Source organism: Symphalangus syndactylus, chromosome 8 (genome assembly GCF_028878055.3).
Source record: "Symphalangus syndactylus isolate Jambi chromosome 8, NHGRI_mSymSyn1-v2.1_pri, whole genome shotgun sequence".
Lineage (NCBI taxonomy): Eukaryota > Metazoa > Chordata > Mammalia > Primates > Hylobatidae > Symphalangus > Symphalangus syndactylus.
In genome coordinates this window covers 72,257,613-72,318,560 of record NC_072430.2, presented here as the reverse complement: position 1 = coordinate 72,318,560, position 60,948 = coordinate 72,257,613, and the positions used below count along the sequence as shown (strand labels likewise).

At 43.8% G+C, this 60,948-nt stretch overlaps 2 protein-coding genes and 1 long non-coding RNA gene across 4 annotated transcripts; 1 reads left to right on the top strand and 2 right to left on the bottom strand.

The window, feature by feature from the left end:
* Positions 1–737: 737 nt before the first annotated feature.
* RNASE2 (ribonuclease A family member 2) lies at positions 738–37,070 on the bottom strand. Of its 2 annotated transcripts, XM_063644782.1 has the most exons (4): positions 35,782–37,070; positions 17,550–17,673; positions 1,638–1,722; positions 738–1,407 (listed from the first exon to the last, which is right to left on the bottom strand). In XM_063644782.1, the coding sequence occupies exon 4, from the start codon at positions 1,400–1,402 to the stop codon at positions 917–919; it is 486 nt and encodes a 161-aa protein (XP_063500852.1). In that variant the 5' UTR covers positions 1,403–1,407; positions 1,638–1,722; positions 17,550–17,673; positions 35,782–37,070; the 3' UTR covers positions 738–916. The 2 variants fall into 2 exon arrangements, with proteins under 2 accessions (XP_063500852.1, XP_055145540.1); XM_055289565.2 differs by lacking the exon at positions 35,782–37,070 and having other exon boundaries at positions 17,550–18,836.
* Positions 24,027–28,087, bottom strand: LOC134737338 (uncharacterized). Its single transcript, XM_063644780.1, has 2 exons — positions 26,691–28,087; positions 24,027–24,602 (listed from the first exon to the last, which is right to left on the bottom strand). The coding sequence occupies exons 1-2, from the start codon at positions 26,787–26,789 to the stop codon at positions 24,027–24,029; spliced, it is 675 nt and encodes a 224-aa protein (XP_063500850.1). The 5' UTR covers positions 26,790–28,087.
* LOC134737348 (uncharacterized) lies at positions 24,547–28,899 on the top strand. Its single transcript, XR_010122177.1, has 2 exons — positions 24,547–24,607; positions 28,030–28,899. It is a non-coding gene; the product is annotated as an uncharacterized lncRNA (long non-coding RNA).
* Positions 37,071–60,948: the final 23,878 nt, after the last annotated feature.

The window sequence follows — 60,948 nt, the reverse complement described above, 5'->3', positions numbered from 1 at the left end:
ACATGGAGAATGATGGGGGAATTAAGGAATTTGGTCAAATATTGAGGGTGAGAGACTCATGATAAACCAAGTTAGGAGGACTTCTGTTAAACCTGACTTTAGATCTGGCACTGGTGGCACATGCCTCTAATCTCAGCACTTTGGGAGGCTGAGGAGGGCGGATTGCCTGAGGTCAGGAGTTGGAGACCAGCCTGGCCAACATGTTGAAACCCCCTCTCTAAAAATTACAAAAATTGGCTGCGTGTGATGGTGCATACCTGTAATCCCAGCTACTCAGGAGGTGCAGGAAGGAGAATAGCTTGAACTTGGGAGGTGCAGTTTGCAGTGAGCCGAGATCTTGCCACGCACTCCAGTCTGGGCGACAGAGCGGGACTCTGTCTCAAAAAATAATATAAATAAAATAAAATAAAATAAAAAATAAATATAAATGACTCTACAAGGAAGGACTAGGAAGCCCAACAGGATGACCTAGTTGTGAAGAGGGTTTAGAGGAGATGACTAAAGCTTGATCAAAGCAAGAGTCTTTGACAGTTGCTAGATACCGGTTGAGACCTCAGCTTCTCAGCCTAAAGCAGGGAGAGGGATAAGCCTGTGCTGCTTCATGACAGTAAGAGTCTCTTATCTTCAAATCTCTCTGTTTCCCACAAGTCTCAGGTTAGAGGAAAGAAAAATCTCTAGAGTGGATTGTCACTAAATGACAGCAGAGCGGCTAACGAAGACACACAGACACTTTCAGATGAATTTGCAAAGCAGTTTATTGCAGGCTTCACAAGGGACTTCAGCTCAGGAAAGCTGAAGGGGTATGGAGATTGAAGAGGACAGACGCTGATACCCAGGATACATGGAGAGATGGGATCTTGGCTATGATTGAGGAGCTTGGCAGATGAGTGATGACGAGGAGTATTGATACAGGAGCTTAGATGATTCTATCCAGGTGAACTGGAACTACTGGATACTGTGGAGGGTCCCGTCGTTGATCTCTGTTGTCACATGCAACTATATAGAACATGTTTGCTGGTGTCTGCGCATACCCGCAGTTTGAAATATTCTGTGGACTTGGAGTTGTGAGGTTACAGTGGATTAAAGGCACCTGGCTTCCACTTTGATGACAATTTTTGCGAGTTTTGTTACTAGGACATGTCATATTTGGGTTACCACAAACATTAACTACATTAGCAAAAGTGGTACGAAGAAAAGTATTTTGGTTTTTGCATCGCCATTGATAATTGTTAATGACCCGCATTGCATTGGTGCATTGCTGGGAGGTCATATTGATGTGCTGGATTTCAAACCACTGAGCCCAGGTAAACTGTCGGGGTTTGGCATGGAGTGAGCCCTCCACACCCATAAGCCCCAACAGAAGAAGCAGACAAATTTGGGAAGTGAACAGTTTTGGAACCATGTTTCCTGTGAGAAAAGAAGAGAAGTAACTACTCCCCGATCCGGTCTCAGTTATGACACACACTGTAGTGTCTTACCCCACAGGCCCCTCTGCTGCCACTCTGGGGTCCCATTTCTTTTACTTCCTGTCCCCAAAGTGTGCCCCATCTCCTAAGCACTAACGTCAGCTCCCTTCTCCCTCAGTTGCTGCCCCATTGCTGCCCCTTCTGTCCCAGCTCCGGGGATTCTTGACTTACCCAGTCTCTGTGCTGTGGCTCCTGTGAGAATTGATCCAGCTGGTTGTTCTGGGGTTCAGGGGCAGCTGGTCCCTCCTTCTTGGAACTGTTTAAATAAAGCATCCCTTGGTGGGTTGGGCCAGCAGAGCCAGGAGGGAGGGACTGACTCTTGGCCATGCAGAAACCCACAGATTGGTACATACTCCACTTGTGCAATCAGCCTTTTTATTTGATGACTTGGCTGAGCAACGGATACCCAAGGACAGCCCTGCTGCTCTTTCTGCTATAAGGACTCTAATTCCAAGTCAGCCTGTGTAAGACAGAGTTTTGCCAGTTAGATCTGGACTCTGGATGAAAACTATACGCTGCCTGCAGAATGACCACAGATTTTATAACTGTCCTCTGGCAGGCCCCTAAATGACCAAAGTACATGAAGGCAGGCATAGTAGTTAGAACAAATAGAGCCACAGAGGGCTGTTTGCCCAGGAGGAACCCAGCTTCCCTTTCATTTTTAGTAATATCCTTGGTTCTCTCTCACACAAATGCTCTCCATCTCATCCACCACTCTTGCTGGAAACTTGACCTATTAATTTCTTGAGGCACGAGATTCTATAGATAATTAAAACAATCTGCTCCACATATTTGAGGGATTTTTTTCTTTACTCCTCTTGCATTGGATCCACTTTCTCTTAAGTCTTGCCCTGATTATTGCTTCCACTTGGTGTAAAGTTACACAACCTAAAAACACACAGAGGAAAGTTGTAAAATCTGGCAGAGAATGTGCATTCTGGCATGGACATTTGGTGTCATGAAAGATTCCAACCTAGCACTCGGTATTCCTGTGATCTTTTCAGCCTATGGTATTTTCTACAAAACAGTGTGTTCTGGGGTTGTCATTCATCTTCCTGGTAAGTTTCATTTGGTGATATTAACAAGAAAATTGTTCTGTATTTACAAAATGAACATTTAAGGACAGAGCACTGTATTCCTGAAAGTATAGAAGTCAAGTGTACAGTTTGATGCACAATCATACACTTATTCTTGGCCCTCAGAGACATACAGGAAAGTAATTGTAGACACGTAGTTGTATTACAGTGTGATAGAGGTAATAGCACTTGTGTGAACATGGTTTCACGGGGACGCTGAGGGTGAAGGAAATCACTTGGCTTGAGGGACAAGGAAGACTTCAAAAAAAAAATTTCATTTCAGCAGGGCCCTAAAGGATAAGCAGGGAGTTTTCAGGGACTTTAGGGAAGAAATGAACATTCTGGGCACAGGGGATGATGTGGAGAAATTGTACAGAGGTGGGAAGTGAATTGCAGGGGTAAGACCTGGGTACTAAGAGATGTTAAATCTGGTCTAGTTTTGAGATTAGAAAATTGATATTAGACCCTTAAATGATATCATATACCTTCCAACAGTTAATCTACATAATTTTTACTACCATCCAATTTTCCTGTCATTTAGAAATGCAATAATTTTATCACTGGAGTCCTTAGGTAAATGTGGACACAGTGGTGACCTGGTGAGGACTCAGTGCACAGCTAATAGTGCTCTGCCTTGAAGTCCTGTTCTGGCCGACATTCATTAGCAGCTTTATCATGAGGTGAGGATTTTTTTTCATGTATATTGTGTGGAGATCAGTTTTGTAGGTGATGAGAATGTAAAGGTGAATGATACATCGAGTATCCCCTCTGTGATGCTGACAGCCACACTGGGTAGAAAGACTTGCACTCAAGTGTCTATAGTATGAGGCAAAAGACATAGACTGCGGTCCCAGGGCATGTACTTGGCTAAACAGTGCCTCTTTTCAGCATACACAGTGCTATTTATAATGTTTGGTTTGGAAGATAAAGTTTGACATTGGAATAGTTCACTCAAAGTTTTCTTTACTGTCTTATCTTTAAAAATCACATGATGGTGATTGGTGCACCATGTCTCCGTTACTGTATTGTATCAATTAGAGCTGAGTAAAGCTTCCTCTGTGGAAGGGGCTCTAGCTCACGGCTGTTCTCTGACTCCATCTCTTCCTCCTGACTTTCATCCTGTCTGTTCAGTGATGACACCTGCCTGGCTTCTGGAGACATCTGTGCTTATGATGCATCAGACTTGTTGCAGTGTCTTAAGAAATAACTCAGACCATAACCTGCCCAATTTGCAACCATATTCATCCTTTAAAATTGTGAGATTGTTTTTTTTTTTTTTTTGAGATGGAGTCTTGCTGTTGTCGCCCAGGCTGGAGTGCAGTGGCGTGATCTTGGGTCACTGCAACCTCTGCCTCCCAAGTTCAAGTGATTCTCCTGCATCAGCATCTCGAGTAGCTGGGATTAGAGGCACCCTTCACAATGCCCAGCTAATTTTTGTATTTTTGGTAGAGACAGGGTTTCACCACGTTGGCGAGGCTGGTCTCAAACTCCTGACCTCAGGTGATCCGACCCCCTCGGCTTCCCAAAGTGCTGGGATTATAGGCATGAGCCACCACTCCTGACCACTAAAATTGCATTCAGAACATGCTCATAAGATTTTTCTGATTCTCCCTTGTGTAGATTTCCTGTGTACATTTCCAACTACTTTCATTTGCCTGCAGAACTGTAGAAAAGATCTATTTTGATATTTAGGAGCTTTGGGAGAAGATTGTTTTATATGAAGCAGGAATAAAGTACAAGCCAACGTTAAACAAAATTCTCTGTAACTTCAGCATGATTTTTTTCTTGAACAGACACAAGCCATTTCTCCCGGGCTCTTTATTTTATTAGTATAACTTGTCTTGCAGCCTAATTTAATGACACATTTTCAGACCCAATCCACACTTCCACTGAGAGGAATAGTCAGAATTATGCCCCAGTATTAAGTACTTTTTTGGAAACCGATGAAAATTGTAAAATATTGTTCCAGACAAAGACTTCTGCATTTATGGTAAAAACCACTGTTGAGTACACTGGATTGATCAATGACTTTTTGCATAGCATTTATGTGCAAAAATATAATGTTTAATGCTTGCAATTTCTTCAGCCCCGGGGTATCCTTGCAATATTTGCTCTTAACCTGCTGATGAGGAGGTACCAAACCATCAATACCTTCCTGCACACAGATTTCCCTCATGCAGCAGTGGCTATCTATGGGAAAGACAATGCAGACTATTTACTAGGTTGGTGCAAAGGTAATTACGATTTTTGCCATTAAAAGTAATACCAGATTGTCATAATAATATTGTGCAGGTTAAATTGCACCGAATTGAGTAATATTTTACTTACCTAAGTTCTAAAGATATTTGGTGTACTGAGCTCTTCCTGGTCTCTTAAACCTCAGAAAGGTGGCCCTAGGCCTTCCCTCTTGTGTGGGGCCTCCTGCATGTCTCCCCTGAAAGCCATTAAATAAGTAGATCTGACACCTTTGATTAAGTTTCTGGCATGAAAGAGGAAAGAACTAAGCCTTTCTTCTTTTCCTCAACTATAACAAGTCCTTTACTTCTCTGGAAAGGGAAGAAATGGAAATAGAGCTCAGATGGAATTAGGGAGAGGTGTGTCTTAGGAGGGATGAAATAAAGGGTGTTTCCTAAGAAAGTGGAAAATTGCATATTGCATTCATGTCCCATTGCATATTTTTAAAATCTTTCTTTCTTTCTTTCTTTCTTTCTTTCTTTCTTTCTTTCTTTCTCTCTCTCTTCTTTCCTCCCTCCCTCCTTTCTTTCTTTCTTTCTTTCTTTCTTTCTTTCTTTCTTTCTTTCTTTCTTTCTTTCTTCCTTCCTTCCTTCCTTCCTTCCTTCCTTCCTTCCTTCCTTCCTTTCTTCCTTTCTTTCTTCCCTCCCTCCTTCCCTCCCTCCTTCCTCTCTCTCTCTCTCTCTCTCTCTTTCTTTCTTTCTCTTTCAGATGGAGTCTTGCTCTGTCACCCACGCTGTAGTGCAGTGGCAAGATCTCAGCTCACTGCAACCTCTGCCTACCGGGTTCAAATGATTCTCCTTCCTCAGCCTCCCGAGTAGCTGGGATTACAGGCATGCACGACCACGTCCAGCTAATTTTTCTATTTTTGTAGAGATAGCGTTTCACCATGTTGGCCAAGCTGGTCTTGAACTCCTGAACTCAGGTGATTCACACGCCTCAGCCTCCCAAAGTGCTAGGATTACAGGCGTGAGCCACCGCGCCTGGCCTTATTTCTTTTTATTGATACATAATAGAGGTACATATTTTCAGGGTACATGTGATAATTTAATATATTCATATAATGTGTAAAGATCACATCAGGGAAATTGGGATATCCAATACCTTAAATATTTGCCTCTTCTTTATGTTAGAAACATTCAAATTATTCTCTTCTAGCTATTTTGAAGCGTACAGTAGATTATCATTAACTATAGTCATCCTCCTGATCTATCAAACACCAGGCCTTATTTCTTATATCATTTCTTATATTTGTACCCATTAAACATCCTCTGTTCATCCCCATTGCATTTTGAGCACATAGATGCATTTGCTAAGATTTCAGAGCTCACACAAAATGAATTATTATATAGGTTAGTGTCTCTTTAAATGAAGTTGTTATATAAGTTTTGTGTTACAGCGATGTCGGGTGTAGATTTTGTATAGTCTTGTCCAGATACCAGCTCTGACATTTTCTATTTGAGACTCTTACTATAAGAGTTGTACAGGGCCAGGTGCAGTGACTCATGCCTGTAATCCCAGCACTTTTGGAAGCTGAGGTAGAGGAATCACTTCAGGCAAGGAGTTTGAGACCTGCCTGGCCAACACGGAGAAATCCCACCTCTACCAAAAACACAAAAATTAGGTCGGGCACGGTGGCTCATGCCTGTAATCTCAGCACTTTGGGAGGCTGAGGTGGGCGGATCATGAGGTCAGGAGATCGAGACCATCCTGGCTAACATGGTGAAACCCTGTCTCTACTAAAAATACACAAAATTAGCCAGGCATGGTGGCACGGGCCTATAGTCCCAGCTACTCGGGAGGCTGAGGCAGGAGAATCGCTTGAACTCGGGAGGCGGAGGTTGCAGTGAGCCGAGATCACCTGCACTTCAGCCTGGGCGACAGAGTGAGACTCCGTCTCAAAACAAACAAACAAACAAACAAAAAACAAAACACACACACACACACAAATTAACTAGGCATGGTGGGGTGCACCTGTAATCCCAGCTACTCAGGAGGCTGAGGTAGGAGGATCACTTAAACCCGGGAGTCAGAAGCTGCAGTGAGCCAATACTGCGTCACTGCCCTCCAGCCTGGGAGACAGAGCGAGATCCTGTCTCTTTAAAAAGAAAAAAAAAAGACTTGAACGGTTATTCATCCTTTCTATGCCCCTGTTTTATAATCTGTAAAATACAACAACACATACATTGGTTTGTAGGGGAAGTTTAACATGGTAATTTTTGTGTGTGTGTATGTATGAAATAATGAAATATGTAGCATAAAACATTGCAAAAGGAAAAAAAAGTTTTGATGAGGACCATCAGTCTTATGCATCAAGGTGTTAGTGTAGCATCCGTTACTGCGCTATCTTCTCTGTGGTATTTACAATGAGACCGTATGCTTGTTTCCTTTCCTTATTTCCCATCGTGAAGGCATCAGAACTGGAGCTCAAGTTTTTGTCTCTTTTTGACCAAGTGCTGCTTAGGTGGACAGCAAGTCATTTTGATAGGGCCTCTGTTTCTCAGGGACCCTTCCCAATCTGAGATAGAAGAAATCACCTTTTAACATCTTGCATTTACTTGTGAAGTCAGAACAAAGGCAACTAGATCATCATGAAATCTATGTTTTCCATCAGTTTGGTGGTAAATTTGAGGAACTGTCTTAGCAAATAATTAGAGCACCTTTTCATGATAAAAATACAGTACTTGCACGATTTAGTCTCTTTTATACAGAATTTGATGAATTTGGCCAAATCATTGACCTTGAGCTTCATTTTTTTCTACTGTCCTTGGATCCTTTATTCTTCTGTGAAAATATTTTCCAAGGTAGAATTGTTTAACTTACAGCCGTAGATGAAACTGAACACAAAATTATGAAATATGTACAACAGGTGGAAAGTGAAGTGACTGATGTTAGAAAGTACACATAAATAGTAAAAATTGTTCATTGTTATGCATTTCTTTTAATGGGAGTGAATAACACATTAGTCCATAATGTTATGCATATTATTGCTTAGGACCATGTTGTATAAATGCAAGAGTGAATAAAACAGATAATATTAGTCAATAGTACAAATGGAATGGGGGCATGGTCCAGGGATGCCTGATGTCTGGGAAACCCTGAGATAGAAAGTCGGGTTTGCCGAAGTCAACAGCCTACTTGCCGACATTTCTCAATTTGTGATAATTCCTTTATTTTTCAACTATAGTCACTGTGACTGATATTTTTTAGTAAATGGTACCTTTTCTTCAAAGGGATTCTTGGCCTCTTACCCTGTCAAGACATGCTCTTCCTTTGAAACCAGGATATTTTCCTTCATGGAGCATCATCCCTTACTCCATCTCTTTGAATCTCCTATTTGGCTCACATCCTTCCCTTAAGAGGAACAAGCTTGGTTGTCCATCTAAAGTAATGGACTTAAAAAAATATATTAGAGTTTCACTCCAAACTCTGCTATTCACCAACACAGGACCTCAAACAAGGCACTTATCTTCTCTTTTCTACCAGGGAAATGTTAACATTCTTTGTTTCTTATATCACAAATACACAAACCTAGCAAGTCTGATGGTGGGACACCCTGCATCCTGAGCACAGGTGAAAGTCTATGGTGTCTCTAAAATAGTAGAGGCAAGGGTTACCTACAAGACAGTCCTGTTGTGAGTCTTAAAAAAATGCCTTGAATGAAATGGCTACCCCCATGTGGTGTTGGGTTGCTTCTTTTTTTCCAATGCTTAGTGAAAAATTACAGTGTATGTAAATGTTCAGTGATGCTGAGATTTTCTCAGCTAGACAGGACCTGCCAAACAAAGCTTCCTCTTGGATGTAATGAGTTTTGGGCCCCTTGATCACCTATTAGACTGGAGGTAGGCGAAGGGAAGGGAGATAACCAAGAAGAGGAACTACTACATTATTGTTTGTTGACTGAGAGTTATCTCTCAGGCTATTAACCAGTCCTCTAATCTAGATCTCAGGGGCTTGAAATCATCCCATAGTCTTTACGCTAATGTTTTCTCTTGCTCCATTAAATAACAGTTCTAAATGACAGGACCTCACATCTTCCCTACAATGAAATTGGTTACAAGTGTGTGGGTTTTTTTTGCATAGCTTAAAAATAATGATGTAATCTGAATATAGTAATTTTATTTCAGATAATTATGCTTTCTTCTGCCTAAATTCATAATGATTTAGGAAAATCAGATTTACACAGACGAACAGTGCACAAATGTCAACCAAATTTTCTTTACATCTTTTCCTACAGACACACACAGACACAGACACACACACACACGCTCCAGAGTATTGGATTTGTAAATAGTCTGAGCTGGAAGGAACTTCTGAAGACATTTACACCAAACCCCTCAGTTTCCAACTGAGGAAGAGTAATGGTAGAGTGATTTGTTAAGCACACTAAAAAAAATTAATGATGGAACTGAGTGTTAGAAAATATCTTTTTGCAGCTAGGGACGGTGGCTCACACCTGTAATCTCAGCACTTCTGGAGGCCAAGGTACGTAGATCACTTGAGGTCAGGAGTTCAAGACCAGCCTGACCAACATGGTGAAACCCTGTCTACTAAAAATACAAAAATCAGCTGGGCGTGGTGGTGGGCGCCTGTAATCCCAGCTACTTGGGATACTGAGGCATGAGAATGGCTTAAACCCGGGAGGCGGACATTGCAGTGAGCCGAGATCGTGCCACTGCACTCCAGCCTGGGTGATAGAGACAGACCCCATCTCAAGAAAAAAAAAAAAAAATTAAAGAAAAGAAAATATCTTTTTACTTTGAGAATTATGTTAGTACTATGTGTATTCTATTAGTACAGTTCAAATCTGAGATGGGTGTGGAGATGTAGTGTTTAGCAAGATGACTATAGTTAGCAATATTGTATTGCATACTTGAAATTTACTAAAAGCGTAGACCACATGTATTCTCAACACACAAAAAGAAAATGGTAACTATGTAAGAGGACAGATATGTCAATTAGCTTCATTGTTATGATTATCTCACAATGCTTTTGTAAAGCAAAACATCAACTTGTACACCTTAAATATATACAAGTTTTATTTATCTATTATACCTCAAAGCTGTAAAAAATGAGAAGAGTGTATCTGTAATCAGTATAAACTTCCAAGAAAACCTGCTGGGCCAGAGTAGTGAAATGGGAAGAAAGAAAAGAGAGAAGGGCCAGGCGTGGTGGCTCACCCCTGTAATCCCAGCACTTTGGGAGGCCAAGGTGGGCAGATCACTTCAGATTAGGAGTTTGAGACTTGCCTGGCCAGCATGCTAAAACTCCATCTCTACTAAAAATACAAAAATTATCTGGGAGTGGTGGCAGGTGCCTGTAATCTCAGCTACTCGGGAGACTGAGGCAGGAGAATCGCTTGAACCCTGGAGATGGAGGTTGCAGTGAGCCAAGATTTCACCAGTGCACTCTAGCTTGGGCGAGAGGCGAGACTCCATCTCAAAAAAAGAAAAAGAAAAGAAAAGAGAGAGTGATATGGAGATGAATGTATAAGAGGGAAGGAGGATGTGGTGAAGTGAGTTGCTCAGATGGGTCCTTAGAGGAGCGAAGAGAGACGGAGACAAATGTGAGAAGTACTGAAGTCTGGGATATGATTAAGAGGAGAACACCATCATCACTGGCCATGAGAGAAATACAAATCAAAACCACAATGAGATACCATCTCACGCCAGTTAGAATGGCGATCATTAAAAAGTCAGGAAACAACAGGTGCTGGAGAGGATGTGGAGAAATAGGAACACTTTTACACTGTTGGTGGGACTGTAAACTAGTTCAACCATTGTGGAAGACAGTGTGGCAATTCCTCAAGGATCTAGAACTAGAAATACCATTTGACTCAGCGATCCCATTACTGGGTATATACCCAAAGGATTATAAATCATGCTGCTATAAAGACACATGCACACGTATGTTTATTGCGGCACTATTCACAATAGCAAAGACTTGGAACCAACCCAAATGTCCATCAGTGATAGATGGATTAAGAAAATGTGGCACATATACACCATGGAATACTATGCAGCCATAAAAAAGGATGAGTTCATGTCCTCTGTAGGGACATGGATGAAGCTGGAAATCATCATTCTCAGCATACTATCACAAGGACAGAAAACCAAACACTGCATGTTCTCACTCATAGGTGGGAGTTGAACAAAGAGAACACTTGGACACAGGATGAGAACACCACACACCGGGGCCTGTCATGGGGTGGGAGTGTGGGGGAGGGATAGCATTAGGAGAAATACCTAATGTAAATGATGAGTTAATGGGTGCAGCAAACCAACACGGCACATGTATACAAATGTAACAAACCTTCACGTTGTGCACATGTACCCTAGAACTTAAAGTATAATAAAAAATAATAATAATAGTAATAATAAAAATTTAAAAAAAGAGAGCAGTATCTCCAGGCACTGAGACACAGATGCCCTACTCTCTTTCTCTTTATTCCCTCCACTGAGATGAAAACGTGACTCGGATGTGGACCCTTTTCCTGTTCACCTCCTGGACAAGATTGTTTTTCTCTAGACCCAGAAATTTGGATATCTCTTCAATGAATTGCCCAGACTCTTCCACCCCATCAACAGTGGTCATGAGGGAAGCCTTTGCACTTGGAGTAAGACATTTCTCCCTGGACAGGGTTAACTTTCCATGCTCAGCAGCATTTGACAGAGTTGATTGCTCCATGCTCCTTGATGAAGCTGACCTGAGAATGAGCTTCTTGTGACAGAAACAGGATGAAAAGTCTGGTGAGCTCAGGCCTGGTGCCTTCAAGGCAGACAGTCTTGTCAAGGATGTGTGCTGAGTTACAGCACCCCACCCTTTCCTGATTATTTCTCCTACATCCCTGGACTCATGTTCTCAGTCTTCTTCATTAGTTCTTCCCCTTTCTCTCTGGCCTCTTGATGGTGGAGATTCCTAGGGGTTAGCTATTCTTTCTTTTCCGTGGACACATGCACTCTCTTCATGATCATATCTAATCTCATGGCTTTTGTTGGGGCTCAGCACACTATACTCCAAAGTATGGCACTTTGGCACGCTGAACTCTTTGAAATAAAGGAGATTGGAAGGCCTCAGAAGCAGCCTCCAGAACCAAGGTCTCTCTGACCTTCTCCTGCCTTCCAGTCTCTTGCTCCCCTCTCCCCAAATCAGCCATAAAATCTAGAAATATTACTCTAGTCTTCCCTCTGCCATTTTGTGTAGGAGCTGGCCATAAAGAAATTATCTGACCTACTTTGTCTGATAGTAGGACATAAGACTGATTCCAGAGGGAGTCTTGTTGTGTAGTTGGGAGGGATAATTCCTATACAGAGAGGCCAAGAAAAATGTAAACAGACAGGCCGTGCTGGGTTCCTCCCTCAGCCTATTACTATCAAATCATACCCTTTTGTCCAATTACATTGTTACATGGCTGTCCATGCTTCACTGAACCTGAGCATCAATCTGGACAGTGTTCCCTGGGCCTTTGGGTCTTCATTTCTGAAGGCTTCTGAGTCACATAAAACTTTAAGTAAATTTGCTACGCTTTTCTCTTGTTAACCTGTCTTTTGCTACAGGAGTGTCAGACCCTTATGAGGGGAGAGGAGAGATATCATACTTCTACCTCTACACATTTAATATCATCAGTTTTCTAACAATGCCCAAATCTTCAGTACACTTGTCTCTCCTGAACCCTATACTTCTACAGCAACTTCCTATGTGACATTTCTTCTTAAATGTCTAATAACTATATCAAACCTAGTATGTCCCCAGGAAACACTGATCATCTTTCCTACTCTTCCCCCGAAGTTGTTCCTCCCTCAGTACTCCTCATCTCAAGAGAAGGTAAGTCCATTGTCTCTAATTCTTGAATAATCTTCTTTATCCCACATCCAGCCTGTCAGGGAAGTCTGTTTCTGCCTTCAAATCACACACAGAATCTGGCCACTTCTCATGGCCTTCACTGCTACCACCATTCTGAGGCACAATCACCTTTCACTAGAATGACTGGAAAAGCATTCTCACTGGCTTTCCTGCTTCCACCACTGATAGCCCAAGCAGCTACAGGGTCCTTTTAAAACAAGTCAGATCGTGAAACTCTACTCAAAATCTTTTAGTGCTTCTTCATTTCACCTTGAGTAAAAGTGAAATCCTTATAAAATCTCATGTGCTCTTACATGATCCATATGCCCAAACCATTTGCTTTCAAAACTAATCTCCTACTCTTCTTCCCAATCAGTTTGCTCTAGTTCCCTGGCCTCTTAGCTATACCTTAAAGACACGAAGCATATCCCTACTTCAGGGCCACCCTAACCACACCGCACCCACAATGTGCATAGCTAACTTCCTCTCTCTCTGTAAGTCTTTGCTTAAAAATAGTTTTCTTGGCTGGGCATGGTGGCTCACGCCTGTAATCCTAGTACTCTGTAGACCGAGGTGGGCGGATCATGAGGGCAGGAGATTGAGATCATCCCGGCCAACATGGTGAAACCTCGTCTCTACTAAAAATACAAAAATGAGCTGGGCATGGTGGCTCTTGCCTGTAATCCTAGCTACGCAGCAGGCTGAGGCAGGAGAATCACTTGAACCTGGGAGGTGGAGGTTGCAGTGAGCCGAGATTGCGCCACTACACACCAGCCTGGTGACAGAGCTAGACTCTGTATCCAATAATAATAATGATAATAATAATAATTTTCTCAAGGAGATCTATTTTGACTATTTTAAAATGCTACCCATGGCTAGGTGTGGTGGTTCATGTCTGGAACCCCAGCACTTTGGGAGACCAAGGCGAGAGGATCACTTGAGCCCAGGAGTTCAAGACCAGCCTGGGCAATATAGCAAGACCTTGTCTCTACCAAGAAAAAAAAAAGAAAAGAAAATAATAATAAATTAAAAAAAATTAAATTAAAGGCCACCCATATGAAAATGAATAAACGACACTCATGGATTTCTAATCAAAAATTCTCTATAATCTTCTTTCGGCCACTTAGCACAACTGAAACCCCTTACTCCAAAGTACTTGATATTTTCTGATGGCCTAAGAACATGAATGTACAGTTAAACTATCCTAAGCAATAACGAATTGTTATGGCTTAATGAGCAGCTTATCAGAACGTGGATGATGAAAACAGAACGTGGTTTCTCTGTATTTTCCTGTTTCTTTCTCCTCTATCATAGTCTCACTATCAGGCAGATGTTCCTTGTATATCTGTAAGATGACAGCAGCAACTTCACACCTTCCATTCTCTCAAGATGAAGTCCTGCTTTCGTCTCCCAATATTCCTAACAAATGTCTCTGACTGGGACAAGTGCCCATCTCATCTAATGAGACACACACACTGAGTAGCTCATTAGTGGAGCTAGGGTGGAGCCAGTCCATCTAAGCCACAGACTGGAGCAAGGTGGAGGATTGGTTTTTCAAATAAAACAGGAATATGGTTTTCAAAAAGACTAGCTCATCTCCACACAACCAGTATTCCTCATCCCAATGTCTGTACTTGCATTGTCCTCTAGTGGGCCACAGCTCCACCATCACTTTACCCACCTTTGCACCTGCTAAGAGGGGGTCCTCCCCTTCTGGTACCAGCACCACTGGACTGACAGTTCCTGAGAGAAAGGGGCTATGTCTTGGTTATCTTTGTGTCCATCTCCCAGCCCCATTCTGGCACAGGGTAGGCTTCCTTAAATATGTGCCCACATGATATTTTTAGGCAGTCCTGCATGATACCTCTTCTTTTGGTTACTCAGCATCTCTTGAGCAGCCAACACCCAATTATCATAGTCCTTCTAGGACTCATTGCTAATTTCCACATCCCACTTTTCTGGCCCATACATCTAAATATGATATTGCAGTATAGTATTATTAATGTTGCTGCTGTTTTCTAATAAGAAGATAAAGTGTTTTAGGCCCAGTTTGGGGACTGACCTTTTTTTCTCCTTGCAAGTTTTTGACACTGGTGCCAATCACTGATGAGAGTTTGCACAAGTTCCTGGGCCTCATCTAACTCATTTTTGGGAAACTCTGTGTTAGATTTCTCTCTACTTTCATATTTCAACTGTACTGTGTCTATTCTTGTCTTATCTGTGACAAAGATGAAACTGGCAACACCATTTACATTGCTGTGGCCGTAGTAACTAGCTGCCCTCAGGCTTATGCTCACCCTTGCATAGTGTATAGTTGATGCTGAGAAGCAACAGCTCAGGTAGGAACTATAGTTCCCTACCCGAAGGCCATGCCAGTGAAAAATGGCCAAGGCAGTTAAGAAAGTGTGCTTCTCCCCCTTCTGTTCTGTTTGCCAGCTATATGAAATGGATGAGGAAATGACAGAACCAGAAGATGGAAGTAATCTGTCTCTGAATAACACATGGAACAAGGCTGCCTGTCAATGAGCAATACTAGGCTTTTATGTAACAAGATATTGTTTTCTGTTTTATATATACTCTGGTAGAACAAACTCTCTCACCTTGTTTTTTAGTTTGTTTTTTTGAAGGTGTCTTTGCTATTCTTATACATCTATATATCCTCTAGAATGAGTAAGTTCCCAAAATAAGCAAACAAAGACTTGGTTGAGAATTTGATTGGAATTGTTCTAAATCTAAAACTACCCTTGCAAATATCATGACAGTAAGAGAAATCTGACACAGTTGACTCCATCTTGCTTCTAACCTCCAAGCTGTCCTTGGTCATTCCTGGGCATAGGCCAAGCTACTTTGGGTGGAAGTTATAGTTCAAATTTAAAGTGAGGATGATAGTAGTCCTTCCCAAAACTTTGTAAAACTAATGAAAGTCTGCAAGGTTAGGATTATGAAAGGCGCCTGAATTCTGATAAAATGTATTTTCTATAATCCCTTTCTGCTCAAGGGTCACGTGGCCAGAAGTCACAAGATTTGTCACTTCTCCAATTGCTCCTACAGATAACATCACTACTGTGGAACCTAAGTTTGGTCTTTTGAGATGGCTTTTTTTCAGACTTTTGCATTCTGGCAACCTATGGAACCAGGTCTCATAACTCAACTAGTCCTGTTGTTCCACCCAGAGGCCGACTCAGCCTATAAGGATTGTTTTTCACACCCCTATGAATTCATCCCCAGCCAGTCAGCAGCACCCATTCTCTAGCCACCTGTTCACCAAACTATGCTTGGAAAACCCTAACCTCCTGGCCGGGCGTGGTGGCTCACACCTATAATTCCAGCACTATGGGAGGCCAAGGCGGGTGGATCACAAGGTCAGGAGTTCGAGATCAACCTGGCCAACATGATGAAACCCCGTCTCTACTAAAATACCTAAAAATAGCCGGCCGTGTTGGTGCGTGCCTGTAGTCCCAGCTACTTGGGAGGCTGAGGCAGGGAAATCACTTGAACCTGGGAGGGGGAGGTTTCAGTGAGCCAAGATCATGCCGCTACACTCCAGCCTGGAGAGAGAGTGAGACTTTCTCTCACAAAAAACAAAAAACAAAAAACAAAAAAAACCAAAAAAAACAAAAAAGAAAAAAAAAAAAACCCCTAGCCTCCAAGACTGCTGGGAGAGTGATTTGAGTAACAGCTCTATCTCCCGTGGTCTCAGTGAACTGATTTTGTCTGTGCAGCAGGCAGGAAGAACCCGTCAGGCAATTACAAATCTATAGGTCGATTTGCAGAAAAATTGCTATATCTAAATTAGTGAGTCTTACAATCTATAAACATGCTATACCTTTCTATTTACCTTAATGTCTCACAATAAAGTTTTGTACTTTTGTCCATAAAGTTCTTTATCTTTTCCTGGTTTTTCTCCTTATGAACTTAATATTTTAATAGTATTGCAAATTGTATCATTTTAACATTTCAGTTTCTGCCTGTTGCTGGGGTCAGGGCTCAGAAGGCACCACTCCAAAATATTCCTCTCTAGCATATTGATTATTTACTATTTATTTGGAAAAACTGCCTGCACAGGAGTTAGCTCTGAAAAGCTGCCATTTTGTAAAAGAAATTCAGATCTATAAAGGAAATTTTCACTGGTAAAAGTGTTTTTGATCAGGAAGAGAGCTGCTCTCTATCACCTGAGAGACTGTTATCTGCATAACAAGGCAACCTTTATTTACCATGTATTTACTATATGTTTCCTCCTCTCATGCTCCCATAACTTGCACCACCACCCTCCAGAAGCCCCAAGCCTCTGTTTCTCTCTGTAGCTTAAGATGCTATACAAGCTTTATTCATCTGGCCTTTCTTTGAGTCTTATATTTTTGTGGGACTCCTGTGTATACATACATAATTTAATATAGTTTTTCTCATGTTAATCAGTCTTATGTAATTTAACTTGTAGCCCAGCCACAAAAAACCTAAAAGGGTGGAAGGAAGTCATTTTCCCCTCCTCTGTGCTGAAATATAAAAATAAATAAACCATATGCCAATTTTATATCCAGCAATTATTAATCTAAATAATTAATTTGCATGTGTAGGGGCAAAGGGGAATTTCCCTTTCCCTTTAAGGTTTGAGTTTGCTGAAATTAACCGATGGAAGATTAGCTGGAGAAAAAGGCAAGTTTATTGTATTCATGGGGGAATGATGAGAGAGTGACTACCCAGTAACCCAGCGAGGTTCAGAATCTATATAGCCTTCTTCACAGGAGAGAGAGAGATGGGGGAATGTAGGCAATTTTGAAGAGTAGGAAATTGTTTTTAGGAGAATTGAATGGGCCCAAAGAACAGGCCATAGTTTGTGAATTATACTCTTTGGAAACCCTTCGGAATATGACAAAGAATAGACAACAGCTTCTGACTAAGTCTGCCTACGTGTGGTGACATCCCTCAGTCTTACCTTCTGCCATGAGTTTAATCTTCCCCGGTTAATCAAATCTCAGGGAGGTGATCAAAGTCCACTGGGTTCTTTCTGGAGGAGCTTTGGATAAGGTAACTTCAGACAGGAAGAGTTTCATCCTGCACTTGGGGGCAAAACAGGAGAAGTTAAGAAAGTCCTTGGTTCTGAGGCTGATTCTAACACCCTTTCATTTTCTTTAGTTCAAAGACCTTAGCATTGGAGGGTGAGCGGGAAGTGAATGGTTAATGGGTAAAAAAATATAATGATTAGGCCGGGCGTGGTGGCTCACACCTGTAATCCTAGCACTTTGGGAGGTTGAGGCGTGCGGATCACCTGCGGTCAGGTGTTGGAGATCAGCCTGGCCAACATGGCGAAACCCCATTCCTACTAAAAATACAAAAATCAGCCGGGCATGGTGGTGCACGCCTGTAATCCCAGCTGGTTGAGAGACTGAGGCAGGAGAATCACTTGAACCCAGGAGGCACAGGTTGCAGTTAGCTGAGGTCATGGCACTACACTCCAGCCTGGGTGACAGAGGAAGACTCTGTCTCAAAAAAAAAAAAAAAAAAAAAAAAAATGAATAAGATCTAGTATTTGATAGCACAAATATAGGATGACTATAGTCAATAATAATTTTATTGTACATTTTAAAATAATTAAAAGAGTATAATTGTCTTCTTTGTAACATAAAGGATAAATGCTTGAGGGGGTGGGTACCCCATTTACCCTGATGTGATTAGGCCCTGAATGCCTGTATCAAAATAGCTCATGTACTTCATAAATATATACAACAAATTTGTACCCACACAAATATTTTTTAAAAATTTAAAAACAAACAAGCAACAGAAAAAGCCCAGAGTGCTCCTCATTCCAAAGCACCATAGTTTGAGGTATTGTTTCTGAGTCCTGACGCATTGTTTTTAGATTTTTCAATGTACACTATTATATCTGTAAATAGTGACAGTTTTGTTCCCTCTTTTCCAATTTTAAAACTCTATGATGGTGGCTCACGCTTGTAATCCCAGCACTTTGGGAGGCCGAGGCGGGCGGATCACGAGGTCAGGAGATCGAGACCATGGTGAAACCCTGTCTCTACTAAATGTATAAAAAAAAAATAAGCCGGGCGCGGTGGCGGGCGCCTGTAGTCCCAGCTACTCGGAGAGGCTGAGGCAGGAGAATGGCGTGAACCCGGGAGGCGGAGCTTGCAGTGAGCCGAGACTGCGCCACTGCACTCCAGCCTGGGCGACAGAGCAAGACTCCGTCTCAAAAAAAAAAAAAAAAAAAAAAAAAAAAAAAAAAAAACTCTATGATGGCCAGGCATGGTGGCTCATGCCTGTAAATCCCAGCACTTTGGTAGGCCGAAGCGGGTGGATCACCTGAGGTCAGGAGTTAGAGACCAGCCTGACCAACATGGTGAAAACGTATCCTTACCAAAAATGCAAATTAGCCAGTCTTGGTGGCTCATGCCTGTAGTCTCAGCTACTCAGAAGGCTGAGGCATGAGAATCTCTTGAACCCGGGAGGCAGAGGTTACAATGAGCCAAGATCAAGCCACTGCACTCCAGCCTAGGAAACAGAGTGAGAGTCGGTCTCAAAAAAGAAAAAAACAAAACAAAACAAAATGAAACAAAAAAACTCTATGTTATCAGAGAGGGATGTAGTCTTATTTTTTAAAATGGATCACCAATATTCTAAGTGCTGTTGATTGAACAATTCACTATTTCCTCATCAGTTAGAAATGCCGGTATTATGAAATTTACTAAATCGCCATTGTTCATAGTTTACTTCTGAAGACTCTCTATTTCAATGATATTTTGTCTTCTGTGCTAGTAATACACAGTAGTACTGTTGAGGATAGACCAGTTATCAAAATGCTGTATGAAGATTATTTAATCAGAGTAAAGAGAAGCAAGTGGTCTTGAGGGATGTTTCATCAATGCCCCGGAAAAGCTTTATGAACTAGCCCATGCCACAATGACCAGAAAGCTAAAGGCTGTCAGATACAAGGTCTCTCTGTCCTCCAGAGAGTGTTGGGCAAATCCTGTGAAACTGCTCTATATAGTCTCATTTCTGCTTTCGTGGCAAGTTTTCATCTTTCCGTAAAAACATCCTACTGTGTTCAATTTATTAGAATACACTGTCAGTTAAGCAAACGTATTTGCCTTAAACTAAATCTCCTCATGTGGTAAATATTTGTTGGCTAAGCTATACATTCTTCCATAACTGCCACTAATCACAACTACTTATTACTTTAGGTAGTGTGGTTTTTTTCTTCTTGGTTATCTTTGGAGGACTAGGTTAGTCTCTCACACTATGAAGACATCTGCCTCTTCAGAATAAGGACACATTTTTTTTGCAGAATAAATTTCTGAATCTTGTCTTATCCTGCTGTCTGTGACATATTCTCTTCAAAAAGTTAAGATTGTTTTGCATCACAGGTCTATTGCTTATGAGTAATAAGACTTTTTTCATAGTACTCGGACAAACAGAGCATTAAAGCTATATTAGTCTATTCTTGCATTGCTATTAAGAAATATCAGAGACTGGGTAATTTATAAAGAAAAGAGGTTTAATTGGCTCACTGTTCTGCAGGCTGTACAGGAAGCATAGTGGTTTCTGCTTCTAGTGAGGCCTCAGGAAACTTCCAATCATAGTGGAAGGCAAAGGGTGAGTGAGGTGCCTCACATGGTGGGAGCAGAAGCGAGAGAGACAGGGAAGAGGTGCTGCACACTTTTGAACAATCAGATCTCATAAGTAACTCACTATCACAAGAACAGCACCAAGAGGATGGTGCTAAACCTTTCATGAGAAATCCACCCCCATGATCAAATCATGTCCCACCAGGTACCACCTCCAACACTGGGGACCATAATTTGACATGAGATTTTGTGGGGACACAGTTCCAAACCATATCAGCAGCAGATTGGATATTATAAACACAATGGCCTGTTACATGAGGCTATAAACACAAGAAATTATGAAATCCATAGAAGTGGTCATAATAATAAATACCTGTCAGAATGGTTGCGTGAATTAAACTGGAATAACTGAGCATGAAGTTCAAAAAGAGTTCATTTCTGGCTGGGTGCAGTGGATCATGCCTGTAATCCCAGCACTTTGAGAGGCTGAGGTGGGCAGACCACGAGGTCAAGAGATCGAGACTATCCTGGCCAACATAGTGTAACCCTGTCTCTACTAAAAGTACAAAAATTAGCCAGGCATGATGGGGGCTTCCTGTATTCCCAGCTACTTGGGAGGCTGAAGCAGGAGAATTGCTTGAACCCAAGAGGCAGAGGTTGCAGTGAGCCGAGATCACGCCACTGCACTCCAGCCTGGGCAACAGAGCAAGACTCCATCTCAAAAGAAAAAAAAAAGAGTTCATTTCTCTTTTCTTGGCAACTTGGCCAATTATAAAGCAGATAGAAGTCAAGGATTTTAAAATCTAGGTATTAGATCTCAACTCAGCTTCTTGCCATGGATTAGTCAGTTTTGCTTAATTGTATAAAAGGCTTTTGAGGCCTATCTGCTCAGGAGACCTATTAAGACAAAAAAACTATGAAATCTACTACATCACACCTTGTTGATAGACTGTATATGCAACTCCTCCTATCGCCTTCATTAGCAGGTCCCTAAATTTAGCTGATTTTGGAGTTCTGAAAAATGTACGTACTAATTTCTTCCCTTGCCTTACTGAAATACAGACTGGAGTTCCAAGTAGCTTCTCCTTCAATAAAAACATATATAAATTAAAACTGGGCTCAGTGGCTCACGCCTGTAATCCCAGCACTTTGGGAGGCTGAGGCGGACAGATCACCTCAGGTCAGGAGTTCGAGACCAGCCTGAACAACATGGAGAAACCCTGTCTCTACTAAAAATACAAAATTAGCTGGGAGTGGTGGCACACGCCTGTAATCCCAGCTATTTGGGAGGGTGCGGCAGGAGAATCGCTTAAACCCGGGAGATGGAGGTGGTGGTGAGCTGAGATAGCATTATTGTACTCCAGCCTGGGCAACAAGAGTGAAAGTCCATCTCAAAATAAATAAATACATAAAAATAAATATAAATAAATGAATATGGCCGGGCACGGTGGCTCATGCCTGTAATCCTAGCACTTTGGGAGGCCAAGGCCGGTGGATCATGAGGTCAGGAGTTCAAGACCAGCCTGGGAAAGATGGTGAAACCCCTTCTCTACTAAAAATACAAAAATTAGCTGGGCATGGTGGCCTACGCCTGTAATCCCAGCTACTTGGGAGGCTGAGGCAGAGAACTGCTTGAACCTGGGAGGCAGAGGTTCCAGTGAGTCAAGATTGCGCCACTGGATTTCAGCCTGAGTGACAGAGCCAGACTCGGTCTCAAAAACAAACAAACAAACAAACAAACAAACAAACACAAACCAAAAAACCCGTATAACTTTAACGGTGTAGACAAAAACAGATTATGCGGTAATCTTTACATAATAGTGATTCAATTTTTTGACCTTGCTCAAAACTGCTTTAAAGAAAAACTACACTTAATTAAATTAACAATTCTGAAATGGAAACTCAATTTGCAAACTAAGTATTTCTCCTAACCTGAACATGTATAAACCAATATGCGTATATACAAAATCACACATGAACCCAAACACACAGTAATGTATAAAAAAATACAGAATGTCAGAGCTGAAAGAGATCTTTTGTCTGTAATCTTCACTTTAGAGATGAGGAGTAGAAGGATAAGGTGATTTGCCAAGCTCCAATAGAAAGCTTATGATAGACACCGAGCTCCAAGTTTCTGCATATTTGCAGTGATGTCATAGGCACTCTGTGTGATGCTGGTGAACATTTTAGGTGTGCAATAGTAAGCATAAAATTAGTAATACCTGGGAATCTGTTTAAGATTATTGACAGGCCTGAGAGTTTTCCATACGGCCTGCACCCTAACCTCTGGTAGGAAAATATCCACAACATAATTTCTACAAGATTAGAGGGAGGAGAGAGGCAACAGGGATTCCATTTCTACTAGGAGTATCCACCTCTGAGAGGGATATATCCATCTCTGTGGATGTCACCTGCTCTGCAGAAAACCCTTTCCTGGAACTCCCAGGTATTTAAAAAAAGAGTCAGATATTAGACCTAGAGACAAAAGGCTCACACCCAGTCACCCAGAATCCCTGATCACCAAGAATTAGAACATTTCTGGAAGATGGGCTCTATACATGGAAGAGTTGGGAATCTTTATTTTGAGGCAGAGAAATATGTGGGAGAAACATAAACTCTACTCCCTTAGAATTGAAATGCTCACATTTTTAAAAACAGCATTTAAACAGACATTTGTATTTAAGGAAGTGAAAATATTTTCTAAGATGTAGGTCATATGGATCTGTCAATTCCCTTCTGAGTTAAATCACTCTAAAAAGGGGTTGGCAATGATACCTGCCTCATCTCAAGGTTATGGGTGAGCAGCAGTTGAACTGATAGAGGCAAACACCTCAGAGATGAAAGTTTTTAGTTTAACTGGTCTGCTTAGGTAAGGAGCAAGAATCACTTTGGGGTTTGGAAATAACCTTGTACATAGGACAATTCCATAAAGGGTTAAGAGGGCGGTAGCCATCTCCGTTATTGACAAGGAGGTGGAAGAAGGATGTGAGAACACTTGTTGCCATGAGTACACAAAGAATAAGTGTAGAAAAGGCAGGAGGGAACTGCGAACATTAAGTATAGGGCCAAGACTTCTTAGGAACAGGACAAGGGACCGTGGCTTGTTCTTTTGATTCTGCTCTTCTTTGAAATGCTTTCACAGGAAACATGAATCTGATGTGGACCCCCCTCCTTTTCCTCCTTTTGGACCTAACTGTCTTCACTCCAGCCCTGCCCTTCTCAACACGACAGATAGACAACCCCAGGTCTTGGGTCCCCAGAGGACACCACCGATACTGTGATGTGATGATGAGGTGCCGTTGGCTGATCCACAGGGGTAAATGCAAGCCGATCCACACATTCATTCATAGAATCTGACCACCATAGTAGATTTCTGCAGAACTCCACCACTGCCCTGTACCAACAGCCCCTCCATGTGCAGCTGCCACAACAGTACTCATGATGTCAATGTCACTGACTGCTTTGCCAGCCCAGGGACCCGACCTCTTCACTGACACTACCAAAAATAAGGAGTCCACCAGGCACATGTGAGTGGGCTGCAAGAAGGGGGCACCTGTTCACCTGGATGGCTAGATTCCTCCTGACACCGGCACCTGAGTGACTTGTACCCTACGCTTTCAAATCTTTGCAGCACTGTCAAGATCTTCTTTGTAAACGCTTCGCCCTTTGCACGCAGTCTCCTGCGTCTTTCTTACAGCCTGTTCCCCACCAACCCCATGTCCTCTATCCCTGCCACTGTGTCAGGGCTTTTGGTGGAAGATAAGGTGGCAGTGGAGGGTTGGTGGGAGGGAGCCTGAATTACGGAAATAATATTCGGGAAAAGCCTTGCTCCAACCAAGCTAGTAGACAATCCCCTTCTCCTGGGGCTGATCTTCCCACCAGCTGCTCTCATAAAACCTCCTGATGGCTGGCCCTATGTGTCCTGGATCATAGAGTCCTTCTGCCTTCTGCGGGACATTCTGTGCCTTTCTCCTCAATGGGCTCCTTCGGAGGGTATTAGGGACGATACCCTGGTGGGAAACCGCTTCCTTTAGGGAAACAAATCGCTGTGGCTCCCGAGGTGTCACCGGAAAAAGCCGTTTCTGGAGAAGCTGGAGGAGCGTGGGCACCTCAGCCGGCCCAGAGCCTTCGTGGTCTCCCCGTTCCCGTGGCCGTCTTATTGGTCGGCAGGGGGCGCCGCGCCACAAGCTTCCTGCAGGCCAAGACTCCAAAACTTCTTTCTTGGTTTCCTTTGAGATAGGCTGCAAGTTTCTTGGTTGCTGACACGGGTAGATGATAATAGGTGAATAAACAAAATCCAGCCAGCATAAATACAGTCTAACTGTTGAAGAACAGATTTCTGAGTTTACCATAACTTTCATGCACTGCAGCACTGTAACGTTGAAACTGCCACGTTCAGAGTCACACTGCAGCACCTCGGGTAAGAAGGAAAGGAAGTGAATATGCACAGAAGACCTACTTGTGTTATGAGCTTTACAGTTTAGCTGCGCTGGAGAAGAGTTTCTTTCTTTCTTGGAATCTATTACATCACCGATCCCCTTCTTTTTTTTTTTGAGACGGAGTCTCGCTCTGTCGCCCAGGCTGGAGTGCAGTGGCGCGATCTCGGCTCACTGCAAGCTCCGCCTCCCGGGTTCACGGCATTCTCCTGCCTCAGCCTCTCCGAGTAGCTGGGACTACAGGCGTCCGCCACCACGCCCGGCTAATTTTTTGTATTTTTTAGTAGAGACGGGGTTTCACCGTGGTCTCGATCTCCTGACCTCGTGATCCGCCCGCCTCGGCCTCCCAAAGTGCTGGGATTACAAGCGTGAGCCACCGCGCCCGGCCCACCGATCCCCTTCTGAAGGAGGTTATTTTATCCACAAGAGGAAGCATCCAAAGGTGTTCATATTCTCTAGCCTGTGACTCCACCAAAATGGTGACAAGGTTTTGAAGCGAAGGAGGGCACTTGACTCTAGGGCAGCCGCCCATTAACTGACTAGCCAGGTGCCCATGGAGCAGAGTTGCATGGGGATTTTACCCTTTTGGAATAATCCAGTGACAAAACTGGATACTGTTACTTTCATTCCTTCCCCCGATGCCAGGAGGTATAGCCGTTTTGCCTTTGTTTTTGACATTCAGCACTTAGCCTAATGCTCACTATAAAAGTGCCTTCAAGAAATCTTTAATGGGCCATTTTGGTAGGTCTGGTTCTTGCTGTGGATCTTTTCTAGATGCCCATTTTTAGATTAGAAAAGTTTCTTCCTTTCTGCTCCTGCTTATCTCTCTTGAATGGACTGGGAATTTCATTGAATGATGGGATTATACAGCATATTTCTTTAATCAGTTAATGGGGTGAATTAGATTAGTTGATTTTAGAATACTAAACCAACCTTGTATTCCTGGGATAAACCCATTTTGGTTATGTGATATAATCTTTTTTATATATGACTAAATTTACTTTGCTAATATTTTGTTAAATTTTTTTTTGCATTTATGCTCACGAATGAGATTGGTCTGTAATTTTTTTGTACTGCCTTGTTTAATTTTGGTATCTAGGTTATATGTTAGCCTCCAGAAATGAATTGGGGAGTGGTCCTTCTTTATTTTGTAACTGGAAGTATATGTTATTTTAATGCTTGGTAGAACTCACATGTAAGGCTGTTTGGTCCTGATATTTTATTTTCTTTGAGATTGCCTTTTCTTTTTTTCTTTTCCTTTTTTTTTTTTTTTTTTTTTTTTTTGGAGATGGGTCTTCCTATGTTGCCCAGGCTAGGGTGCAGTGGCTATTCACAGGTGCAATCACAGAGCATACCTCAAACTACTGTTCTCAACTGATCCTTGAACACTTGGTCTCAGGTGCCTCAAACTCTTGGGATTGAACTCCTGATCTTGAATAATCCTGCTGCCTCAGCCTCCAGAGTAGCTGGGTCTACAGGTGCACACCACCAGGCTTAGCCTCAAACTATTTTAAACTTCTGTTTCAATTTCCTTAATGGTTAAAGAGATGCTAGCTTTTCCATTTCTTCTTGAGAAAGCTTTGGTAGATTGTTTTTTTCCCAGGTAGGAATTTATCCATTTCATCTAAAGTTTCCAAATATATTAGCATAAAGTTATTCATAATCTGTTTAATATTTATAGCATTGATTTTATGTCCTATTTTTATTCTGACTTTTTTGTACCTTTTTTATTGATAAAACTTTTGAGGTGTGTCTCTCTTATTAGACAGAGATTTTTTCAGACATGCAGAAGCAAGTACTTATAAACTCATGTAGAAACTTTTTTAGAATGGGTCTGCCTCTTTTTTTTTTTTTGAGATGGAGTGTCACTCTGTCACCCAGGCTGGAGTGCAGTGCCGCAACCTTGGCTCACTGCAACCTTTGCTTCCTGGGTTCAAGCGATTCTCCTTCCTCAGCCTCCTGAGTAGCTGGGATTACAGTCATGTGCCACCACACCCAGCTAATTTTTGTATTTTTAGTAGAGATGGGGTTTCACCATGTTGGCCAAGCTGGTCTTGAATTCCTTACCTCAGGTGATCTGCCCTCCTCGGCCTCCCAAAGTGCTGGGATTACAGGCGTGAGCCACCACGCCTGGCCAGGTCCACCTCTTGAGTCACACGGATCCATTTCCCCAGACAGATTCAAGAGACAACTCCTCCAGGCTTCCTACCAGTCTCTGTTCCTGAAGGGAAACTTAAGAGGAAGTTTACGTGGACAAACAAACTGTAGTCACTGTCAATGCCGCAGATCTTGGGGCTGCAACTAGCACCCATCCACTCCTTCCTTTACTATGTATTCTAACCTCCCTTTACCCTCAGGTCTTACTTGCTTATTCTTATTTACCCTGTCACCAATTCTGAGAGGTTAAGCCCTTGGTAATCATATTTTTCTCAGGCTGAGGTGGCTACACACATACATTCACAGTTAAAATGGAGCATGGGAGTACCAGAAAGTGCCCAAGTAGATTACCTGGGTTCTACATAAATTCTTTTCTGCCTCTACTGAGTAAAAGCAGCCCTACCTCCCTCCTGCTAATCAGGGTTACTTCGCCTCAACAGTATGGCAACTCCTCTTCACATCTCCTGGTCCCTAGACACAAGAAATCCAAAGTGTCCTGGGAAAAGCTGTAGCTTGCAGTTCAATGAGACCTTTCTGTGTAACTTGGCAAGGGTGCATCTTCTTTGGGGACCTGGACCTTTGACCCTGCAGAGCCCAGAGTTACAGAAATGAAAGCATAACATATCTGAGTGAGTCAATCCGAGAGATGGTAAGTGGAGCTACTCCCGCTTCTACTCCTTGGTTCCTGGATCCGTGTATTCTTCCTATTGGGAACACAGTACGCTTTACAGGCCTCTGATTTAATAAATACACTGCATCCTGAGGAATGATATCCCATACTTTCATAATGTTACCTCTTAGCTGCTGCTTCAGCTGTATCTTTGGAAAGTCAGTTTCTCTTCTTTCTTCCCTCCCTCCTTTCTTTCTTCTACCCTCCTTTCTTCCTCTCTCTCTTTTCCCTTCCTTCCTTTCCCCATTTCTCTTTCTCTTTCTCTTTCTTCCTCCCTCCCTCCCTTCCTTTCTTTCCTTGAGCTGGAATGGCTTGCACCTTCCTTTTCCCACGTAAACACCAATGGACTCTTCCCATTAGTCCTCTAGTTTCTTCCAGAGGTAGGTGAAATTATTGAAGAGACTTCAGCAGAAATTAGGGAAGATCTTCTGAACTGTGATTAAATGGAGTGTGGTCATTTACCTAATTATCCTTGGTTATCACCTTCTGTGATAGTGATTTTACTTATTAAGCAGCAGAGCCATCTGGTGAAGATCTGCATTACTTTTTAATCTTATGTTTGCCTTTTGTCTTTCCCAGATTTGATAAATGGTTTGTCCTCATGATCCACTGATGCAGACTACATGGGAAGTCCCAATGTCCTGGTGCCCAAAGGCAAGATCATTTTCCCCCTGCAGTGTTTCTGTTTATCATGGTGATATGAGTGGGCTCTTATTGGGGGTGCCTAATGCTGCAATAAAGAAAGGATTTTCTCAGCCTGGCGCAGTGGCTCATGCCTGTAATCCCAACACTTTTGGAGGCTGAGGCAGGCAGATCACGAGGTCAACAGATCAAGACCATCCTGGCCAACATGGTGAAACACTGTCTCTACTAAAAATACAAAAATTAGCTAGGCATGGTGGCATGCACCTGTTGTCCCAGCTACTTGGGAGGCTGAGGCAGAAGAATTGCTTGAACCCGGGAAGCAGAGGTTACAGTGAGCTGAGACCGCACCACTGCACTCCAGCCTGGTGACAGAGCGAGACTCCGTCTCAAAGAAGAAAAAAAAAAGAAAAGATTTTATCTTCTGAATTAAGCTGTATCCCTCTGAGCTAGTCAGGGAAATAGGCAATCTGTATTTCTATGGCTCATAGATACTGGCATCACTGGTTATCACTTGTGATAAGTAAGCAACATCCTTCCTTCATAGATTTATAGCTCAGTGTTTGGCATATGTGCTACAATTATTATCACAGGCAAGGTGTGCAGAGGCACAGTTTTCTAGGATACAAGCACCTGTCTGTTTTGTTCACCTCTCCCTATATGGCACTTAGCATAGTGCTTGTCATATCAAAGGCACTCAGAAATGTTAATTAAATAAATATTAGTGATAGAAGAATGTCTTTCTATTGTCTTCACATATGAATAAAAAGTTGGCCGGGGCAGTGGCTCACGCCTGTAATCCCAGCACTTTGAGAGGGTGAGGTGAGTGGATCACTTTTGTTCAGGAATTTGGGACCAGTCTGGGCAACATGGTGAAACCCCATCTCTACAAAAAATACAAAAATTAGCCAGGCGTGGTGGCACATGCCTGTAGTCCCAACTACTCAGGAGGCTGAGGTGGGAGGATCACTTGAGCCTAGGAGGTGGAGGTTGCAGTGAGCCAAGGTTGGGCTGCTGCACTCCAGCCTGGGAGACAGAGCCAGACCCTGTCTCAAAAAAAAAAAAAAAAAGTTAACTAGATAAAACATCCTTTGTTTCTGGATGTCCAAAGAGTTGTTTTTATTGTTTCACTGAAATGTCATGGATTAATATAGTCTGTATTCCTGTATTAGTAGCCTGCTACTACTGCATAAAAACATTCAGAATGCCTTCTCTTTTGTTGTATTTTAGACATTTTTCAAAAGCCTAGGTTTTTGTGTTGCTTTTGCTTATGCTGAGTCTCTGTGATCTCCACCTGTTTCTAAAACCAGCTCCCTATCTCTGCTGAAGAATGTTCCTTTTGTTCTTTGACTTTTGATTCTGTGTCTTGTGTTTTAATATTCAGTTTAGGAATCTCAGTATATTTTAGGTTGAGTCCCTGGAATTCAAGTGAGATGCATTTTTTTTTCTTTTTTTGAGAAATTAATTAACAATTTATTCTAATGTGTGGATGTCTAAGTTCCTGGCATTTGACTGAGCTTTGTAATGTGTACTTTCTACACTGTGGAAAGAAGGAGTTATAAAAATATATATATAGCCAGGTGCAGTGGCTCACACCTCTAATCCCAGCACTTTGGGAGACCGAGGTGGGTGGATCATTTGAGGTCAAGGGTTTGAGACCAGCCTGGCCAACATGGTGAAACCCTGTCTGTACTAAAAATACAAAAATAAGCCAGGCATGGTGGCAGGTGCCTGTAATCCCAGCTACTCGGGAGGCTGAGGCAGGAGAATTGCTTGAACCCAGGAGGTAGAGGTTGCAGTGACCTGAGACTGTGCCATTGCACTCCAGCCTGGGCAACAAGAGCAAAACTCCATCTCAAAAAGAAAAAATATATATATATTCTCAAAAAGAAAATCTATCTATCTATATATACATATAGATAGATTTCAAAATAGGAATTTTTTACCTATCAAGATAGAAGATCCTGTTAATAAATTTGGAGAACAATTAGATATTCAACAAGTAGACATTGTGCATTTCTACTTAATGGACATCTGTATTGCCAGAATGCCATTGAACATGATCCTGGTTTTAAAGTAGTGGTTGTCCAAGAAAGGAGTATGAGGCTGAGAAAATTCTCTTAGAGTGACAGAATTGCTAGATTGAACAAGTTGATTTAGAATAGGTTGCTCTACATCTCTCTTATGGTTTTCAAGGATTCAGCAGGCCATTGTGGACAAGATCTACAAGAAAACGTATGTGTTTCATTTTGAGTGATAACCCAAGGTTAAACCCAAAACTCTTAGGTTCAGGATTTCAAAGTATAGGCCATACTAAGAGAAAATATTTATGACACATATACACTTGATTAATGCAATATTTGCATTTGTTTCTGTCAATAAGCTAGCAGGGAGCAAGCTAATGGGTAGGGTAATAGGGACAGACATACACCAGCTTAAGAGGAACAATCAGTATCTTACTGTCAGGCTGCCACTGATGCTCAGCTAGTGCATCATTGACCCCCATCTACAAGATTTTCTTCTTCATTTCTGCATAAGGAGGCTAAAGTTACCTCAAAAGCTGGTGATTATGGTCTGCAGAAAACTCAGCTTAGCATTCCCCTTTAGAGATACGGGGATACTGATGCTCAATGTTCAGTGACAGCACAGCTGCCTGGACTTTATGCCAAAACTCTCACTAGAGATCGAAGTTTATAGGAGCCTTAGCCTACATTCTCGTTAGTTCTTCCACAGACTTTCTCTCAAAAACAAGCAACACGTTTATATTACCCACTTTTCATATATAAGCATGTTTTTCACTTTTAAATAAATTCTCTCAAAAATAACATTTAAAACCACATTTTACATCAACATAGTTATGAAATTTCTTAATAACAACGTATTTGTAATTTGACCAAGTGGAGTGAAAACCCTCTATCAAAACAAATGCACTTTAGTGGGGAACGAGGCATCCTTTATAAATACATAAACGAATCATACACAGCACAATATCTGTGCAATATTGGTTAGCTTCCCTCTAATTCATCTCCACATGTCTTAGAACTATAAGCAATCTCCCATCATAACTCAATCTTCCCCACAGCTGAGGCCCACAGCCTGAGCTGGCCAGATTCCTTTGAGGGAACTGAGTTTCCATCTCTCACTCCCTGTCATCAGCCTACTAGAAACCGAGGTGAAGGAGTGTGAATGCCTTGGAGCAGTGCCTCACTGACAGGAGAAGAGCGCAGGGAATATTCTCTTCCAAGAGGGCCTGCAACATCTCTACACCAGAGGGCACCACTTCCCAAGTCAAGCTTTGCTGGCATTTTTGAAATCTGGAGGAAGGTGAAAAATGACTATTTTCATAAAGTAGGTAAAGGAAAATTCTGGAACAGTACATCCATTTTCTTATGCTCACCTGGAGAAGATTTGTAGAAGAACAAAATTATAAGTATCTGAAGTCAAGCAAGCACACCATGGGTCTGAGGTGGTTCTTGCTCCCTCCTGCACTTTGAGTTCTTCATCTATAGAATGTCAATAGCCCTGTAGGCTGATGTAGATATCTTTCAGTGGGTTAGTAAATAATGGTCTTTGGTTCAAATTGCATGTAGTGTCGTTTTGCCAGCAGTGACATATGTTTTTAGCACTCTAAACTGAAACAAAGAACAAGAACTTCAACAAGAACAAGTTCCCACCCTGGTAGTCACAGGCACTCAAAACAGCTCTTTGGAAGAGGCCACTACCACCGAGGGCAAAATTCCAAACAGTTAATCAGCCCCCAGGCTGTTTTCTTGAGTAGGAAAAATAATTGAAATACTCAGCAATAAGAGAAAAGCCAAACAGGGGATGGCACATCTTTAGGATGCAAAACTATGCTGCCATCATAAATGCACTCTAGGAGAATATGTATGGCAATGGGAAAGCATTCCCTTTATATTGTTAAGCAAAAAAAAAAAAAAAGAGAGAGAGAGCAGCCATAAAATAGTACCCACATTTTAGTTTTTAATATAATCAGCAAAAAACCTGGCTGGAAACTTGTAAATATGAAGAGTGTTTATCTTTGGTTGGTGAGATTATAGCTGACTAGTTTTTTTTTAATTTCTGTATTTGAAATGTGTTACTTCTCTAATCAGAAAAAAAATTTAAAGTGTTATTTAAAATATTGACTCCTCAAATCAGACATTCTGAGGTCCTCTCCAGCACTGCAAATCCCCTCTTCTTGCTACAGTGGAGGTGGCACATTCACCTAGAATTTTGGGCTCCTCTTCTGAGTAGTAGGTGATACTAATAGAGGAATATTTGGAATTCCAGAATTTGCTCAGAGAACTCTTGGCTAATTTTTAGGGATGAATCCACTTCTTTCTCCCAGAGTATCCTCCTCAAGAAAAATGCTTCACCTGCTGGATAACTAGAATTTCCTCTTTGTTATCTTTCAGAAGGATGCTTGGTAACACACACTAGTCAGGAAACCACTACTTTTGAAACAATATTTTTCTCCAAGAATTATTATCATTGACTCTTCCCTTTGTCTTCTGACATTCATTCTTAAAAAGGCAAAGCTAGGTTTTAGGAGGAAAGCTTGGGCATTGTCTGAAAACAAAGATATCATTAAAAGTCCTGTGGGACCTAAGCAAGGTGCCTGTCCCATCTGAGCCACTAGGAAGCAATACTGTGGCCTGTATTAGCTGCAGAAAGGCCCTGAAAAATAAGGCAGTCAATACCAGAAAAGGCAAAGGAATTTGTTAAGCTGCCACTGCAAGCAAATGACAGAACAGAAACCCAATCCAGGGTGCTCTGCCTGACTAGTCCCATGACTGTATGGGAAATAGAGCCACATATACAAAATCACATGATGTGATGGAGATAACACTATAGCTGTGAAAAAGCTAGCATGACATTAGCCTTTTTAGGTAACAAGGCTAAGCTTATTGCCAGACCTGATGCATTTTCACCCTTTGATGCATACAAAAAATATGAACTTCTTTTCTACAGGATTAGGGGATAGAGAGAGGTAACTACAGAGTATGCCCATTATTCTATGGAGAATATTTCCTCTTTACATTTGCTGTGTCCAGAGTCTTAGCTTTAATTTACTTAAGAGATTACCAGGAGAAAGATACACACATATTCATCCATGTCTCCCTAGCACCTGGATCTGCATTTGACATGAGGCTGGCTTCTGTGTTTATTATTCCCCATCTTCCTATCCAGCAAGAAAGTGGGTCTTACCTCTGTGTGTAAACCAAGATCCATCCCTCACAAACCACATGTACACACACACACACACACACACACACACACACACACAATGAACTGAGTGCCCACAGGAAAGATACTTATTGGTCAGTCATCCTTACCCAGGACACTGGACACTTGGATTTAAGTAAGTTCATGATGATGGAGAAAATGGAGAAAGTGAATTGAATTATTTGTAAGTCCATGCTTATGGAAAAATCAGGAAAGAAATCGAATTATTTTGTCTGAAGCTCAGAAAGTAAGGGAAGACTTTAAATCATACTTACCATGCTTACAATGGTGATTGTAGGATACAATATAATGAACAAGAATAAATCTTTAAGACAGGGACAGATGGTGTTTGAACATGTTATTTAGGTCAAGAGATCTCCATCTTCATTATAGACTAAAGGAGAAGAGATGAATGTAAACTAGGGAGGCTTAGACAAACCTAGGAAGTTTCCAGGGAATCTGCTGTCTCCAGACTTGACAAAGGGGCAAAAAACACCTCTGTCTTTACTCTTCGGATTCTTTGTATCCTTTGGAGGTGGAAGGTAGACTGTGTCACCGAAGATCTTTCATCTCTGAGTCACAGTGAACATCCCAATAAAGCAGTCCAAAATGATATCCTGAGAAGTCTACTTGATGTCAAGTAAAATAATAATTAATGTATACAGCTATATCCTAGGCTTAATCTCAAACCTGTGTAGCGAAATGGGAGAGTTAAGAGAAGGAAGAAAAGGTGAAAATCATACTGTGTTAGCATCCGGCCACCAAATAGAGGCAAATAAAGGAGGTACTTGCTTTTTAATCCTGGTGCCAAGGTCTCTGGATAGAAAAGGCTGGTGTAAGTCAGGTGTTATGGGAGGAATTTGCCTCTGAGGGATGGACAGATCAGGCAGCAGATGTGTGCCGATGCTGGCGAAGCCTTTCTGCTTACAAGAGACAAGTCAAAGAAACCTGAAGTAATGAAGAGAATGCAGAGGGTGGAGCCTCCAGCAAGCACGAGTTGAGTAGTAGTCTGTGGTTGTGAAGATGGGTATTTTTACAAAAGCAGCCACATTTGAATTTGTATCTTTGATGAGAATTTTTGCACACCGAGTCTTGATGTCCTCAGAAAAGAAAATACAATAGGAGAGCGCCCCCTGCTGGCACGCAGTGAGCTAGACATCTCTACCTCTGAGCCTGATTGACCTGGCTCCCCTTCCTCGGTTTAGAAGGTGCCCAGAAACCTTAACTGAGCTGCTTCTGTTTCTTTCATGAGGCCGTGGGGGTTTTCATGGCTGTGCGGATCATCTGTGCCTGGAGTCAGCCTAGGTTCACCATGCTGCCTCTCCTCTGCATTTTTCCTCCCCTCCAACTTCGCCCTCAGTCTCTCTCCAATCTCGACTTTGCCACACTTTTCAAGAGGCAATTTATTTTCACCAAATTTCGGGGTTCTCAAAAGACAGTAAGATTAAGTTTGGCTTCACACCCTTCCTCCTTTTCATTCTGCAGATATCCCAGGGAATTGCAAAAGGGTCTGGCTCCCTGCTTGGAACTAGAGGCATGAGGAAAATACAAAGAGAAGAAAGAAAAAGTAGTATCTCAGCAAACTATCCTGCCTCACATATATTCTTTAATTTTCTTGCTGGAAAATCTCTGGGCCCTGTCTCTATGCTCTTTCCATCTCAGGGTCCAGAATAGGGAGAATACGAAATTATATCCATGTGGGTATAATATCAAATTTACCTTGAACCCCAGTGTTAGATCCTGACTTGCAAAGACAGTCTCTGAAAAGGTAAAGGGGTCTGTATGTTGGGCGCCTCAGTTGCTCTTTCCTGGCCTAACTTAAAGAAGGGCTTTGAAGTGTGTGCGGCGTGTGTGTGTGTGTGTGTGTGTGTGTGTGAACCTTAACTGGGAAAGGGGCTGGTTTGCTTGATGATTATCTCTTCCTCAATCTCAGTGGGGATGGGGAAGTTTCCACTGTGTGGTAGCATTCCTGAGAACCACCCTTTCTACTCATTGCCAAAAGTTAGAAGTTATTGTTGTACAGACTTTTGTTAGTTGGGGAACAAGATAATTCTATAAAAATGTGGAATATTTCTATGAGAATCATTTAAAAAACAAATGCCCTTAGACTGTGTCTTTTTGCTCTCACTACTATGTATGATCATGAATTCACAAACACTCCTGATTTTTCTGAAGTAGTGGTCTACAAACTCTAACATAAACCAGGATCTCCTGGATTAGCATTCTCTAATAAGCTGAAAGTTTGTTAGGTAAAAGCACAAAAACATGTGAGGCCTACTACTAATAATACAAGCCAGAGTGTCTCCAGATTATTGACCCTGGGATGTCCAAGTCAGTACACATCGTTGAAGACAGAAACACACTTGTGCTACAATAAAATGTGAGCCGTGTAATACAATAGATTAGGGGCCAGCCTGGCCAACATAGTGAAACCCTGTCTCTACTAAAAAATGCAAAAATTACCCGGGTGAGGTGGCGCATGTCTGTAGTCCCAGCTACTCCGGAGGCTGAGGCAGAAGAATAGCTTAAACCTGGGAGGCGAAGGTTGCAGTGAGCCGAGATCGCACCACTGCACTCTAGCCTGGGTGACAGAGCGAGACTCCATCTCAAAAAAAAAAAAAAAAAAAATAGATTAGGGGATATGAAATATCTGAAAGGAAGAAAAGGAGCCAAGAAAAGGAAAGGAGTAAAGAAGAATACAATGGGATACAAACAATAAGCCCATGAGAAGATGAAGTTTCCAGTGTGACAGATACTCTCTTCCTTCCCTAATGCCTGGAATCTGGCTGTGTGTGGAGGAAGATGAAAGGCTGTCTAGTGAGTCCGCTGGACTAGAAGCTCCCTGGGACCAGGTTATGTGTTTTGCATCTCCAGTACCTAGCGGTCTGCCTGGCACAGAGTCTATGCTCAGAAAGTGTTTCATTGATGAATGGTGAGACAGGTAATACATTAGCATGCTGAGTTTGCCAAAAGTCATTAAATGTATAAATTAGAATGTTCTACCAATTATATGTTATACTACCCTCTGTTCTGTATCTCAGTGATCATCTGTCTGAATTTCCCGCTTTGAACACTAGATGTCCTCTGGGACTGACACCATGACCAGACCCTAGAGATTCAAACCTCTCACCAGCGCTCTCCTGCTGAGGGCTGGGTCCTGTTTCCTGTACCCTTCAGAACTTCTGTCAGTGGACTGCTCACTGAAACGTTACCCTGGCTCCCACACATGACTTACAGCGTTAGCCAGTGCTTGAAACCTACTCCCCTACTGGGTCAGCTCTTCTAGAATTCTGATATTAGCCGCAGTCAACTGGGCATTTTACTTTGGACTGCTGACCATCCACCTTGGGAATGAGCTCTTTAGCCAGTTCAGTCAATCCTGCCAAGAACTGGCTTCTTCCTTTACTCAGTGACCTATCTCAGGGGTTTCCACGTGACCAAGAGTCATGGGCATGACAGAGGGAGCGTTGGAAGATGCATTTGTATCTTCAGTATCCTAATGAATCCTCTGGAAATTGGTGGTGTGATGGAATGTTTGATTCTAATTCATGCTAATGTATGGCTACGATAGTTACCATGCCATACAAAAGGCAACTGAAAAGTCACTAGGACCTTCTAAGAGAGTTAAAATGGAGCCATTTCTCTCACTTGGTTCGTGCTTCTTTTCCTCTCCTGAATAGTGAATTTCAAAGTTCTTTCATTCCTCTTTACTTTAGAAGACAAATTTGTAGGACCCCTAATCCCACAAAGTGCTGTAAAGGGGGAGAAAGGGGTCAAGTAAGTTTACTGATTAACATTAGCCAATAGTTACCACCTTATGAGGCTTTAAAAAGAATAACCAAAATAGTCACTGAAACCATTCTGAGGAGGTAAAAGTAAATAAAGCCGTCTCCCCTGTGACCTTCATTTCATTTCCATTTTGTTCTCCTGATAGTGATTTTTAAGGGTCTCTAATCCTCTTGTATCATGGAGGGCCAATACTACAGGAACACTGATACTGCTGGATGCTCTGTTGAGGAGAAAGAGTGATTCTTCTATAAGACCCATTCAAATACATTTAGGAAATCTGCTTCCCGTAGTTAGTTCTTAGATATTTACAATGCATCTTAGAACATGAAAAGCTCTGTAATAAATTCTATTTATGTTAACTTTTTTCTTTATTTACCAATGTTTAGGCCCTGGAAGACCTTTCCCTATAACTCCTGATAAACTTTGGGAAATGCTCTTGAAGTATTTCATGATCCCCTTTGGAGGCTGCAATTCTTTACCTCCTCATGTTTGCCGTTCAGTCCAGTGTAATCTTGGTGTCACACTAGGTAGTGAACCTGAACATTACACACACTTCTGAATGGAATTTATGATGCCAGTAGGTCACGAGAGCCATGACAGCTGAAAGCTTTCAAATGCCAATTGAAAGCTGGTGCCATTTACTTTCACAGCACAAAGACCCACAAAGATAACAGGAAAATTTCTTTTCTTTTTTTTTTTTTTGAGACAGGGCCCCACTCTGTCATCCAGACTGATGCAGTGGCACGATCTTGGCTCACTGCAACCTCCACCTCTTGGGCCCTAGGGATCCTCTCACTTCAGCATCTCAAGTAGCTGGGACTACAGGTGTGCACCACCACACCTGCTAATTTTTGTATTTTTAGTGGAGATGGGGTTTCCCTATGTTGCCCAGTCTGGCCTTGAACTCCTGGACTCAAGTGATCCTCCCGCCTCAGCCTCCCTAAGTGCTGGGATTATAAGCGTGAGCCACTGCGCCCGGCAAAAAATAACATGAAAAATTATTCTAGTTCTCTTTCACTCAGATAAGCATGAAAGCTGATTTCTTCTCTTTTTCTGATAAAGGTCTCTATGCTTCTTCCAAGAGAGAGATTTCGGAACAATGGGAAGAGTCGGAATTGGGTCTTTCTGTCCTCTATCATGACCTGAGCCGTCTGTTCACATCGAGAGCACACCTCTTGGGGTGCATGGGCACCGTGTGAAGACTGCCTAACCATGTGAGAGTTTGAGCCGAGATTGCACCACTGCACTCCAGCCTGAGTGACAGAGCAAGACACCATCTCAAAAAAAAAAAAAAAAAAATTCCCCTAGATTTAGCATGCATTGATAATTCTTGCTTAATCCACTTTTTGCTATGGTAGTGACAAAATGATAACTTTTAAGTTTCTGCATGCCACATTTAACAGCTGGCTTTCAGCTTTCTACTGTAAGCAAAACACTATCTTCTTCACATTGGTTTATTTGTGTTTATATTTATTGCCAGTGGGACTCAAAAATTTTTATTTTTTCAATGGCTTATAATTCATTATTGTAGTTAATATTTTGGTGCCCAAATAGTCCCAGTATTGGCTACTGAGATCCCTTTCAAGCTGCCTTCTGTGTCTCTGTGATATGCTATCCTTTCTGCTTTCTCAGGACTTCCATTATTTTTTTGGCATAGCAATATGTTCCAGCCTCATCTTGCACCTGCTCCACCTCAGTCATTTTCCTAAGGTGCCCTGATTTTTTAGTGGGAGATGGTGTTAGAGACCAAGATCTTGGCAGGTGTGTTCTTTGCTGCTGAAGTGTCTTCGTCTCGAGGCTTCTTTAGTGAACAGAGTTAAGAAATACATGCCCGCATATATGCATATATCCACAAATGAATGTACACATACATAAATATGTATGCATATGTACATATACATATTTAAAAAATTATTAGTTTACAGAGATACGTTTAATTCAATCCATCCCCACAGGGTTCTTCGTTGCATTCCTCCCTTCCATAATTGCACGTCCTTTCTTCCATAGTGTGATTAACAACATTAACCCTTGTACTTATTTGCTCACTCTTATAATAAATCAAAAGTAGTTTGAGAATGCTTTGCTCATACCACTATAATAAACAAAATTGCTAAGAAATGGTTCAGCATATGAACTTTTTTTCCACTCCCACCCCACTCACCCTGGTTAAGACTGAAGGTTTATACCTAAATAATAAAATCAGGAGAATTAATAAAAGTATTGTTTAGTAAGGCCGGGCGAGGTGGCTCGTGCCTGTAGTCTCAGCACTTTGGGAAGCTGAGGCAGGTGGATCACTTGAAGTCAGGAGTTTGAGACCAGCCTAGCTAACATAGAAAACCCTGTCTCTACTAAAAATACAAAAATTAGCTGGGCATGATGGCATGCACCTGTAGTCCCAGCTACTCAGGAGGCTGAGGCAGGAGAACAGCTTGAACCCAGGAGGCAGAGGTTGCAGTGAGCTGAGATCATGCCACTGCACTCTAGCCTGGGCGACAGAGGGAGACTCCATCTAAAAAAAAAAAAAAATACTGTTTAGTAAGTGTGTTATGCAATAACAGATAACCAAAATGATGTTATTAGCTTTAGGTTATGCAGTGGCACTGGGGCTGAAATTCATGCCTAAACTGTGGCCAATTTCCCTAAAGCCCGTGCCTTTTTTCGTTATGTTATGTTCCACAAAGTCACAGTTGACAAGTTAAGTGGGCATAAAATCAGGAGCAGCAGGAAGTGGTTTAGAGACTGAGATGATAACGGACAGACAGACAGCCAGGCAGGTAGTTTTGGCCATCATGGAGAGAGCACTCTATTTTCTCCCCTTAGGCTGGCCATTGGGCATGATGGACAGATGACAAGGAGCATTCCCTGAGGAGCTGAAAGGTCAGCGAAAGTTCACTGCAAACCCAGGACCTCCCCCACAATAGCACTATTCCACCTACTCTTGCTCTCAATCCAATTTTAAATACTTTTCTTTGGAAGGGGACATTTTTTGGAACTTAAGCAGCAGCTCAGAAATGTGAAACAAACACCCCACTGTTTGCTGAGAACTTAAGTCAATAATGATTTTATTATTCAGGCAAGTAAGAGCTGCAGCTCCGGTCATCTGAGCTGGCTGACCAGCTTCCAGCTCTGAAATAGCAATTTCAATGGTCTGTTTTTCTGGGGACAGGGCAAACTGGGGAGATTTGAGACTGCCCAGTGAGGCTCCTCCAGGAGCCTGACAGGGATTAAGGGTTCGAGAAAGAGCTCAGAAGAAAGGGCACCACAGGGGAGCACAGGCAAGACTGCTGCTGCTGCTGTCTCTCGGCAGTTTCCTTCCTCTCCCCGGCCGCCCTCTGTCTACCACACAGAAGGTTAGTACCCAAAGACAACCTTCCAGGGCAAGAAAAGCTGCATTGTTTAAACACTCGTTCCTCTAGCTTTCATCCGTCTCCTTTGTTTCCTGTCCACAAATTTCCGTGTTCAGTTTTTCCTCTGGAAGACTCAGGCACTGCTGTGGCTCCCACGGTCGTCCACGTGGAGAGACGATTAATTGTACACAGTGTCCCAAGTCTCTTTCAGAAACACCACTTTGAACTTCTCCCTGTCTGCTGCACCTTCCCCCAGTGTGACTCTCAGTGTGTCTGCAGTGACTCATAACCTTTGGCAGATGCCTCAAAGCAGGCTCTGCCCGCCTGGTATTCCTTAGCCTGTCCCCCTCCTTCTGTGCTGCTCTCCAGTTCTACATAAAGATAGAATGAGGGAACTGTCAGTCTATCCTTCCTGCCCAATCAAAAACTTCAATCATTGTCACTCCTACTAATTCACAATGTAAACTTAACTGTTTTTTGGTTTTTTTTTTTTTTTTTTGAAACAGAGTCTTGCTCTGTCACCCAGACTGGAGTGCAGTGACTCAATCTCGGCTCATCGCAGCCTCTGCCTCCCAGGTTCAAGCGATTCTCCTGCCTCAGCCTCCCAAGTAGCTGGGATTACAGGCACACACCACCACACCTGGTTAATTTTTGTATTTTTAGTAGATATGAGGTTTCACTATGTTGGCCAGGCTGGTCTCGAACTCCTGACCTCACGTGATCCACCTGCCTTGGCCTCCCAAAGTGCTGGGATTACAGGCATGAGCCGCTGTGCCAGCCAAACTTAACTGTTAATTGTGACCTTTTCAGAAGCTATATTAAACTGGTAATAATAACAATATAATGATATCTATGGAGGGCTTACTATGTGCTCTGAATATGGTGCCCGTCTAACTTACTGTCTGAATTGTGATACTTTTGAGAGTGACAAGGAATGCTACTAGTAATTAAGCCAGGACAGCAGCATACATAGGGAAGGTCCTGGGCAAACTGGGACATATGGTTTCACAGCTGGGAACTTAAATGAATAATGATTTCATTATTCAGGCAAATAAGGCTGCAACTCTGGTCATTGTGCTGGCTGAACTGTTCCTGATGCTTTACCTGGATTATTTTATTTAGTTCCCACAATAACCCTTTGAGTAAGGTGCTTTAATTTACAGATAAAGAAACAAATTCCAGAAGATCAAAAATCACTTATCTTTAAAATACTAAATCAGGACTTTTGTGTGTAAATCTGTACTCATCCAGAAAAATATCAGTCAGTATTACAGGAGTGATTAAAAAGTTGAACCAACTCCACACCCCTCTTTAAGTCCACCCCCAATATACATATGCTTTTCAGTTATTCTTTATTATTGTTGTGTGAGTTATCCAGCCTGTCTGTTTTACAGATCATGGAGCTGGGGTCAGGTGCAGTGGCTCACGCCTTTAATCCCCGCACTTTGGGAGGTCGAGGCAGGTGGATTGCCTGAGCTCAGGAGTTTGAGACCAGCCTGGGCAACACAGTAAAACTCTGTCTCTACTAAAATACAAAAAATCAGTTGGGCATGGCAACGTACGCCTGTAGCCCCAGCTACTCCAGAGGCTGAGGCAGGAGAATTACTTGAACCCGGGAGGCGGAGGTTGCAGCGAGCCAAGATCACGCCACTGCACTCAAGCCTGGGCAACAGAGCGAGACTCCATCTCAAAAAAAAAAAAAAAAAAAGAAAGAAAGAAATTACAGTTGTGATATATGTTGAATTACTTAAGAAATATTCTGAAAGATGAATGTCACATTTTAATATGTGTAATGAGTCTAAATATAGTAGCTGTGATTTAATGCACAGGAAGTGAGCCCTCTCAGTAACAGGTCACAGGTCATTCCATACCAGTTATCTTTCCCCATGATCCAGACAACAGAGGTGATGTGCACATTCTCAGAACCCTGTTTCAGAACAAGTTTAAGGCAAAGGGAATAGTGACTTAAGTCCCAGTTGTAGAGGTAGGGTCCATTGCTGAAAAGACCTTCCCCTTCTGTTCATATTCTTAGTCGACTTCCTTGTTTTTTGGATGCATCCCTTTCCATTTTGGTACCTACTTCCCTTCCTTTCCACCATTCTTTTTTTTTTTCTTTTTAAAGAGACAGTGTCTCACTCTGTCGCCCAGGCTGGAATGCAGTGGCATGATCTCAGCTCACCGCAACCTTCACCTCCTGGGTTCAAGCAATTCTCCTGCCTCAGCTTCCCGAGTAGCTGGGGTTACAGCTGCCTTCCACCACAATGGGTTAATTTTTGTATTTTTAGTAGAGACGGAGTTTCACTGTGTTGGCCAGGCTGGTCTCAAACTCCTGACCTCGGGCGATCTGCCCACCTTGGCCTCCTAAAGTGCTGGTATTACAGGTATGAGCCACTGTGCCTGGCCTCCACCATTCTTATAGGTAGGACGTTCTCCTGTACCTTTGCCTGCGAGCTGGATCCCATCTTTGCCCAGTTCCTGAGACTGTGCTGTATCTCTGCCCTGTATTTCCAGTGTCTTTTTCTATACTGACTCCTTAGGATATGGACAATCTCATGTCAGCTTCTACCCAGCCTTCCCAAGCTACTTACCTGTTGGCTCCTTCTCTTCATTGCCAAGCTCCTTGTTGACTCTGTTCCTTTAGCTCTAATATTCTCTTCAACTGGAAAAAGGACGCTCTGAAACTACTCTAGCAAAGAATCCAGGGACCTCCTGATTTTCACATCTAATCATCTAACAAAATCTTTACTTCTTAAGCATTTTTAAAAAATTATAAGGTACATTATATAACACACACACACACACTGTCACACACACACGTATCAGAGTGCCAAAATCATACATGTAGGCAAAGTTTAAAGAATATCTATGAGGCAGACAACCTTTTGACTTCTGCCAAGGACAGAAACAGAACAATGGCAGTATTTCTGAACAATGGCAGTATTTCTGAACAATGGCAGTATTTCTGAACAATGGCAGTATTTATTTCTGAAGCTCTCAACCATGTGCTCTTTCCTGACCACAACACTTTCTTTCCCTCCAGAAAAAAAATTATGCTTTAGATAACAATTTCCTTTCTTCTTTTTATAATTATATCACTTATGTATCCATCTCTAAACATTACAGTTTAATTTCACCTGTTCTTGAATGCTATATAAATAGAATCTCATTGTATGTATATTTTTTGTGACTGAACTACCTTATGTTTATTCAATCCATTTATGTTGCTACGAGTGGATATATTTTGTTCAATTTTATTGCTCTAAAGGATTCTAAAGCATGGCTATGCTGCAATTTTTATCATTTCTATCTTTTCATTCTCCAGTGTTCTGAATTCTTACATTTTTGAGGTATTTCTTGTAAACGTAATAGAGTTAGATTTTCCTCCATCAGTGCTGTGTTTTAACTGGACCATTTATTGCAATTATTCGACTCTATCTTCCTCAGTGTATATCTATCATCTATTTAGTCTTTTCTATTTGTCTCATTTGTTTGGTATTTCTTTTTCCTCTCCTGTTTTCCTTTCTTTTGGATTAGTTGTGTATTTGCATATAACTCCATAAAAGCCATTAAGGCTAATCACAGATGTTTAGTTCTCTTGTTCCAGGCACTTAGAAGGATCCCACTTCCTTGTCCCTTCTACTTAGATTTGACTACGTGACTTTCTCTCGTCAATGATGTGTGAGTAGAAGTCATGTAGGTCCCTTCTTGCAGCAGGATCAAGAGCCGGCCTGCAGGTTACCATGCTTTCTTCCCTTTGCCTCTGTTATTGCGGAATTGTGTGTCAGGCTGAAGCCTGTCTCAGCCTGCGTTCCTAAGTGACTAAGGTAGGGAGAACCCCTTTGCTGGACCGTGATGGACATGTAGGAGAAATGAGTAATAAGTCTTATGCCACTGACATTCTGAGGTTGTTTGTTACTGCAGCACAACTAAGCCTATTCTAACTGACTCACATTTTGCTTATTCTCTCTGCTAGTTTGGAATGTATACACGGTGTCTCTATTCCTTTAATTGTTTATCCTAGAAATTTTGACATGCATACTAAACATATAAAAATCTAAAGTTAATTAATATTTTAAGTCATCTCTTGTACTTGACTCGATTTTTTTTCTTTTTCTTTTTCTTTGTCTTTTTTTTTTTTTTAGAGACAGGATCTTACTCTGTCACCTAGGCCGGAGTGCAATGAAGTGATCATGGCTCACTGCAGCCTCTAACTCCAGGGCTCAAGTGATCCTCCTGCCTTGGCCTCCCAAGTGCTGGGACTACAGTATGAGCCACTGCACCTGGCCCACTTTACTCAATTTATAACATCTCAAATTGTTACTGCTGCTGTATATTTAATTTTAATTTTAATTTTATGTTTTTAATTCTATAAGACATTATTGCTTTATGGAGTAAAAAAATTATATTTGCTCACATATTTATTTGTTTTTTATTTATTTTTTTTAGATGGAGTTTCACTCTGTTGCTCACATATTTATTTGTTTTTTATTTTTATTTATTTTTTTAGATGGAGTTTCACTCTGTTGCCCAGGCTGGAGTGCAGTGGCACAGTCTCAGCTCACTGCAACCTCTGACTCCTAGGTTCAAGTGATTCTCCTGCCTCAGCCTCCCAAGTAGCTGAGATTACAGGTGTGCACCAGCACGCTTGGCTAATTTTTTTGTATTTTTTAGTAAAGATGGGGTTTCACTATGTTGGCCAGGCTGGTCTCAAACTCCTGACCTCAGGTGATTCACCCACCTCAGCCTCCCAAAGTGCTGGGATTACAGGCATGAGCCATTGTGCCCAGCTGCTCACATATTTATTTCTCATGCTTTGTTTTCTTGTTTTTGTTTTTGTTTCCTTAGAAGACAGGGTCTTGCTAATTTCCCCAGTTGGATTTGAACTCCTGGGCTCAAGTAATCCTCCAATTTGGCCTCTTGAGAAGCTGGGATTACAGACACATACCACCACACCCAGCTCTGTCATGCTTTCTGTGTTTCCTTCTTTCCTGAACTTCAGATTTCCATCGAGTAGCTTTTCTCTTCAGCCTGAAATATATCCTTTGAAATTTCCTTTAGTGAAGGTCTACTAGTTATAAACTGTATTAGGTTTTTTTTGGTCTGAAAAAGTTTTATTTTACCTTCATTTTAAAGTGACATTTTTGCAGGTTAGATAATTTTAAGTTGGCTACACTTTTCTTTCAGTCGTTTATTTATTTATTTTTTGAGACAGAGTCTCGCTCTGTCTCCCAGGTGGGAGTGCAGTGGCGCAATTTCGGCTCACTGCAACCTCCGCCTCCCAGGTTCAAGCGATTCTCCTGTCTCAGCCTCCCGAGTAGCTAGGATTACAGGCTCACACCACCACGCCCAGCTAATTTGTTGTATTTTTAGTAGAGACGGGGTTTCACCATGGCCAGGCTGGTCTTGAACTTCTGACCTCAGGTGCTCCACCCACCTTGGCCTCCCAGAGTGCTGGGATTACAGGCGTGAGCCACTGTGCCCAGCCACTTTTAGGCTTTTGACTGATTAGATGAGGCCCACCCTTCCCCCTTTAGACCTTCAGCTGATTAGATGAGACCTAGCCTTCCCCTTTAGACCTTCAACTGATTAGATGAAGCCCAGCCTTCCTCTTTAGACCTTCAACTTATTAATTAGATAAGACCTACCCTTACCCTTTAGACTTTCAACTGATTAGATGAGGCCCACTCTCCCCATTTACACCTTTGACTGATTAGATGAAGCCCACCATTCCCCTTTAGACCTTCAACTGATTAGTTGAAGCCCACCCTTCCCCTTTAGATCTTCAACTGATTAGGCCAGGCCTACCCTTCCCCTTCAGACCTTTGACTGATTAGGTGAAGCCCACTCTTCCCCCTTTACACCTTTGACTGATTATATGAGGCCCACCCTTCCTTTTTAGACCTTCAACTGATTAGATGAAGCCCACCCTTCCCCTTTAGACCATCAGCTTATTAATTAGACAAGGCCTACCCTTACCCTTTAGACTTTCAACTCATTGGATGAGGCCCACTCTCCTCGTTTAGACCTTCGACTGATTAGATGAAGTCCACCATTCCCCTTTAAACCTTCGACTGATTAGATGAGGCCCACCCTTCGCACTTTAGACTTTTGAATGATTAGATAAGGCCCACCCTTCCCCCTTTAAACCTTCGACTGATTAGATGAGGCCCACCCTTCCCCTTTAGACCTTCAACTGATTAGATGAAGCCCAGCCTTCCCCTTTATAGCTTCAACTTATTAATTAGATAAGGCCCACTCTTTCCCTTTAGACTTTAGACTTTCAGCTGATTAGATGAGGCCCACTCTCCCCGTTTAGACCTTTGACTGATTAGATGAAGCCCAGCATTACCCTTTATACCTTCGACTGATTAGATGAGGCCCACCCTCCCCCTTTAGACCGTCAACTGATTAGATGAAGCCCAGCCTTCCCCTTTAGACCTTCATCTTATTAATTAGATGAGGTCCACCTTTCCCCCTTTAGACTTTTGACTGATTAGATGAGGCCCACTCTCCCCGTTTAGACCTTTGACTGATTAGATGAAGCCCACCATTCCCCTTTATACCTTCATTTGATTAGATGAAGCCCACCCTTCCCCTTTAGACCTTCAACTGTTTAGATGAAGCCCACCCTTCCCCTTTAGACCTTCAACTGATTAGATGAGGCCCACCCTTCCCCTTTAGACCTTCCCTTCCCCTTTAGATCTTCAATGGATTAGATGAAGCCCACCCTTCCCCTTTAGACCTTCCCTTCCCCTTTAGACCTTCAGCTTATTAATTAGATAAGGGCCGCCCTTACCCTTTAGACTTTCAACTGATTAGATGAGGCCCACCCTCTCCCTTTAGACCTTCAACTGATTAGATGAGGCCCACCCCCTTTAGACCTTTGACTGATTAGATAAAGCCCACCCACATTCTCCAGTCCCATCTCTTTTCCTGGAAATCAGTTGATTGTGAACTTGACATCTACAAAGCACCTTCGTAGCAGCCCCTGACTCAGGGTTTGATTCCATAATTGGGGACTGTAGCCCAGTCACAGGGACACGTCATTGGTGCCGGGTATCTGAGACAGAGAGCAAGAGATGAAAGGGAAACAGAAAGACTGAACCAAAAAGAGGTAGACACACAGGAAGATGGAGATAGAGAGAAACCCAAAGATGGGGGTGGAAGATGGTGAGAGGGGGAGGGAAGAGAGACAGAGAGAGAGACAGAGAAAAGAGGCAGAGAGACCGAGAGAGAGGCTCAACAGCAAGACTCCAGAGAGGGTGACTAAGGGTGAGGGAGCTGTGTGACCCGCATCCCAAGACCCCATGGGTGCCCCTCTCCCACTCACCTCTCTCCAGCTCAAGGGCTGTGTCTTTCTCCCATGGGGAACTCCAGTTCCAGCCCAGGGCTGCCCCCAGTGCCCTCTTCCCTGACACATAGTTAACATCCCCCCAGTTGCCACTTGCACATCCCCATCCTAGACCCGGCCATCTGTCATTCCCTTACCTTCCACCCCCACACCAGCCTCCTCCCTGGCCCCCACTTTCCACTGACCCCCAGGGGTCCCCCACATCGAGGTGCCAGGATGACAGCTTCAGGCTTCAACCTTCCCTTCTCTGAGCTCCGTCAGCCCCAGGAACTTAGCACCTGCTGTACCCTGACCATGTTTCACGCTCACAAGTTCTTCCAAAGGCCACCCTGTTCATCGTCAACTATGAGGCCGCATAGGTGGATCTGTCTCAGATCTTTACCCCAGGAAAAGCCCCTGGCCAGGCGCAGTGGCTCACGCCTGTCATCCCAGCACTTTGGGAGGCCGAGGCAAGTGGATCACCTTGAGGTCAGGAGTTCGAGACCAGCCTGGCCAACATGGTGAAACCCCATCTCTACTGAAAATACAAAATTTAGCCAGTGGTGGCTAAAGGGAGAACGGTGGGCCTCATCGAATCAGTCGAAGGTCTATGGGGGAAGAGTGGGCCTCATCTAATCAGTCAAAGGTCTAAAGGGGGAAGGGTGGGCCTCATCTAATCAGTTGAAGGTATATAGGGAACAGTGGGACTCATCTAATCAGTCAAAAGTCGAAAGGGGGAAGGGTGGGCCTCATCTAATCAGTCGAAGGTCTAAACGGGGAAGGGTGGGCCTCATCTAATCAGTCAAAGCTATATAGGGGAAGGGTGGGCCTCATCTAACCAGTCAAAAGTCTAAAGGGGAAGGGTGGGCCTCATCTAATCCGTTGAAGGTATATAGAGAAGAATGGGCCTCATCTAATCAATCAAAAGTCTAAAGGGGGAAGGGTGGGCCTCATCTAATCAGTTGAAGGTATATAGGGAACAGTGGGACTCATCTAATCAGTCAAAAGTCGAAAGGGGGAAGGGTGGGCCTCATCTAATCAGTCGAAGGTCTAAACGGGGAAGGGTGGGCCTCATCTAATCAGTCAAAGCTATATAGGGGAAGGGTGGGCCTCATCTAACCAGTCAAAAGTCTAAAGGGGAAGGGTGGGCCTCATCTAATCCGTTGAAGGTATATAGAGAAGAATGGGCCTCATCTAATCAGTCAAAAGTCGAAAGGGGGAAGGGTGGGCCTCATCTAATCTGTCGAAGATATATAGGGGAAGGATGGGCCTCATCTAATCAGTCGAAGGTGTATAGGGGAAGGGTGGGCCTCATCTAACCAGTCAAAAGTCTAAAGGGGGAAGGGTGGGCCTCATCTAATCAGTCAAATTTGTGGTGGTGGGCACCTGTAATCCCAGCTACTCGGGAGGCTGAGGTAGGAGAATCACTTCAACCCAGGAGGCCGAGGTTGCAGTGAGCTGAGATCACACCACTGCACTCCAGCCTGGGCAACAGAGTGAGACTCCGTCTCGAGGGAGGAAAAGAAAATAAACACAGCCCACTGAGTCCCAGGCTGAGCTCGTGAAGATCTGACAGCCTGAATCCTCCTTTTTCTCAGATCGTCTGGGAGGAATTCACCCCAGAGGAAGGGAAAGACTACCACGAAGAGGTCTTGACCGTGAAGGAAATTACCTGAGACCCAGAGGGTGTAGGAATGGTGTGGACATCTCCGCCTCCGCGACAGTGGGGAACTGTTTTCTTGTTGATGATGCCGTGAGCCTTTATATCATTTTCTATGTTTTTATTTAAAAACATGATATTTGGGGCCAGGCGCGGTGGCTCACGCCTGTAATCCCAGCACTTTGGGAGGCCAAGGCGGGCAGATCACCTGAGGTCAGGAGTTCACGACCAGCCTGCCCAACATGGTGAAACCCCATCTGGACTCAAAATGCAGAAATTTACCCAGGCGCGGTGGCGGACGCCCATCACCCCAGCTACTCGTGAGGCTAAGGCAGGAGAGTTGCTTGAACCCGTGAGGCAGAGGTTGCAGCGAGCCGAGATCGCGCCATTGCACACCAACCTAGGTGACAGAGCAAGATTGCATCTTAAAACAAATAATAATAATAAATAATAAAAACCTGATATTTGGCTGGGTGCCGTGGCTCATGCCTGTAATCCTAACACTTTGGAGGATTGCTTGAGACAGGAGTTTAAGACCAGCCTGGGCAACATAGCAAGACCACATCTGTACAAAAAATGCAAAAATTAGCTGGGCATGGTGGCTTGTGCCTGTAGTCCCAGCTATCTGGGAGTCTGAGGTGGGAGGATCACTTGAGTTCGAGGTGACAGTAAGCTACGATTGCACCCCTGCACTCCAGCCTGGGTAACAAACTAAGACACCATCTCTCTGTCTCAAAAAAAGTGATATTTCGCAAAGATGCTTAGACTCCAAGAAGCTTCCAACCCAACCACTGAGGCACTGTCTAGCCTCCTCCTTAAATAACTGACCTGGTGAGCTTGAGATTGCGCCATTGCAATCCAGCCTGGGCCACGAGAGCAAAACTCCATCTCATCTTAAAAAAAAAAAAAAATCATGGCTGGGCACGGTGGCTCATGCCTGTAATCCTAGCACTTTGGGAGGCCGAGGCAGGCAGATCACAAGATCAGGAGATTGAGAGCATCCTGACTAACATGGTGAAACCCCGTCTCTACTAAAAATACAAAAAATTAGCCGGGCATGGATCGGGCGTCTGTAGTCCCAGCTACTGAGGAGGCTGAGGCAGGAGAATGGCCTGAACCCAGGAGGCGGAGGTTGCAGTGAGCCTAGATCACACCACCGCACTCCAGCCTGGATGACATAGCGAGACTCCATCTCAAAAAAAAATTTTTTTTAAATTTATTATTGTACAGTGCCAGGCCTCCCTGGGTTAAAAATCCAGTTTTTACTAGGTCTGGTTCCTTCTGGAGGACAAAGTGATGATATAGTTTGGTTGTCTGTCCCTTGCAAATCTCGGTTTGAAATTTGGTTCTCCGGGTTGGAGGTGGGACCTGGCAGGAGGTGTTTGAATCAAGGGGGGCGGACTCCTTATAAATGGCTTGGTGCCTTTCTTGTAGTAACGAGTGAGTGCTTTCTCTATTTGTTCCTGAAAGAGCTGGTTATGAAAAAGAGGCTGGTGGCCGGGCGCGGTGGCTCACGCCTGTAATCCTAGCACTTTGGGAGGCCGAGGTTGGCGGATTGCCTGAGCTCATGAGTTCCAGACCAGCCTGGGCAACATGGTGAAACCCCGTTTCTACTAAAATACAAAAAATTAGCCGGGTGTGGTGGCAGGTGCACCTGTAGTCCCAGCTATTCAGGAGGCTGAGGCAGCAGGATTGCTTGAACCCGGGAGGCAGAGGTTGCAGTGAGCCAATATCATGCCGTTGCACTCCAGCCTGGACAACAGAGTTAGACCAGCCTGGGCAACATGGTGAAACCCCGTTTCTACTAAAATACAAAAAATTAGCCGGGTGTGGTGGCAGGTGCACCTGTAGTCCCAGCTATTCAGGAGGCTGAGGCAGCAGGATTGCTTGAACCCGGGAGGCAGAGGTTGCAGTGAGCCAATATCATGCCGTTGCACTCCAGCCTGGACAACAGAGTTAGACTCTGTCTCCAAAAAAAAAAAAAAAATGTAAAAAGAAAAAAAGGCTGGTACCTCCTTCCCTGCCTCTTGCTGCCTCTCCCACCATGTAACACCAGCTCCCCTTCCTCTCCCACCAGGAGTGGAAGTTGCTGAGGTTCTCACCAGCAGCAGATGCTGAAGGCATGATTCCTGTACAGTCTGCAGAATCATCAGCCAAATAAACCTTTTTTTTTTAAGATGGAGTCTCACTTTGTTTCCAGGCTGGAGTGCAGTGGCGCAATCTCAGCTCACTGCAACCTCCGCCTCCCCAGTTCAAGCAATTCCCCTGCCTCAGCCTCCCAAGTGGCTGGGAATACAGGCGCCAGCCACCACGCCAGGCTAATTTTGTGTTTTGTTTTGTATTTTTAGTAGAGACAGAGTTTCACCATGTTAGGCTGGTCTCGAACTCCTGACCTCGTGATCCGCCCCCCTCGGCCTCTCAAAGTGCTGGGATTACAGGCGTAAGCCACCACGTCCAACCAAATAAACCTCTTTTTAAAATACATTACCCAGCCTGGGGAATTCCTTTGTAGCAACAGAAAACAGACTAAGACAAGGCAGAAATTCATTTCCCTCCATTTCCCACATCTAGAAAAGGCTGACTTTCTTCATTGCTGGTTGCTGTCACTCAGGCCTGCTCTTGCCTCCTCATATCTCACTGGACTGTGACTCTCCTGCCTCCCTCTTGTAAGGACAATTATTATTATTATTAATTGTTATTATTATTATTTGAGATGGAGTCTCGCTCTGTCACTCAGGCTGGAGTGCAGTGGCACGATCTCAGCTCACTACAACCTCTGCCTCCCAGGTTCAGGCAATTCTCATGCCTCAGCCTCTCGAGTAGCTGGGATGACAGGCACCTGCCACCACACCTGGCTAATTTTTGTATTTTTAGTAGAGATGGGGTTTCACCATGTTGACCTGACCACAGGTGATCCACCTGCCTCAACCTCTCAAAGTGCTGGGATTATAGGCGTGAACCACTGCATCTGGCCCTTACAAGGACAATTATAATTACATGTCAGGCCCACGTGGACAGTCTGAATCATCTCTCCATGACAATATCCCTGGAATAAAAGTCCTCCTTCCATAGACAGCATTCTGTAATGTGTCGACAGGATGCTCATCCAGGTAAGAACATGCTGGGGGCTGTTATTCTGTGTAACACATGAGATTAGGACGTGGACATCTTTGGGACCATTATTCTACCACATGGGATTAGGATGTGGACATCTTTGGGGCCATCATTTTGTCTACTACATGGCATTAGGACATGGACATCTTTGGGGTATTCTGTCTCCCACATAGAGATGAGCACGTGGACCTCTTTGGGGCCATTATTCTGTCTGCCACATGGGATCAGGACGTGGCCATATTTACGGGACATTATTTTGCCTCCCACTATCAGTGAGTGATTCAATCGCCACAGATGTTTAAACATCAACTGAGATGGTGGCTGACAGGTGGTCTAGAGCCTATAGGGGACTTCACGGCTTGGAGCCGAGAGAGAGCTGAGCTTGGGATGGATCTGACGATGAGATGGCAGCTCTTTTCCTTCCTCATGAGCATTCCACGTCCCTCCTGCAAACCCCAGCCAGCCCCTTGCTTCCGAGTTTCAGGGGAGATTTGACGATAGAGCAGAGGCAGCCTTCCAGAACCTTCTACTCCTGACCTTTTGATTCACAAGTCAAAGCTTGGGGAAGAGATGGGGCCAGGCTCTTGGCGGGGAGAAGCGTCTAACACAGCAAGGAAGAAAAATCGTGGAATCCCCTGGGCCCGCAAGAAGTGAGAGGAGGAGACCCTCACAGCCCCAGGAAGCAGGTCCACCTCCCCAAGGGAGCACCACATCCCTGGGTAGGAACCTGTGGGTTTCAGAGACCTCAGGCCCCATTTAGCTCAGAAGCAGAGGCCTCCAGTGTCAAAGAGACAGCAGAGGCCAGGCGCAGTGGCCATACCTATAATCCCAGCGCTTTGCCAGGCCAAGGCAGGTGGATCACTTGAGGTCAGGAGTTCAAAACCAGCCTGGCCAACATGGTGAAACCCTGTCTCTACTAAAAATACAAAAAAAAAAAAAAAAAAAAAAAAAAAGCTGGGCATGGTGGCACACACCTGTAATCCGAGCTACTCAGGAGGCTGAGGCGGGAGAATCACTTGAACCCGGGAGGCGGAGGTTGCAGTGAGCCAAGATCATGCCATTGCACTCCAATCTGGGTGACAGAGAGGAGCTGTGGCCAGGCACAGTGGCTAATTCCTGTAATCCCAGCACTTTGCAAGGCCAAGGCAGGCACATCACTTGAGGTCAGAAGTTCAAAACCAGCCTGGCCAACATGGCGAAACCTCGTCTCTACTAAAAATACAAAAAAAAAAAAGCCAAGTGTTGTGGCAGGCACCTCTAATCCCAGCTACTTGGGAGGCTGACGCAGGAGAATCCCTTGAACCCAGGAGGTGGAGGTTGCAGTGAGCCGAGATGGCACCTTTGCACTGCAGCCTGGGTGACAGAGCAAGACTCTGTCTCAAAAAAAAAAAAAAGCAGTGACTGGGCGCGGTGGCTCACGCCTGTCATCCTAACACTTTGGGAGGCCGAGGTGGGCGGATCACCTGAGGTCAGGAGTTCGAGACCAGCCTGGCTAACATGGTGAAACTCCGTCTCTACTAAACACATAAAATCTTAGCTGGGTGTGGTGGCGCCTGTAATTTCGGGTGCCCTACTCAGGAGGCTGAGGCGGGAGAATTGCTTGAACCTGGGAGGCAGAGGTTGCAGTGAGCCGAGATCATGCAACTGCACTCCAGCCTGGGTGATACGGCGAGACTGTCTCAAAATAAATAATAAAATACAACAAAATAAATAAAATAAAATAAATAAATAAAATAAAATAAAATAAAATAAAATAAAATAAAATAAAATAAAATAAAAAACAGCTAGCGGAGACAGGGCCTAGGATGACTGAGGCCCCTGCGGCTGTGGAGATCAGCCCCTTCCCTTTGTTCTCTGGCACCTAAGGACCCTGTCCAAGGGATGGGTGGGCAGAGGCTGTCAATATTGGCTGAGAGGGAGCTTCTGCTCAACCCCACCGGCACCTGCCCAACCGCAGGGCGCCTGCCCGACCGCACCGCGCCTGCCCAACCGCACTGCCCAACCGCACCGCGCCTGCCCAACCCCACCGCGCCTGCCCAACTGCACCGCGTCTGCCCAACCGCACTGTCCAACCGCACTACGCCTGACCAACCCCACTGCACCTGCCCAAACACACTGCACCTGCCCAACCCCACTCCACCAAAGGAAGAGCAATGGAGATATTCAATCCTTTGCACGCCTGAACTGGAGAAGACTGTTTATAAGATGCATTCAGGTGGGATTCACACTGTTGGGGGGGTCGCGGCTCACCTGTGTGAGATCAGGGTTGTGCAGGTGGAGAAAAGAGAGGGAGGGGAGAAAGATACTATGATGAGGCCAGATGCAGTGAAAATGGGTCTCAAAAGAAATTTAAAAAATAGATGATATATATAGAAGACAGATAGATGATTGATAGATGACAGATGAAAAATATATATGATAGATGATTAGATGTATAGGTAACAGAAGATAGCTAGATAGATGATTGACTGATAGATACTTGATAGATGATAGATGGAATTTTATTTTATTTTATTTTGTTTTAAGAGACAGAGTCTCATTCTGTCACCCAGGCTGGAGTGCAGTGGTGTGATCTCGCCTCACTGCACCCTCCGCCTCCCAGGTTCAAATGATTCTCCTGCCTCAGCCTCTTGAGTAGCTGAGATTACAGGTGTATGTCACCACACCCAGCCAATTTTTTATACTTTTGGTAGAGATGGGGTTTCACCCTGTTGGCCAGGCTGGTCTCGAACTCCCGACCTCAAGTGATCTGCCCACCTCAGCCTCCCAAAATGCTGGGATTACAGGCATGAGCCACCTTGCCCAGCCATAATGGATGAATTTTAGATAGATGATAGAGATAGATAAATAGATAGATAGATAGATAGATAGATAGATAGAAAGAAAATAGATAAAATAGATGATAGATAGATAGATGAATGGATAAATAGATGGATAGATAGGTGGATGAATGGATAGATGACAGATAGATAGACTATAGATCGATAATAGATGATAGATCGATGATAGATGGAATGATAGATAATAGATGATAGATGATAAATAGATGATTGATAGAAAATAGATGATAGATAGATGGATAGATAGATAGATAGACTAGATAGATAGATAGACAGATATATAGATAGATACATAGAGACATAGATAGACCAATAGATAGACAGATATATAGATACATAGATAGATAGACCAATAGATAGATAGATGATAGATAGATAGATAGATGATAGATAGAATAGATAGACAGATGGATACATAGACACATAGATAGATACATAGATAGATACACAGACAGATACATAGATAGATGATAGATAGATTAGATGTTAGATAGATAGATAGAATAGGTAGATGGATTGATAGACACATAGATACATAGATACATAGATAGATACATACATAGATGATAGATGACAGATGATAGATTAGATGATAGATAGATGATAGATATAGATAGATAGATAGATAGATAGATAGATAGATAGATAGATAATAGATAGATAGACAGATAGACAGACAGATAGATAGCTGGGATCTATCTGCTATTTCTCAGGCTCCCTCCTGGAAGTTGGAACTGATCTCACTTGTTCCAAGAGCCTCACCTTAAATCACATTGTTGGACCGTGAAGCATCCAAAGCCCCCAGGCCAGCAAAGATACTACCAGGGGCCATTCCAGGACCTGAGGGATCACCACCCTCCAGCCAAGACCCAAGGCAAGACTCCCCTTTGGGTAAGGCTAGGTCTTCAGTGCACAGTGTCTAACAAGGGACAGGAGAAAGGTATCTCCTGGAGATGGGCTGGCCCGAAAAGAGCTGTGGAGACTCACATTCAGCCCCTGCCCATCCACACGGGAGGGAACACTGGCATCATGCGGCTCCCCAACACCTGGGCTGTCCTGAATGAGATCAACAGCACCACCACCTCCTACACCCATGCCTGCGTCTCTCATCCTGTTGAGTCATGCCGTGGGGAGCAAGTTCCCTAATTCTGTCTTCCTGTGTGAACACAAAACCAGCAGCCGACGCCCCAGACACAGAGGCGTTGAGGGCGTGGGGCCAACACGCTTGCCCCCCTAACGTTTTGCTGAATAATCACTAACAATGAACCAGATAGATTACTAAGAAACAAGACATGCATATTCTCTTTCTTTCTAAGACGGACTCTGGCTCTGTCGCCCAGGCTGGAGTGCAGTGGCGCGATCTCAGCCCACTGCAGGCTCTGCCTCCCACGTTCACGCTATACTCTTGCCTCAGCCTCCCGAGTAGCTGGGACTACACGTGCCCACCGCCACGCCCAGCTAATTTTTTTTGCATTTTTAGTAGAGACGGGGTTTCACCATGTTAGCCAGAATGGTCTCGAACTCCTGACCTTATGACCCGCCTGCCTCGGCCTCCCAAAGTGCTGGGATGACAGGAGTGAGCCACCGCGCCCAGCATTTTTTTTTTTTTTTTTTTGAGAAGGAGTCTTGCTCTTGTCACCCAGGCTGGAGTGCAGTGGTACGATCTCAGGTCACCACAACCTGCGCCTCCTGGGTTCAAGCGATTCTCCTGCCTCAGCCTCCCGAGTAGCTGGGATGACAGGCATGCACCAGCATGCCCGGCTAATTTTGTATTTTTAGTAGAGATGGGGTTTCTCCATGTCAGTCAGGCTGGTCTCGAACTCCCAACCTCAGGTGATCTGCCTGCCTCGGCCTCCCAAAGTCCTGGGGTTGCAGGCGTGAGCCACTGTGCCTGGCCAAGGCATGCAAATTTCTGTAACGTGTATGCACAGGAGCCTTCAGAACAAAGACCCACACTCCCAGGGAGGTACAAGCTTGTACACCATCCTGTGGTTACAGAAAGAATGGGGCTGCCATCCTGGAAAAACAGGCTTTTGGAGTGGAAGAAGAGGAAGAAGAGAAATTCTATTGGGGCTTGGATCTTCTCTCCTGGAGTGAGAAAAGAGGAATTCTATTGAAGGAAAGTAAGTGATTGCTAGGAAGATCCTTTGCCCAGGATGGAGTGCAGTGGCGCCTCTTGGCTCATGGCAGCCTCAACATCCCAGGCTTAAACAATCCTCCTACCTCGGCCTCCTTAGTAGCTTGGATGACAGGCATGCACCACCATGGCTGGCTAATATTTTTCATTTCTTTTTTTGTCTTTTTTTTTTGTGAGACATAGTCTCACTTTGTCACCCAGGCTGGAGTGCAGTGGCACGATCTCGGCTCACTGCAACCTCCGCTTCCCGGGTTCAAGCGATTGTCCTGTCTCAGCCATCCCAGTAGCTGAGACTACAGGCACCTGCCACCACACCCAGCTAATTTTTTTTTCCTTTTTTTGAGACAGAGTTTCACTCTTGTTGCCCTGGTTGGAGTGCAATGGTGTGATCTTGGCTCACTGCAAACTCCACCTCCCGGGTTCAAGCGATTCTCCTGCCTCAGCCTCCCAAGTAGCTGGGATTACAGGCGCCCGCCACCATGCCGGGCTAACTTTGTATGTTTAGTAGAGACGGGGTTTCTCCACGTTGGTCAGGCTGGTCTCGAACTCCCAACCTCAGGTGATCCGCCCACGTCGGCCCCCCCAAGCTCTGGGATTACAGGTGTGAGCCACCGTGCCCAGCCTTAATTTTTGCATTTTTAGTAGAGACGGGGTTTCACCATGTTGGCCAGGATGGTCTCAATCTCTTGGCCTCGTGATCTGCTCGCCTCGGCCTCCCAAAGTGCTGGGATTACAGGTGTGAGCCACCATGCCAGGCCGAAGCTGAACTTTTCTCTCCACTGGTCAGTGGGACATAGCAGTAGTTAGCCAAAGTGTGGTTGCACCTTCTCTACTTCCCCCCAGGCTTTTGGACTTTGCCCCACTCCCCCTGAGCCGCTGATAGCCCCTCCTGAGAGAAAGGATGGAAAAGACTTTGGAGAGGTTTGCAGATGTCTGGGAAGAAAATTGCAAAACTTCCTTCGCCCCCTGGTGACGGAGATCCTTTAGTTCCTTATTTTATTTTATTTATTTATTGAGACTGAGTCTTGGACTGTCACCAAGGCTGGAGTACAGTGGCATGATCTTGGCTCACTGCAACCTCCGCCTTCCAGGTTCAAGTGATCCTCCTGCCTCAGCCTTCCAAGCAGCTGGAATTACAGACGCCCACCACCATGCTCAGCTTATTTTTATTTTATTTTATTTTTTTGAGATGGAGTTTCGCTCTGTCACCCAGGCTGGAGTTCAGTGGCGTGACCTTGGCTCACTGCAACCTCCGCCTCCTGGGTTCAAGCAATTCTCCTGCCAAAGTGCTGGGATTACAGGCATGAGCCACCATGCCCAGCCTTTTTATTTTATTTTATTTTATTTTATTTTTTTTTTTATTTTATTTATTTGAGATGGAGTCTCTCTCTGTCACCCAGGCTGGAGTGCAGTGGCGTGATCTTGGCTCACTGCCATCTCCACCTCCTGGGTTCAAGCGATTCTCCTGCCTCAGCCTCCATAGTAGCTGGGATTACAGGTGCCTGCCACCGTACCCAGCTAATTTTTGTATTTTTAGTAAAGATAGGGTTTCACCATGTTGGCTAGGCTGGTCTTGAACTCCTGGCCTCAGGTGATCCACCCTCCTCGACCTCCCAAAGTGCTGGGATTATAGATGTAAGCCACCATACCTGGCCTCCTTTTTAAATTTTTGGGACAGGATCTTGCTCCTTTGCCCAGGCTGGAGTGCAGAGGCACGATCATGGCTCACTGTAGCCTCAAACTCCCCGGCTTAGCAATCCTCCTCTCTCAGTCTCCTGAAATAGCTGGGACCACAGCTGAACATCACCACACCTGGCTAATTTTTAATTTAAAAAAATTTTTTTTTGAGACAGAGTCTCGCTCTGTCACCGAGGTTGGAATGCAGTGGCAACATCTTGGCTCACTGCAACCTCTACCTCCTACATTCAAGCAGTTCCCCGAGTAACTGGCATTAGAAGCATGCACCACCATGCCCAGCTAATTTTTGTATTTTTAGTAGAGACAGGGTCTCCCTATGTTGCCCAGGCTGGTCTCGAACTTCCGGCCTCAAGCGATCCACCCTCTTCGGCCTCCCAAAGTGATGGGTTTACAGGCATGACCTACCACGCCTAGCCCAAGTTTTTTGTAGAGGTGGAATCTCACTATGTTGCCCAGACTGGTGTTGACTCCTAGGCTCCAGTGATCCTCCTGCCTCAGCCTCCCAAAGTTCTGGAATTACAGCCATTCTTTATGCCTTTACCCTTTTTTTTTTTTTTTTTTTAGACAGTCTCACTCTGTTGCCCAGGCTGGAGTGCAGTGGCACACAATCTTGGCTCATTGCAACCTCCACCTCCCAGGGTCAAGCAATTCTCCTGCCTCAGCCTCCCAAGTAGCTGGGACTACAGGCACGTGCCACCACGCCCGGCTAATTTGTTTGTCTTTTTAGTAGAGACAGGGTTTCAGCGTGTTGGTCAGGCCGGTCTCGAAGTCCTGACCTCATGATCTGCCCGCTTTGGCCTCCCAAAGTGCTGGGATTACAGGCATGAGCCACTGTGCCAGGCCGGAAAATTTCTTTCTGTCTTGCAATCCTTTGTTATACGTTGCCTGACATGTTCATCCCATTCAGGTTTCATGCCACTTCAGTAATAAAATAATTACCTTTTTGTTTGTTTGTTTGAGATGGAGTTTTTGCTCTTGCTGCCCAGGCTGGAGTGCAATGGCACAATCTTGGCTCATTGCAACCTCCGCCTCCCGGGTTCAAGTGATTCTCCTGCTTCAGCCTCCTGAGTAGCTGAGATTACAGGCATGCACCACCACAGCCAGGTAAGTTTGTATTTTTAGTAGAGACGGGGTTTCAGCATGTTGGTCAGGCTGTCTCCAACCCTTGGCCTCGTGATCCAACTGCCTCAGCTTCCCAAAGTGCTGGGATGACAGGCGTGAGCCACTGGACCCAGCCAATAATTGCCTTTGTTTTCTATCTGTGTAGAGCGGTTTTCTGGACTGGCGGAAGGTTTATGTGTTGATGCTATGTGCCCCAAAAAGTTACACACACTGGCCTCTCCTTGAGCTGTTTGGGGTATTAGAGACAAGACAAGGAGATGGAATTTTTTTTTTTTTTTTTTTTGAGATGGAGTTTTGCTCTTATTGCCCAGGCTGGAGTGCAGTGGCGCGATCTCGGTTGACTGCAACCTCCACCTCCTGGGTTCAAGCGATTCTTCTGCCTCAGCCTCCCAAGTAACTGGGATTACAGGCACCCGCCACCATACACAGCTAATTTTGCATTTTTAGTAGAGACAGGGTTTTACCATGTTGGTCAGGCTGGTCTCGAATTCCTGACCTTGTGTGATCCACCCACCTCAGCCTCCCAAGGTGCTGGGATTACAGGCGTGAGCCACCACCCCCAGCCGACTTTCCTCCATTTAAAGCCTTTACCA

Bases quoted from the DNA above. Each gene is read 5' to 3' on its own strand.
- RNASE2 (XM_063644782.1), bottom strand. From the start codon at position 1,402: ATGGTTCCAAAACTGTTCACTTCCCAAATTTGTCTGCTTCTTCTGTTG.
- LOC134737338 (XM_063644780.1), bottom strand. From the start codon at position 26,789: ATGGATCCGTGTGACTCAAGAGGTGGACCTGGCCAGGCGTGGTGGCTC. The intron at 24,603-26,690 runs GTAAGGAATTCA...TTCTTACCCGAG, and splicing joins AGGAGGGCAGATCACCTGAG to GTGCTGCAGTGTGACTCTGA.